Genomic DNA, 72,089 nt, shown 5'->3' with positions numbered 1-72,089 from the left:
GCACATGCAGCTAACAAAAACATATGGAAATGTCTGCTCTACCCAAAATTACAACCAACTAATTGCAGCCTTACCGCAAAAATGGAAGAGGAAAGTGGAAGGGGGAGAAAGCAAGGAACTTGTCTGTCGGCCTTGCATTAAAGAACATAATTGGTTAAAGAAAACTGTGAGGTCGAGAGCTTCAACTTCCTTGGTGTCCACATCACCAACAAACTATCATGGTCCAAGCATACCAAGACAGTCGTGAAGAGGGCACGACAAAACCTATTCCCCTAAGGAGACTGAAAAGATTTGCATGGGTCCTCAGATCCTCAAAAGGTTATACAGCTGCACCATCGAGAGCATCCTGACTGGTTGTATCACTGCCTGGTATGGCAACTGCTCGGCCTCCGACCGCAAGGCACTACAGAGGGTGGTGTGTACGGCCCAGTACATCACTGGGGCCAAGCTTCCTGCCATCCAGGACTTCTATACCAGGCAGTGTCAGAGGAAGGCCCTAAAAATTGTCTAAGACTCCAGCCAACCTAGTCATGGACTGTTCTCTCTGCTACCGCACGGCAAGCAGTACTGGAGCGCCAAGTCTAGGTCCAAGAGGCTTCTAAACAGCTTCTACCCTTAAGCCCTAAGAGTCCTGAACATCTAATCTAATGGCTACCCAGACCATTTGCATTGCCCCCCCTCACCCCTCTTTTACGCTGCTGCTACTCTCAGTTTATTATCTATGCATAGTCAGTTTAATAACTCTACCTACATGTACATATTACCTCAATTACCTCGACTAACCGGTGCCCCCGCACATTGACTCGGTACCGTTACCCCCTGTATATAGCCTCGCTATTGTTATTTTTAAATTATTTGTTACTTTTATTTTGTATTATTTGATATTGTATATTTTAGTGCGTCTGGGGGGTGATTGCGGCCCTCTATTGTATTTCATGAACGTGTACATGTCTAGACAATAGTGACCCATCCACTTAGCTAGATGTTGCAATGGGGGTGGTTCACATGACCCATCAATTTAGACAAGAACGACCACATATTTATAAAATATATATAGTCTATGGTTGGTTGGTTAGTTGGTTCTCAGCCAGTCTCAGCGGGCTAGCAATCTTGCTGCCAATTTAGTGACGCTAGTTAGCTAACAGCAAGCTGACAATATTGACATTTCCATGTTAGGCATGCTTAGCTAGCCAGTCTAATAGAGATAAATACATTTACATTTACATTTACAGTCATTTAGCAGACGCTCTTATCCAGAGCGACTTACAGGAGCAATTAGGGTTAAGTGCCTTGCTCAAGGACACATCGACAGATTTTTCACCTAGTCGGCTCGGGGATTAGAACCAGCGACCTTTCGGTTACTGGCACAACGCTCTTACCCACTAAGCTACCACAATTAGTGGGGTGGTTAAATTATGTATTGTTGTGTATTTTGTTGTAGGTGGTACAGAATCTGATTCCAACATGGACTTCCAACCCCTAGCTCTGCACAGGGTGAAGGTAAGTTGGCCAAAATATTTACAAGCTGACAGCTAAGATAGTTCAATTTACAGTAAGTATGGTAGAAACATGAATTGGGTAGTGTTTGTATGGTTTGTGTTATGGAGTTACAGGTGGTAGCCCGAGGACCACAGAGTAAGAACAGCCTTCCTAAGACTTTTCACACCTTCTTTAGCCCCCCAGCCCATTCATATTGTTGACTGATCTTTCCTCTCAAAAGCAGCTCCCAATGTCCCCTCATTGTCCCTAAACAATATGCTAGCCGGTCCCTTTCGGTTGATACCTTTACCAACACAGGCGTGTTGTCCTACGTCCCCTTCCACAAAAAGTGTAAAATGCTAAAACCACAACCATGTCTTTCCAGGAGACGTGCAGTACCAGCAAATCTTCTGCAAGAGGACCAAACAGTTGGTGGTTAAGAAGCCCTACACCACTTTCGGCAGAATCTTATCCAGCTGGCCCTTCACTGCAGACAGGACAAGCCCATTGCCATAAGCACAAAGAGTCTCATCATCCCCAGCCAGCCATTGTCAGTGTACCGAAGCCGGATAAAAGGACTATGGCTGCGTTTACACAGGCAGCCCAATTCTGATATTTTTTTCACTAATGGGTCTTTTGACCAATTAGATCAGTTCTGAAAAATATGTGATGTGATTAAGACCAATAAACGCAGCCAGTCTGGCTCAGCATAAGACTGCGGTTTCCCAAACTCGGTCCTGGGGACCCCAAGGGGTACATGTTTTGGTTTTTGCCCTAGCACTACACAGCTGATTCAAATACTCAAAGCTTGATGATTAGTTGATTATTTGAATCAGCTGTGTAGTGCTAGGGCAAAAAAACAAAACGTGCACCCCTTGGGGTCCCCAGGACCGAGTTTGGGAATCCCTGGCATAAGACCATGTAGAACAGGGGTCTCCAACCCTGTTCCTGGAGAGCTACTCTCCTGTAGGTATTCACTCCAACCCCAGTTGTAACTAACCTGGTTCATCTTATCAACCAGCTAATTATTAGAATCTGGTGCGCTAGATTAGGGTTGGAGTAAAAACCTACAGGACGGTAGCTCTCCAGGAACAGGGTTGGAGAGCCCTGATGTAGAACCACCATTGATAGAAAATATCCATATTCATTTTATGGTGGTTCTACATCAGGGCTCTCCAACCCTGTTCCTGGAGAGCTACCGTCCTGTAGGTTTTTACTCCAACCCTAATCTAGCACACCTGATTCTAATAATTAGCTAACTAATCATCAAGCTTTGAGTATTTGAATCAGCCATTAACGTTTTAAGTTGGCGGCACCAGCACATGATTTGATTGCACCAAAATTATCACAACATCATGCAATGAAAAAACATAATAAGAATGTTATACACTCTTAGAAAAAAGGGTTATTCAGTTGCTCTCATAAGATAATCATTTTTGGTGGAAAGGGTTCCTTAACGGGTTCTCCTATGGGGACAGACAAAGAACCCTTTTAGGTTCTAGATGGTATGATTCAAGAAATAAGTAATATCATCGATGTTCAAGCAGGAATGCATGATAACCATTTTTTTATGTGCAACACCTAAACCAGTGATTGGCATGAATTCTGGGATGACAATTAGACTATTGTTGCTATAATTTTACTGTTAAAATACGAATTACAGATTTACTTTGTTCAATAGAGATTAATTTGCTTACGTGTTGTTGTACAAATATCAAATAGGCTAATTCACTTGGGGCTAATCACTGAGGAAGGTGAAACTCGAAACCTAAACCACAACAGCCTACTGTTGCCGCATTATTGTATTTTTAAATTTTGCGCAATAAGAATAAATGTTTCTCTTCCTCCCCTTCACTCCATACTTCGATTTTTAGCTGTCCGCAAAATCAAAAGTTTTGAGTAAAGTGACCAGCTAGAATTTGCTACCAGCTCTCACAGTCAGAATTAGACGTTCATCCATGTTTCCCAAAGGTCAAATTTCAAAGTGTTTAAGGTTAAGTTTAGGCATTAACTCAAAATTTGTAAGGTTAGGGTTATGCTCAGGCATTAACTCTTCTTCTTCCAAGCGTAAGAAAAGATTGGGGGAAATCATAACATTTGAGTGGGCTATCTATCCCACTGCTTGACAGATATCAGAAGCTGACACTGAGGAAACAGACAAGACTGTATTGTGTGTACCCATGTCTCACAATTTCGATGACAACAAGTCAGAACTTCAATGGTGAGTGCACTGGGGAGATATCAGAGGGATCTTAATGTATGGCTTTTTACTCTTTAAATGTAATGAATAGGCTCTTTTTTACATTTGGCTCCTTCAGCCAGACTCCACTTCTGGAGCTGTCTCTCTCTGAAGTGCTTGGTGGCCAGACATGGATCCTGTCTGGGGTTAGAGTACTGCTGACAAATGGAGTCTAGCCAGATAAAGACAAAGATAGTCTGCGAATGAAGGAGGGAGAGAAACAGACTGTTGGCCAGATAAACTGTTATCTCTCTCCTCTTGCTCTCTCTCTCTACTTTTAGAAAGTTCAGTAGAACAGCTGGCTGAAGCAGTGGTAACAACAAAGCACTGTAGAGAATGCAGGGGAAACTGCCCTTCAAGAGAGTTTAGAGAGATTAAGGAGGGAGACATGGACACTGTAGAGTATAGCCATCAATTGAGTTGCAGATAAAGTAAACCCACATTGTTAATGTTTATGTTGTGGTTTAAGGACAGGTGTAGTTTTTGAGCTAATCCAAGGAAAATGTCAGAGAGAGGGAACAGCTTGTGGGGTGTGTCGTTAAGTGGCTAACACCTCTGATACAACGTAAACATTTGAAGCGAACTCTGAGTACGGTTTTCCTTTATCTGCAATTGATTGATTCTTTGCACATACTTCTGTAGAGGTGAACCTTAAAGAGCTTTCAGATCAATTCATTTCAGTACATTAGTGAATTCCTGAGCCGACGAGGTAAAAAATATGCCGATGTGCCCTTGAGCAAGGCACTGAATCCTAATTTGCTCCAGTGGCGCTGTACTACTATGGCTGACCCTGGAAACAACACATTTCACTGCACCTATCCTGTGTATGTGACAATGTCTTACTTAGTCTGCATATTGGGTTATGTAGACAAAGTGTTGGTGTAATTGACCAATTAAAAACACCATGGAGGAAACAAGAACACCAATGTATGGGATAACTATACATACGCTGTGCAAAGATGTAGCTAACAACAAGCATCTCAGTAAAAAAATATATATACTCCTTTTTCGTAAGCAACTCCCGTACAGACTCGGGAGAGGCGAAGGTCGAGAGCCATGCGTCCTCCGAAACACAACTCTTCCAAGCCACACTGCTTCTTGACACACTGCTCGCTTAACCCGGAAGCTAGCTGCACCAATGTGTCAGAGGAAACACCGTACAACTGGCGACCGTGCATGCGCCTGGCCCGCCACAGGAGTTGCTAGAGCGCGATGGGACAAGGACATCCCGGGCCTGCTAAACCCTCCCCTACCCGAACGACGCTGGGCCAATTGTGTGCCGCCTCATGGGTCTCCTGGTCACGGCCAGCAGCGACACAGCCCGGGATCGAACCCGGGTCTGTAGTGACACCTCAAGCACCGCGATGCAGTGCCTTAGACCGTTGCTCCACTCGGGAGGCCCTCAAAGCATCTCTGGTTTACATGACCAGCCTGCGTTAACAAATGACTCCAACGCTATTCTCAGCTCTACCGCCTCATTAAAACATTCCCCAAACTGGCCACGTCCCCCCATAAAGTCCCCTTCCTTTATTTTTAGGTGTCTAATTAGGGCCCTTGGCTTGGATTCTGTGTGTCGACTTTAACAAGGCAATTAGTGATATTGTGTCTGGACTGCCTCACTCCTGCTACATGAGATTTAGGGAAAGGGTTGGGGGGTGCTGGGCAGGGGGGAGTATGTGTGTTAGCGAGAGAGAGAGTGGGGTAGGCGGTGTAGGTTTGCGGGCGTGTTGGTACTAACTCCAGGAGGCGGCCATTTTCAAGGAATGTAGAGGATTCTAAGAATAAAACGGTTTCCATTACACCATTACAAAATTGATGCAAATCTGTCTGTTGCAGGAGTTTAAGGGAATTAGTTTGTTGTGAGCGATATCAAACAGCACAGGTGTTCCATCTGAAATGGTGTTGTGGTGAAAAAGAGTTCCACTTGACTGTTAGAGGAAGGCGTTGTCATATTCATTTTCAGCAAATGTTATTTTCAGTGTTGATCTTAACACAAATATGAGTAAAATAAGCATTCTGTCATGTGATGTGATTCTGTCAAGTCATGCAGGAATAATCCTTCTCAATACTTGCACTCACTAACTGTAAGTCGCTCTGGATAAGAGCGTCTGCTAAATGACTAAAATGTAAAATGTAAATGTACTTTTTTTTTTGCCATACAAGCGTACCATACTGTCTTTCAAGGGTTTGGCAGATAAAGATAGTTGTTCCAAATGGCGCATCGTTTGTAATATGGTACATTTTGTGAAAAAGGTGCCACATAATCCCGAAAGTATGCAAACCATACGCAAATTATTACAATGATATAAAACCCTGTAATGCCTATATTGAGCAATTTATCAAGCCAGCCAAGTAAACCACATGAAATCAGGAATTTATCAAACTCTTAATAGAACTGATCTTCCCATGATAAAAACAAGACAAATGTTGACCTTAGTTGCCTCGGCCTACATTGACAAACACATGCCGGGTAGCAATATGACATAACTAAATGTAGATATTGATCCGTATTATCCTCAGATCTGAAGGAAAATTAGGTTTGGTTTGGAGCAGCAGGAGCTGTTTTTGAAAACCCAGATAAAATCCTTTGAATTTCCTTTGAATTCCCACAGGGATTTCTGCTGCTGCAGCAAAACATAACAACCCCCAGCACACACACACACACACACACACACACACACACACACACACACACACACACACACACACACACACACACACACACACACACACACACACACACACACACACACACACACACACACACCCACACCATGCATTCCTCCTACAGTTTCTGGGTAGGCAGCTGTAATGCAGTTTAGCAATACTCTATTAGCATATGAAAACATGAACATAGCAGATCAATGCAAGATTTCATTAACTAGGACACAGTAGTTTAAGAGATTACAGACATTCCTACTGTATAGAAATACAGAGATCGAGTGAAGAGGGGTTGAGTGAAATTGGTGAGGAAGAATGAGAGGGAGTGGTGAGGGAGAGAGCAGACGGAGAGCAGCTCAATCTAATCAAGTTGGACGTTTTCTTAATTACACATATGGCTCCGAACTGTGTGTGTGTGTGTGTGTGTGTGTGTGTGTGTGTGTGTGTGTGTGAGACAGAGAAGGAGTAACAGAGGTAGTGATTCGGTTTCAAAAGTGAGAAGAAAGAGACAGAGAGAGGGGAGAGAGAGATGAGACCAGAGCTGTGTGTGTGGGCATGTTGAGGGCCCGCGCTGCAAACTGCATCTGTTCCTAATTACTGAGTGCTAATGAAGGCCTGTGTTCCTGGCGGGCCCACTGAGAACCAGCCTCTGTGTCATAGCATAGGAAAGTAGAGAGTAGCAGGGAGAGAAAGAGGGAGAAAGAAACAGACATTGAGAAAGATGGAAAGAGAGACTGCGTGTGAAAAACAGAGGACAGAGAGGGAGAGAAAGAGAAAGAGAGATATTTGTGTGGACTTATAGCCTTGTTTGGTTGTTCTTTATAGGGTTGCAAGAATGTTGAATATACACACGTTGTCAATAAACACATGCACATACACATACAATCCGCAGCTTACCCTCACAGTAGCTTTGACCCGTGTCAAACAAGTTCTCATTTGCACTGTATGCCAGAGATCTCAGGGCCTTGGCCAAGTGTGTGTTTGTGACCCTGATGAAAGCAGCGGCCGTAATTAGCAGGCATTGCTCAGCTGACAAGTTCTCCCCACCGCCAGGGGAGTGATGATGGTGGGGTGGGCCTGTGGCTTTCACACTCACCCCTTCCCTCCTTCCCTCCAGCCCAACATTTGTGAAAAGCAAGGCTGTGTTTCAATATTCTCAACAACCCTCCTTCTTTTGTCTCCTGTCCTTGATGTCTTCTACAAGTTTGCAAGACATTTGTTTGCGGCAAGGCTCAACCCACTGGGCACAAACTGGTTGTCAACATATTGTGACATGGAATCTACAGTGGGGAACAAAAGTATTTAGTCAGCCACCAATTCTGCAAGTTCTCCCACTTAAAAAGATGAGAGAGGCCTGTAATTTTCATCATAGGTACACGTCAACTATGACAGACAAATTGAGAATTTTTTTTCCAGAAAATCACATTGTAGGATTTTTTATGAATTTATTTGCAAATTATGGTGGAAAATAAGTATTTTGTCACCTACAAACAAGCAAGATTTCTGGCTCTCACAGACCTGTAACTTCTTAAGAGGCTCCTCTGTCCTCCACTCGTTACCTGTATTAATGGCACCTGTTTGAACTTGTTATCAGTATAAAAGACACATGGAGGAATGGGCCAAAATACCAGAAACAGTGTGTGAAAACCTTGTGAAGACTTACAGAAAACGTTTGACCTGTGTCATTGCCAACAAAGGGTATATAACAAAGTATTGAGAAACTTTTGTTATTGACCAAATACTTATTTTCCACCATAATTTGCAAATAAATTCATTAAAAATACTACAATGTGATTTTCTGGATATTTTTTCTCATTTTGTCTGTCATAGTTGACGTGTGCCTATGATGAAAATTACAGGCCTCTCTCATCTTTTTAAGTGGGAGAACTTGCACAATTGGTGGCTGACTAAATAATTTTTTTCCCCACTGTATGCTGGAAATTAGCACTTTCCTTTAGTAGTTTAATAGAGAGCGTTGTATGAGTTGAGCTCTTTGTAGCCTGGCTCGGTTGTTGGTATCCAGGTACTAAAGCGTCCGGGGTGAAAAAGCTGAAAGGTGTAATTTGGACTGGCTACTTTACCCAAACAGTCAGGATAAATTCTGATAAGGGCTCTCTCTGATGCATACTGTACTAAGACCCTCCCACTTGGCTGGTTTATCCTTTTATTGCAGTGGGCTAAATCAGGGTCACACAGAGTGTTTCTTGGTAGTCTTAAACTAATCTACTTTGAAACAAAAGTATACACCTCACACACATGGTTATGGACTTTAAAAAAGAAAACACCTGTACCATGTCAGATATAGACATTTATTCAATTTTTAGTTTGCATCCCAATATTAGACTTTATATACATCACAGAAGACTGAAATATAACAAAACCGTTTGACATAGAAACACTGGATTTTCGGTGGTTATTATTTTTGTTTGTAATTATGAAATTATGAAAATATTAATAACGTTCCACCTATGAGCCCACTAGAGGACGATTTGGTTGCTGAATTAAATGTAAAAGGCTTTGAAAATAAAAAGCTTGGTATACACTCAGTGCTATGTTGACATTTCACTGAGATATGCTTGTTTTTGAATATGAAAAGCGTATACTAAAATATGAAAACACATATCCATCTTACCCCTATTATGTCCTGCGGATTCGAGAAGATTACTAGTTTAAATGGAAAGTGAGCCTGTCAGGTAGCCAGTAGCCCGACAGTAGCAAAAAGTCCAGCCTAGCTGGCATGATGCAATGGTCCACATTTTGTAGCACTTTTTTTTGTAGCACTATTTTTTTCACCTCCATTGCTTTAGTCACCTTAGTTTTGGCCATCCTTCAAGGGTAAAAACTCCAATAACTTTTGAACGGATTATGATATAGACATGTGGTTTGGACCATTGATTTTCAATAAACACTACAAAAAAACAACAACTAAAGGATTATATACACAATTATGGTCCTCTGTAGCTCAGCTGGTAGAGCACGGTGCTTGTAACGCCAGGGTAGTGGGTTCAATCCCCAGGACCACCCATACACAAAAATGTATGCACGCATGACTGTAAGTCGCTTTGGATAAAAGCGTCTGCTATGTGGCATATTATTATTAACATTATTTTACCCATTGGTCAAAATATGTGCTTTTGAGTGGAAATCCTACTCTGATACAAAGAAATGCACATGTAGCGATAGCAAATGAAAAATGTTCTAAATTATCATCACTCTCAAAAACATACATGAAGGCTGGACAATAGAATGAGTAAAAATTCACCCAAGGCTAAAAAACGGCAAAAGAATGTTGGCTGAGCTGGAACAATAGTGTGAGGCCATAGCAAATGAATTGAAACAAACCTTCGCTGAGCCTCTTCTGACTGGAGTGAAGCTTAGAATTCAATTTTCCCTAAATGACACCCCCAAAAAATCTATTTTTTTTATTTTACCACTTCAATCTGTTCTTAGGACGAAACTGAGAAATAACAACTCGTGTAGAAAGTAAACAACCACAAGTGTGCTGACATCTGCATAAGTAGGAAAATAATTGCAACTTCTGAAAATGTCTGGTCTAGCGATTGATGACAGCAGAGTATGCTGCCCAACCTTATATAATTTGAAAGAGGAGATTCTTCTGATTAAAATGGTGTCCAATTTGAAAAAATCTAAATATACACATTGTGAGATATTTGGCGAAATAGAACAGCATGCCTCTCCATAGGAAAACAATGGGCAGAGCTCACAGTTCCAAGGGCGAAAGGTGTTTTGCAGCTAGCTTTTGATGACAACGGAATACGCTGCCCCACCTTACATAATTAGAGAGAGGAGATTCTCCTGATTTAAAATGGTGTCTGACCTGAAAAAAAATCGAAATATGTACATTGAGATATTTTTGGAAAAGACAGACGTACCCCTATGTCCCCTAAAGGAAACAATGGGACAACCTCAGTTCCATGAGTAGAAATGTAAGTTTTTGACATTTTAATTACAAGCAATTGATCACAGCACACTACGTTACCCAAAATTACATCATTTGAAAAAATTGATAATCCTGATTTAAAATGGTGTAGAAATTCAAAACATCAGAATACATCAATTTTGAGATATTTGGCGAAATAGACAGACTTTTTTTGTACGTTTGCCCACTGACAAAGAAATGATCAGTCTATAATTTTAATGGTAGGTTTATTTGAACAGTGAGAGACAGAATAACAACAAAAAAATCCAGAAAAACACGTCAAAAATGTTTATGAATTGATTTGCATTTTAATGAGGGAAATAAGTATTTGACCCCTCTGCAAAACATGACTTAGTATTTGGTGGCAAATACAGAGGTCAGACGTTTCTTGTTGTTGGCCACCAGGTTTGCACACATCTCAGGAGGGATTTTGTCCCACTCCTCCTTGCAGATCTTCTCCAAGTCATTAAGGTTTCGAGGCTGACGTTTGGCAACTCGAACCTTCAGCTCCCTCCACAGATTTTCTATGGGATTAAGGTCTGGAAACTTGCTAGGCCACTCCAGGACCTTAATGTGCTTCTTCTTGAGCCACTCCTTTGTTGCCTTGGCCATGTGTTTTGGGTCATTGTCATGCTGGAATACCCATCCACGACACATTTTCAATGCCCTGGCTGAGGGAAGGAGGTTCTCAGCCAAGATTTGATGGTACATGGCCCCGTTCATCGTCCCTTTGATGCGGTGAAGTTGTCCTGTCCTCTTAGCAGAAAAACACCCCCAAAGCATAATGTTTCCACCTCCATGTTTGACGGTGGGGATGGTGTTCTTGGGGTCATAGGCAGCATTCCTCCTCCTCCAAACACGGCGAGTTCAGTTGATGCCAAAGAGCTCCATTTTGGTCTCATCTGACCACAACACTTTTACCCAGTTCTCCTCTGAATCATTCAGATGTTCATTGGCAAACTTCAGACGGGCATGTATATGTGCTTTCTTGAGCAGGGGGACCTTGCGGGGGCTGCAGGATTTCAGTCCTTCACGGCGTAGTGTGTTACCAATTGTTTTCTTGGTGACTATGGTCCCAGCTGCCTTGAGATCATTGACAAGATCCTCCCGTGTAGTTCTGTGCTGATTCCTCACCGTTCTCATGATCATTGAAACTCTACGAGGTGAGATCTTGCATGGAGCCCCAGGCTGAGGGAGATTGACAGTTATTTTGTGTTTCTTCCATTTGCAAATAATCGCACCAACTGTTGTCACCTTCTCACCAAGCTGCTTGGCGATGGTCTTGTAGCCCATTCCAGCCTTGTGTAGGTCTACAATCTTGTCCCTGACATCCTTGGAGAGCTCTTTGGTCTTGGCCATGGTGGAGAGTTTGGAATCTGATTGATTGATTGCTTCTGTGGACAGGTGTTTTTTATACAGGTAACAAACTGAGATTAGGAGCACTCCCTTTAAGAGTGTGCTCCTAATCTCAGCTCGTTACCTGTATAAAAGACACCTGGGAGCCAGAAATCTTTCTGATTGAGAGGGGGTCAAATACTTATTTCCCTCATTAAAATGCAAATACATTTCTAAAATTTTTGACATATGTTTTTCAGGATTTTTTTGTTGTTATTTTGTCTCTCCCTGTTCAAATAAACCTACCATTAAAATTATAGACTGATCATTTCTTTGTCAGTGGGCAAACGTACAAAATCAGCAGGGGATCAAATACTTTTTTCCCCTCACTGTATATATGTTTATATGATTTATTTTAATTTAAAAAATATACATTCATATTGTACTTAATTCAAAGACATGCTAATCATACAGGACTATATACAGTATAAGTATATATATATTACATTTATATGACTTCTTTGTATATTGTTTTGAATGACTAGCTCTGGTGTGGGCTATATTAAAATGCACCAAAAACGTGTTGTTCATGTGATTCCATTCACTAGAATATGTGTGTCAGTGCAACAATCTTAAACAAACTTTTCTTCTACAAAACCAAAGGTTCTTTTAAGAACCAGATCATTAATAATAAAGGGCTAATTTCCATTGTGCGTCTCTGTGTTACATTTGATATATTACACAGCTAAAAAATAGTGTTTAAAAAAGTATTTTAACAGATTACTGTGAATTAATATAATGATGATTCATTACTATTATTACCTGTGTAATACATTTACGTCATTTAGCAGACGCTCTTATCCAGAGCGACTTACAAATTGGTGCATTCACCTTATGATAGCCAGTGAGACAAGCACTTTACAAATAATTGTAGTATATTTTTCTAATTTTTTTTATTTAAAATTTTTTGAGTATATTTTAAATTTTCATTTGTTTTATATATATATATATATTTATTATTATTTATTTTTTGGGGGGGTTATTATTATTAGTAGAGGGTAGAAGGATTACTTTTATACTATCCCAGGTATTCCTTAAAGAGGTAGGGTTTCAAGTGTCTCCGGAAAGTGGTCAGTGACTCCGCTGTCCTGGCGTCGTGAGGGAGCTTGTTCCACCATTGGGGTGCCAGAGCAGCGAACAGTTTTGACTGGGCTGAGCGGGAACTGTGCTTCCGCTGAGGTAGGGGGACCAGCAGGCCAGAGGTGGAAGAATGCAATGCCCTCGTTTGGGTGTAGGGACTGAATATTGATTGATTACTAATTCAATAACGGTTATCAATAATCCTGAACATTAATTCAGTCACCTCTGGTCAAGAAAAAACATTTTGAATATGTTAATTGTCAAATTCATCAACCAGGTACTGCAATTCTCAATTATACCGTAAGGTGGCAGCACAATAACAAATGAATATTTCGGACATTTACTATCTAGTGGAAACGGTTTCCAGACGCTTGCTACTGACAATACAGTGCTGATCTATCTAATTTACATATTTCACTAGATATATTAATAACATTGAAATGGCATGCATTGCCTGAAAAATGAAATGTAAAAGGCTTAAAAAATGAAAAATCAAGCTTGTTGCATGCAACATTCAAACTCGTGAGGTAAGTATCATGAGTGAAGTGTGCAAATCCGCTATGCTACAATATTTTCGCTGCACTAATGTGTAGGTGACTCATATTATTGACACTTTCAAGAGGGCACAGTTAGCCACTCTGCCTTCTCGCGCAAGTAGCCAACTCAACAAGCCCCACCACAAGCTCGTGCCGCCAACGGCAGCGAATACTCTGCCTTCTCATTCAAGTGAAGGGCAAGCTGAGGTAATTTGTTAGCCGCGAAGATTGCATGGTGTAATCTCTTGGCAGGCTGTGGAAGATGCACTCAAGTCTTTTCTAATTTCTTTCTCTGAGACCGTTAGCTCACAGTGGCATATGAGATACTTCAAAATGCATGCTATTGAAATTCCTGGCGCCTGGATTAACTAATACATTAAATTAGTTTGGGGTTGAGGTTAACGAATCTTAACAGTAATTATTCTGCCTGGGTTCAAAGCATCCATGATATAAAAATGGTGGTAGTCATACATAGTTAACCATGTTTTTTGTTTACATGTAATATTGTAAACCAAGCTTGTATTTTGGGTTCTTATGGGGCACAAGTTCTATTCTTCAAGAAGCGATGGGATAAATTGGTATTCATTATTCATTTAGAAGTCAAAAACGTAATGTAGCAACTAAGGATACTAGCTTTAACATATAAACACACAGACACAGGAAATTAGTTGTTTTTGTAATCAATATGGTGGCTCTCAAAAAAATGCCTTTGTTTCTGCTGAGCTGTTTGCTGCCTGCAATGCCGCTGCCTTGCCTGCCTTCGGAGGAGTGGACCTGAGAAGACTGTAAAGACATTGGAGTGGCAGCTGAGAAAGTCTATAAAATAATTACAGAACTAAAATGTGGCTCGTTTATTAGAAGTGTTGTGCCTTGCAATAATAAATACCATAACATTAAAAATAATGTAAAAACCAGCAAATAATTATAGGTTTTTATTTGTTTTCATATTTTTTTTTAACAATGAAAATATTATTTAGTACTATAATGGTATTTACTAACATGACATTATTACTACACTGAACAAAAACATAAACCCAACATGTAAAGTGCTGGTCCCATGTTTCATGAGCTGAAATAAAATATCACAGAAATTCTCAATACACACAAAAAGCTTATTTCTCTCACATTTTGTGCACTAATTTGTTTACATCCCTGTAGTGAGCATTTTATCCTTTGTTAAGATAATCCATCCACCTGACATATCAAGAAGCTGATTAAACAGCTTGACATTTTCACAGGTGCACCTTGTGCTGGGGACAATAAAAGGCAACTCTAAAATGTGCAGTTTTGTCACACAACACAATGCTACAGATGCCTCAAGTTTTGAGGGAGCATGCAATTGGCACGTTGACTGCAGGAATGTCCACCAGAGTTGTTGCCAGAGAATGTAATGTTAATTTCTACCCAGATCTGTGCCTCGACACAATCCTATCTCGAAGCTCTACGGACAATTCCTTCGACCTCATGGCTTGGTTTTTGCTCTGACATGCAATGTCAACTGTGGGACCTTATATAGACAGGTGTGTGCCTTTCCAAATCATGTCCAATCAATAAAGTTTACCACAGGTGGTCTCCAAATCAAGTTGTAAAAACAAGGATGAACAATGGAAACAGGATGCACCGGAGCTCAATTTTGAGTCTCATAGCAAAGGATCTGAATACTGATGTAAATAAGGTATTTCTGTATTTGTTGTATTTTTTATTGCAAAAAATAAAATAAAAAAATTGCTTTGTCATTATGTGTTATTGTGTATATTGATGAGGAATTATTTTTTTTAATCCATTTTAGAATAAGGCTGTAACGTAACTTTCTCTTCCCTATGAAAAATTATAGTTTGTGTTTGGTCATTGGTCTGTTGTATGTAGAATAGCTCAGCCTACTCATTGATAGCCCCTACTTTAGTGAACTTGCGAGAGACTTTTCAAGCCAAGAAATTGAGAGATACAGCAATGCAATAGCCTATTCATTCATGATTACCAATGCACACAACCTGGTCTCAGAGCATTTTGTATTATTCTGTAAGTAAATCTGAGACACATCCATTTAGGAATACCTAGTCAGTTGTACAACAATGCATTCAACTGTAATGTGTCTTCCGCATTTAACCCAACCCCTCTGAATCAGAGAGGTGCGGGGGGCTGCCTTAAATCGACATCCACGTCATTGGCGCCCAGGGAACAGTGGGTTAACTGCCTTGCTCAGAGGCAGAACCATAGATTGTTTTGTATAATATGTTATGTTTGGTTAAACAAGACATATGGTAATTTGTGACCTGTTTCAGGAAACTAGGCGTATGTCGCCAGTCATGACTTCACAGGAGAGCCATTTGAACATTTTTTGGCAGAAAATACTTCTGGAACATGTGAACTTGTATGCCATCTGTAAATACGAATACAATTGTTAAATTACGAGCCTTGTTGGTTAAGCCACAGAACAAGACAGCAACCTTCCCACTAGCCATGATTAGCTGAGATAATGAGTGGGCTGGACATGCCGAGAGAGGAGTTCGGATTGGTCTGCCATATAGAAAGCGAACACGGCTTTTTTTTTATGTGTAGTGGAGCTGCATAGTGTTGCTCTCCACTTTCTGGATGATCGAGTTTTGAAAATCAGTGGAATTAGAGTATGATAGCTAAAGAGATGGAGAATACACCTGTCTCCGGATTACATCTTTAAACTAAGGGCAACCGTGGCATGGCATCCGTGACAGGGAGACGTGTCCATCATGCATGATGATGTATGGGTAAAATAGTCTAACTAGCTACATTTTCAGATATTACACGTTTCTAATTTTGACAAAAAGTGGTTTCATTTCAAGCGAAAGTGTACTGTTAGCTAGCTAACATTAGCTGCCTGGCTCCCTAGCTAACGTTACGTGTATGACCTTATTATTCATATCCCAGAGCCATTTGCTTGGTTAGTTAGAGCCTAATGTTAGCTAGCTAACGTCATTGAATCTGGTTGGTTAGCTCCCAGCAGATTCATACAGGGTAGTAACGACATGATTTGGCACTATGTTCATTGTTGTTTAACTAGCTAACGTTAGCTGGCTGGCTAGTTAGTTAACGTTACATGACCTTACACGTTGTTTACCTAGCTAGGTTCATTGTTTACCTAGCTAGCTAGCTACATGTCTTAAGCTAAAGTGTACTGTTAGCTAGCTAGCTAATGTTAGCTGGCCTGCTCCCTAGCTAACGTTACCTGTATGACGTTATTATTCGTATCCCAGAACTGTTTGCTTTGCTAGTTAGAGTCTAATGTTAGCTAGCTAACATTGAACGTGGTTGGTTAATGTTAGCTCCCAGCAGATTCATGCAGGGTAGTAACGACATGATTTGGCACCATGTTCATTGTTGTTTAACTACCCAACGTTAGCTGGCTGGCTCCCTAGCGCTAACGTTACGTGAATAATGTTATTATTCGTATCCCAGAGCTGTTTGCTTTGCTAGTTAGAGCCTAATGTTAGCTAGCTAACATTGAACCTGGTTGGTTAGCTACCAGCATGTTCATGCAGGGTAGTAACGACATGATTTGGCACCATGTTCATTGTTGTTTAACTAGCTAACTTTAGCTGGCTGGCTCGTTATCTAACATTACGTGACGTGTGTGATCTTACACGTCGTTTACCTAGCTAGGTTCATTGTTTAGCTAGCTAGCTAGCTAGCTACATGTATTAAGCTAAAGTGTACAACACCCGTTGAATATCACCGGGAGTCGACGATCAAGGAGTCGAGGAATCTATTATTTTGGAGTCGACTCCCCACCACTATGTACGCCTTTGTTATTCATGAAGACAGGCACAGAAATGTGTTAGCATAAAGCTAACTCACTCGGATTCTCTGTTCACAAGCATCAAAGGAAAATACGTTAGAATTCCCTTCTTTGTTCTGCTCACTTTGATTATCTATGCACTATAATCTTCTGTACTATATGTACACATTACAAATTTGGTTTCTAGTAGATTTCTGAGTTATCAGCGTTCAGTATTTCTAGCAGTGTTGTAGTACTCGAGATGAGTCTGGTATCGAGACCACACTGATTTCTAGGTTTCTTTCTGCTTCTAAATTCGTGGGTGCTGTCTTTGAAGGTAAGTTGGAAAGAGAACGAAATCAAAGCTACAGCTAAAGATGTTCAGGGTCACCAACAAATTCCCAAACCAGGCTTACCATTTTGTTTTTGAACTCTCTTATTTTGTGAAAACGTTAGGAAATGTCTAAAATAACATGGGCTACACATGCAAAGGTAGCAAATCTGTGGAGATCTTCACAATTGCTATAATAATCTGTGCAGAATCTCGAAACCGCATTGATCACTTGCACTATACTTTCAATGTAATCTCAACTTCAATCCAGGTCACTTGGTTGTGCTATTCGATAACGCAAAGTGACAACACATTTAGTAGTTGTATAAATACGAACTGACATTGTATTCCCATTTGAACTTTGTTGTGCTTTTAAATGGTTGAAAGCGCAGTGATAACACATTGGGAATTCAACAAACTTCTGACTGTCTTTTTGAATGGGTGAAAATAGGTTGGAATCTCAATGATCAACGTCTCAACCACATATTACTCACATTTCCATGTTGAAATTATGTGGTGTGCCCAGTGGGAAGAGATTAGATGTTGCTTAGTCATTTCAAGTGGCTGGCCGGTCAGTGTTTATGAAAGAGAGGAGACAAGGAAAGGAAGCGATTTACTGAAGTATTTGTATGACTCTGTGGACTTTAGAATCATCAAACTACCCTCAATATACTGTACCCTCTCTGTGCTCTTATTTACTGTAGACAGTCATGATTGTAAGAAACTCAAGCTAGATAGTGCCAAGACATTCCATTTTTGGTGTCCAAGGTTACACATGTTCAGACCAATGTCATTCACCAGCCGGTACTTGTTTCCCAGAACCCTCCAAGTACCAAACCGTTGAGGCGACACATGCTCCCCCCCCCCACCCCCATTTAACAAAAGGATCAGCCTGTATCTTATTCCCATCGCTCCCAATTACTGGGGGTAACTCATGTAAACAGAGCAGCCCCCTCCTCTTCCTCACCCCCCCTCTCCTCACCCCCCTCCCAGGCTCAGCTGTCACGCTCCTTTGATCAAGGCTCTCGGCTCATTAATGCCCTTATCTTTAGCCTTAATTAGCTCCAAGGGTCACTGTGGCCTCTGGAAACTGACCTGGGATCTGCTGCGTGGGGTGGTCGCCCATCCGTTAGACAGGATTTCCCAAAAACATTTTCTTTGTGACCCACCAATTGAGGTGCCTTTTGAGTCGCGACCCACCCTAAGGTTTGAATGGTGAAAAAACATACACAGACCAAAGAATAAAGTAAAAATATTATCCTGCAATTCTATGCATTTTGACATGGCTAATGCTGTGTTATTATGCTCAAACATAAAATCAATTGAGGCCTGATTGTCTAGCTTTTATTTAGTTGATTATACGTTTTCAAAGATTATAAGTTATTATAAAAAATATATATATATAGGTCCATTATCATTTCTACATACTTTCTATTTGGTTTTAGTCATTTAATTTTACACTGAAAGCATTTTTCATCCTGAAAATGTATTTAAAAAACAAGACCCACCTGGACCCCTGCCATGACCCACAAGTGGGCCCGACCCACAGTTTGGGAACCACTGCGTTAGACTGTTAGACTCTGATCCCAGCAGAGGGGGCACTGACCTGGGGTCAGCGTGGTAGTGTGTGCTGTGGTACGGGCCACCACTGTGCCAACACATGCTAGCCCTTCTCCTTGGGTGGGTGTCCTTTTGGCAATTATGATGATGATGATGATACGGTGGCCAACTGAGAAACGACAGCGAGACTTCAACTTTGTTGGACTGGCTGTAAAAGGTCTTGCTTTAAAGGCCCAGTGCAGTCAAAATAATTTCTTCCCCTGTGTTTTGTATCATATTTGTACAACAGCTGATGATACTTACGCTGTAAAAGTGTGATAAAAAAAAAAAAAGTTATTTTCCCAATAGTTGCTGGTTGAAATACAATCTACACAGGACATTCTAATCAGCAGGTTTTGTATGGGTGGAGTTTTTGCTTGCCTGGTGACATAATGTATACGTTAATAGACCAATAACAAAGAGTTCCAAACCTCTCTGCCAATAACAGCAAATTTTCAGGTTACATATTCTTCCCATTACATCTGTGATTGCTTCTGGGAAGGATGGATAGATGGGAGGGACACCAATCCATTTCTTGCACTAGAGGAACAACACTGACAGACTCAGATCAGGCACTTAAACCCCAGCATGGCTCCCATAGGCAACTGGCTCTGCTGTAATTGCAGGTCAAACCTAACACGTTAGCATCTACTGTGGAAATCTCTTCAGTTTTCTAATTTATCAGTGGTCATGAAATAAAAGAAACCAGGAAAGAAATGTTTGTTGTTACAATGTACCTAACCTATTCCTACGACCAGTACACAGAGGGAAAACATTGCCATATCGACTAGCCTGACACGACCAACAGAGAAATGTCAAGATACATACCCACTTTTACTCCTCGCCTTTCATTTTACAATGTCACCAGTATCCAGAGACCCGAGTGAAGAACCAATTAATTTAATATGCAAATGACTCCGTTGTCACTCCGTGTAATTTCTGTTAAATAGTTTCCCAGATCCCCAGATTGAGATGGAAAGGGAGGATGAGGAGCAGAAGGTTGGTTCCCTGGGGGGAGATTGGAGAGAAAAGATGAGTATCAGAAACTACACGTCAAGTCTAAATGGTGTGGGTATGTCCCAATATTCTACAGTGGCTTCCTCTCCGTATCTCTTCTCCTTCATGTGTACCTCATTTGAGGTCACAGGATAGGGAGAGCAATTTGCTGGATGTCTACAAGGAATTCTGCTTCCGCCTGTCTCGTTTTCCATACCCATGCAGATTAAGGAAAGGAGATGAGAGGAAGCCACTATTGAGATATACCCCTAGAAAAAAAGTGATAGCATTAACTAGTGATGAAGAAAGGTCTTTGCTGTCCTAAAACAAAGTAGGAATTCCAACGGGAGGACAGACTGATTCTCAACAGACACATCCGTACCCCCGAACCATACATCATACTATCCAGTGAGTGTGCAGTGTTGCATCCTAGCCTTTTTAGGACACATTAGTAACTGCCAAAGCCCTCTGAAAGTGTATCAAACAGCAAATGTGTTTGGATGGAAAGGTGTATGTGTGTGTGAGAGAGACAGAGTGTATATCTGGAGTTATTTGGGAAGAGTGAACGGTGTGGGAGGTGGGGTGCAAAAAAATCAAGCGGGGACCCTCAAATGTTGCTAATTCATTTACAGATTTAATTAGATGGATGGAACCCTTGCCGTTATTAAAATGGGGGAGAGAATGTTGCCAGCACTACAGCACTTTTTAATTACGATTCCACAGCCCTGTGTGCTGACGTCTGTGGAACCAGTTAATTAAAATCCTTATTATTTTTAATTAGTTCCCCCTCTTTGTTTCCTCGCGCCATATGGCCATGTTCCGTAGTCAAATCAACTTAATTTAGCTAATGAAGTTGATCAGTTTAATTATTGAAAGCGCTCAGATCAGATGGAATTGCTACCCCATACCCCCTCCAAACCCATCCCCACCACACCCACCCCCTACCCAGAAAGTTGACAGTGGAATCTCGGTCACCGATAGCTGGCACGTCTTATCGCCGCAGTGCATTCACATATGGAAATGGCCACTTAATAACTTCCGTCGTATCTATAGAGTGCAAACGAAGCCCCTTTAGCCAAAAACCAGTCAGTATCTGGTGTGACCACCATTTGCATCATGCAACACGACACATCTCCTTCACAGAGTTGATCAGGTTGTTGATTGTGGCCTGTGGAATGTTGTCCCACTCCTCTTCAATGGCTGTGCAAAGTTCCTGGATATTGGGGGGACTGGAACACGCTGTAATACACGTCAATCCAGAGCATCCCAAACATGCTCAATGGGTGACATGTCTGGTGAGTATGCAGGCCATGGAAGAACTGGGACATTTTCAGCTTTCAGGAATTGTATACAGATCCTTGCGACATGGGGCCATGCATGATCATGCTGAAACATGAGGTGACGGCGGCGGCGGATGAATGGCACGACAATGGGCCTCAGGATCTTGTCACGTTATCTCTGTGCATTCAAATTGCCATCGATAAAATGCAATTGTGTTCGTTGTCCGTAGCTGATTGCCTGTCCATACCATAACCCCACCGCCACCATGGGGCACTCTTTTCACAACGTTAACATGAGCAAACCGTTCGCCCACACGACGCCATACACGTGGTCTGCGGTTGTGAGGCCGGTTGGACATACTGCCAAATTCTCTAAAACAACGAGGTGGCTTATGATAGAGAAATTAACATTCAATTATCTGGCAACAGCTCTGGTGGATATTCCTGCAGTCAGCATGCCAATTGCACACTCTCAAAACTTGAGACATCTCTGGCATTGTGTTGTGTGACAAAACTGCACATTTGAGTGGCCTTTTATTGTCCCCAGCACAAGGTGCACCTGTGTAATGATCATGCTGTTTAATCATCTTCTTGATATGCTACACCTGACAGACGAATGGATTATCTTGGCAAAGGAGAAATGCTCACTAACAGGGATGTAAACACATTTGTGCACATTTTAGAGAAATAAGCTTTTTGTGCATATGGAACATTTCTGGGATCTTTTATTTCAGCTCATGAATCATATCAAATTGTTTTTGTCACATGCGTCGAATACAACAGGTGTGTAGACCTTACACTGAAATGCTTACTTACAAGCCCTTAACACTTATTTTTCTTAAAACTGCATTGTTGGTTAAGTAAACAATAGATAAGCAGTAAAATAACAGTAGAAATAACAGTAGTGAGGCTACATACAGGGGGTACCGGTACAGAGTCAATGTGTGGGGGCACAGGTTAGTCGAGGTAATTGAGGTAATATGTACAGTACCAGTCAACAGTTTGGACACACCTACTCATTCAAGGGGTTTCCTTAATTTTTTTAAACTCAAAACTATGAAATAACACATATGGAATCATGTAGTAACCAAAAAAGTGTTAAACAAATTACAATATTTTTGATTCTTCAAAGTAGCCACCCTTTGTCTTGACAGCTTTGCACACTCTTGGCATTCTCCAACCAGCTTCACCTGGAACACTTTTCCAACAGTCTTGAAGGAGTTCCCACATATGCTGAGCACTTGTTGGCTACTTTTCCTTCACTCTGCAGTCCAACTCATCCCAAACCATCTCAATTGGGCTGAGGTTGGGTGATTGTGGAGGTCAGGTCCTCTGATGCAGCACTCCATCACTCTCCTTCTTGGTCAAATAGCTCTTAAACAGCCTGGAGGTGTGTTGGGTCATTGTCCTGTTGAAAAACAAATGATAGTCCCATTAAACGCAAACCAGATGGGATGGCGTATCACTGCAGAATGCTGTGGTAGCCATGCTGGTTAAGTGTGCCTTGAAATCTAAATAAATCACAGACAGTGTCACCAGCAAAGCACCCCCACACCATCACACCTCCTCCTCCATGCTTCACGGTGGGAACTACACATGCAGAGATCATCCGTTCACCTACTCTGCGTCTCACAAAGACACAGCAATTGGAACCAAAAATCTCAAATTTGGACTCATCAGACCAAAGGACAAATTTCCACCGGTCTAATGTCCATTGCTTGTGTTTCTTGGCCCAAGCAAGTCTCTTCTTCTCATTGGTGTGCTTTAGTAGTGGTTTCTTTGCAGCAATTTGACCATGGCCTTTCACACAGTCTCCTCTGACCAGTTGATGTTGAGATGTGTCTGTTACTTGAACTCTGTGAAGCATTTATTTGGGCTTCAATTTCTGAGACTGGTAACTCTAATTAACTTATCCTCTGCAGCAGAGGTAACTCTGGGTCTTCCTTTCCTGTGGCAGTCCTCATGAGAGCCAGTTTCATCATAGCGCTTGATGGTTTTTGCGACTGTACTTGAAGAAAGTTCTTGACATTTTCCGGATTGACTGACCATGTCTTCTCTTTGCTTATTTGAGCTGTTCTTGTCATAATATGGACTTGGTCTTTTACCAAATAGGGCTATCTTCTGTATACCACCCCTACCTTGTCACAACACAACTGATTGGCTCAAACGCATTAAGAAGGAAAGAAATTCCACAAATTAACTTTTAACAAGGCACACCTGTTAATTTAAATGTATTCCAGGTGACTACCTCATGAAGCTGGTTGAGAGAATGCCAAGAGTGTGCAACGCCGTCATCAAGGCAAAGGGTGGCTACTTTGAAGAATCTCATAAAATGTGTTTACCACTTTTTTGGTTACTACATGATTCCATATGTGTTATTTCATAGTTTGATGTCTTCATTATTATTCTACAATGTAGAAAATAGTACAAAAATAAAGACAAACCCTTGAATGAGTAGGTGTGTCCAAACTTTTGACTGGAACTGTACATGTAGGTATGGGGGGTCCTCTGACACCGCCTGGTATAGAGGTCCTGGATGGCAGGAATCTTGGCCCCAGTGATGTACTGGGCCATACGCACTACCCTCTGTAGTGCCTTGCGGTCGGAGGCCGAACAGTTGCCATACCAGGCAGTGATGCAACCAGTCAGTATGCTCTCGATGGTGCAGCTGTAGAACTTTTTGAGGATCCGAGGACCCATGCCAAATCTTTTCAGTCTCCTGTGGGGGAATAGGCTTTGTCGTGCCCTCTTCACGACTGTCTTGGTGTTTTTGGACCATGATACTTTGTTGGTGATGTGGACACCAAGGAACTTGAAGCTCTCAACCTGCTCCACTACAGCCCAGACGATGAGAATGGGCTCAGTCCTTCTTTTCTTGTAGTCCACAATTATCTTTTGTCTTGTCTTGATCACGTTGAGGGAGAGGTTGTTATCCTGACACCACACGGCCAGGTCTCTGACCTCCTCCCTATAGGCTGTCTCATCATTGTCGGTGATCAGGCCTACCACGGTTGTGTCGTCAGCAAACTTAAATGATGTTGTTGGAGTCGTGCCTGGCCATGCAGTCATGGGTGAACAGGGAGTACAGTAGGGGACTGAGCACGCACCGCTGAGGGGCCCCCGTGTTGAGGATCTGCGTGCCGGATGTGTTGCTACCTACCCTTACCACCTGGAAGTCCCGTCAGGAAGTCCAGCATCCAGTTACATTTACGTCACTTAGCAGACGCTCTTATCCAGAGTGCATACATTTTTTTTTTTGCAGAGGGAGGTGTTTATTCCCAGGGTACTTAGCTTAGTGATGAGCTTTGAGGGCACTATGTTGTTGAACGCTGAGCTGTAGTCAACACATAGCATTCTCACGTAGGTGTTCCTTTTGTCCAGGTGGAAAAGGGCAGGGTGGAATGCAATGCATCATCTGTGGATCTGTTGCAGCGGTATGCAAATTGGAGGGTTTCTGGGATGCATCTAGGGTTTCTGGGATGATGGTGTCTAGGGTTTCTGGGATGATGGTGTTGTGAGCCATGACCAGCATTTCAAAGGACTTCGTGGCTACAGACGTGAGTGCTACGGGTCTGTAGTCATTTAGGCAGGTTACCTTAGTGTTCTTGGGCACAGGGACTATGGTGGTCTGCTTGAAACATGTTGGTATTACAGACTCAGACAGGGAGATGTTGAAAATGTCAGTGAAGACACTTGCCAGTTGGTCAGCGAATGCTCTGAGTAAACGTCCTGGTAATCCGTCTGGCCCTGCGGCCTTGTGAATGTTGACCTGTTTAAAAGTCTTGCTCACATTGGCTACGGAGAGCGTGATCACACAGTCGTCCGGAACAGCTGATAATGTCATGATGCTTCAGTGTTGCTTGCCTCGAAGCGAGCATAGAAGCGATTTAACTCGTCTGGTCGGCTTGTGTCACAGCTCGCGGCTGTGCTTCCCTTTGTAGTCTGTAATAGGTTGCAAGCCCTGCCACATCCGACGAGTGTCGGAGCCGGTGTAAAACGATTCAATCTTAGTCCTGTATTGAAGCTTTGCCTGTTTGTTGGTTCGTCGGAGGGCATAGAGGGAATTCTTATAAGCGTCTTGCTTAGAGTCCCACTCCTTAAAAACGGCAGTTCTACCCTTTAGCTCAGTGCGGATGTTGCCTGTAATCCATGGCTTCTGGTTGGGGTATGTACGTACGGTCACTGTGGGGACGACGTCATCGATGCACTTATTAATGAAGCCAGTGACTGATGTGGTGTACTCCTCAATGCCATCGGAAGAATCCCGGAAGATATTCCAGTCTGTGCTAGCAAAACAGTCCTGTAGCTTAGCATCTGCGTCATCTGACCACTTCTTTCTTGACCGAGTCCCTGGTGATTCCCACTTTAGTTTTTGGTTGTAAGCATGAATCAGGAGGATATAATTATGGTCAGATTTGCCAAATGGAGGGTGTGGGAGAGCTTTGTGTGTGGAGTAAAGGTGGTAGATGTTGCTTTTATAATTTTTTTCAGTGTAGATTTCTTTCCCTTCAACTGTTTTTCCCCCTCTAGCTATTGTTTCCCATCTTTCCCCATCTCTTCTCCTCCTCCCTCTCTTTCGCTGTGGCAGTCTTTTGCATGACCACTCTTCTCCAGACAGCTGTGGACATAAAAGAGATGGCGGAAGGGTGATGAAAAGCCCAGCTAATGTACTAGACTGGGAACACTGGTGTGAGGCCTACACAGACTAGCCTCCCTTTACCAGGATTGAGTAGGGGGGAAATGTTTTGAAACAGGGAGGTACTACTATTGAACACAGATTTTTTTCCATTGTGAAAACGTTGTTTTTTTTGCCACAGAGTGCCCTACTGAACATGACCTATGCTTCGTCTCGCATCTTGCAAGGGGGTATGTCATAAAGTAACCATCCAACTTTCCTAAATATTCTGAAATAACTTCCTATTTCGGAGTTCATAAAGTGAGACTTGAAATGGGCATGGTAATGATAATGAGTGTTGCTACTCTGTGATGCACCCCTCTGCTAGCCTCAAATCAAGCCATTTCTCCAGACACCTGGAGAATAGTTAACATTGTCGCAAGTGATCGGCACTTTTGGGATAGGCATATTGCATAATTTTTTTGAGGTAGAGATTTCACGAAAGAAAGAGCACTGTTTGTGGCCTTGTAAAAATAGTTTCATAATAGGCCGCCTACAAAATCCCATTTACTTCATAGTTCGTTATCTCTTGAAAAGGCGTGTGTTTCTACTGAGACTAGCAAGCGAGTTAACACTAGCTAGCTAGTTACAGATTTGCATGCGTGAACCTCAATAGTTAGCTAGCTATAGTTTGGTTTGTCACTAACAATAACGTGCTTAGTGAAAGTCTACACTCCCCTTGCACAGTTGACATTTTGCTGCCTTAAAATGCCATTTAAAAAGGGATACGATTTTAGTCCTACTTACCTACACAACCTGCTTCACATTTTCAAAGCGAAATATATTTTTTTTTCTTAATTAAAAATATAAAACAAAGATGTGTTGATTGCATGTGTCTTCACACCCCAGAGTTGATACTTGGTGGAAACACCTTTGGCAGCATTTACAGCTGTGAATAATTTAGAATAAGATTCTATCAACTCTGCACAACTTTTAGGGCAACATACAGGTAACTACCAAAATAACTGAAACACTTGAGTAAATGAGAGATACAAAGTATACAGGTGTGGTTCCTGAGTTAATTAAGCAATTAACATCCCATCATGCTTAGGGTATAAAAATGCTGGGCAGGACATTATTTTGGCTACCATGGCTATGCCCCCATAGGATGAGCATGAGAACAATTCACAGATGTAATTGCTGCCAAGGATGCTTCCACCAAGTTTATTTCACTGAAAATGTCAAACAGGTTGTGTAGATAAGTAGGGAAAAAATGCAATGTAATCCCTTTTTAGATTTTAAGGCTGCAAAATGTTAACTGTGCAAGGGGTGTGTAGACATTCACTAGGCACTGTAATTGCAGCTATAGTTACTCCTCGACTCAATTTTATTTGCAGAATGAGAGAAATGATGGCTTGAAAACTACTGCTACATCTAGTCAGGGAAGTTAACGTTGCTAGCTAGCTCTGAGTTAGCTAGTATTGTGTCTATGGTTATTGTGTCTACTGGAAACAGGATGACAGAATGTCAAATACATTGTTTTTACCCCATGGTATTGTTTAGCTAAAGACAATACATAGCCTTGACTGCGTGTTCAGATAGGAAAGGCATAGACACTGTCAAGGAAATTGCATGAGCTCATTCATGTAGACTAAAGATGCCAGGAGCGGATATTTGGTTATTGCTTGATAAATAAGTGACTGTGGTCTACCTCTGAATAGCTTTTGATAGTTCCAAGGACACTATTCCTAATTAAAGAGGATGTTGACATATGGCCTCATTTCCCAGTGTGCCTTGTGAAGGCCGGGGCATTTGGTGGAAGACTTATACTGGTCTTAGAAATGTGAATTACATCCGACTGATTCCCTGATAAATTCAAAGGATGCCGTATGTAATAAAATGCAAATTAATTACTTAAAACTCATACAATGTGATTTTCTGGATTTTTGTTTTAGATTCCGTCTCTCACAGTTGAAGTGTACCTATGATAAAAATTACAGACCTCTACATGCTTTGTAAGTAGGAAAACCTGCAAAATCGGCAGTGTATCAAATACTTGTTCTCCCCACTGTATGGGGAGGGATTGTGTTACAATCTGCAGATAGGATTTGATCGGAATGGATGTCAAGCACTTTGGAAGGGTCAGCTTTCTCAGGTATTGGGTCTCGCCGCCTCCTCAAAATACATTGGAGAAGCCACCCATGGGACCTTATTTTCCAATGTAGTTTAAGAAAGTGATGAGGAGAGTCGACGTGAGGACTCAAGGAAGACAATTGACAACCAGCGACAGTACTCTGTGCTATGTGACTGATAGTGAGCCTGCAGGCCTCATACGCTGCTGGTGGCATCTACTCTCTCACCCAGCCCCTGCTGTGAGGGGCAGGTCTACGGCACGTGTCTGTCTTTCTCTCTCCAGCATCAGGTAAAAATGTATCGGCTGTTCCGTTGCTTGCCTCATTTTTTTCTTTCTTCACACAACATGTGACGAAACAATGCAATTACACCAATTTGCATGTGTTAATTTGATCCACTTCTCGAGGAGGGAAAGGCACATCTAGAAACTGTGCACCTGAAAACTTTTCTTTTGCCAGCTCGGCTTAAAAAGCAAAGCCGTGTGGCAGGGAAGCTATTTGAGAGACACGCTAATTGGTTTTTGAATATGTGGCGCTAATTTGTGGTATGCAGATGAGGCTTGATTGGTTTGAATGCAAAGTGTAACTTGCATCACCAGAAGGGGTTGGAAGATTCCCTCCCACCTTTTACTTATCAAGATATGGAGATAATTGCAATTAGGGTAATTTGCATATGCTAACGAATTTGTCTGATACATTTTCAAAATCACAGATGTGGGATAAATAATTGATACCATATCAGCACTTCAGCACATGGGCTGGGGATGTCAAGCTGCCACCCGAAGGGTGTGGACTGTTGAGCTAGAAATAAAACCAGTCTTCACTGAAGATTGCTATTCATTATCTGTGGCAGATATTTTGAGTCAAAGACATGCAAATCAGCAAACAATGTTTATGTATGGTATTCCCTGTGAATGAGTTACCGATAATCAAGTTTCTGTTTCTTGATAATGTTCAGTGTCTGTCTTTATAACCTTGACTGAACAGTCAAGGAGTTTTTAATTTACTTTGAGATGACTGGCCAAGTATTAGTAAAGTTATTGAATCAAATGGTAATTAGGTGTACAAATTGAACATTGCATGTCACATTGGTTAGAACTGTTATAGAGACTGTTTGTGTGGCTGTTAACAGTATGCAATTCTCCTACGTTTCTTTAAACATCCACACTGATGTTAAGGACTGGATAGGTAACTGCAATGCGATAACAGGAGTTAGAAAATATGTCCAATGTTTGCTTCAGTAGGTGTGGTTGTAGAGATATTGCTTTCCCCTACGTAGTTCTTTCAGATCAGGTTTATTCTGGATATTCTGATTGAACCCCACTTGTGTCTATGGAAGTATGGGAGTCCAATTAGAAAAACTGGGCAATGCCAAAATTTGATTTTTGAAGATTTGAAACTCATGCTCAGGTTTGGATTATAGGTCATAATTTAAAATAATTCTGCATCATTACGATATAAATGGTTTGAAATCCTGCCATTAAAAAGCTGATTCGTTATTTTGAGTGTGAACCTAATTGGCTAACCTTAAAAGAGTAACTGCTGAGGCACAGAGACACACCACAACACTTATGGTAAGTGTTCTCTCTGGGCACATTGTTTTGAAAAGTCACAGCTGGATAATTCAGTGATTTTTTTCATCCTCTTTGTAGGCCTATTTTAATTTCTCTCTGTAGAAAAGTCACGGAACGATAAGTAAAAGCAGCTGGACCATCTCCAGCATTGACAGCCAACCCACAGGATACAAGAGTGATCCAGCACAGGGAAACACTGCACCTTGCCCTTAATTGTAACTGGACAAATCGGAGGCTTCCCAGACACAGGTGAGAATAGGCATGTTGTGTGGTTCAGAGTTTAAAAGCTTTGATATACTGGTAGACAGGGATCACAATGCCTCAGTCAGAACAAGTTAAATAGGTCTACCAAAATATATTCATGACAGATCTATAGCTCAGTTGGTAGAGCATGGCACTTGCAACGCCAGGGTTGTGGGTTCGTTTCCCACGGGGGGCCAGTATGAAAATGTATGCACTCACTAACTGTAAGTCGCTCTGGATAAGAGCGTCTGTTAAATGACTAAAATGTAAATGTTAAAGAGGATTATAAAAGCCGACTGACAGAGAACACCTTGTGATTTCTAGGCCAAAGGTACCTAAAAAAATATGCAAAGTGCCATTCAATACTATGAGTATAGCACCCTCTCCTCCAACTACCAAGTTCAGAACTCAGCAAATAAGTGAACATGTCATTCAGACATAGTAAAGAAACAGAAAAGTTATCAAATTAGTTTAGTAGAACGGAAGGTAAAGGTTGGTTTATTTCTTCCGTGTTGTTGTTGCATTTTTGCAGTGATGTAAAGTCAACAGCTGGACTGTTGGAAAGGGGTCCCTTCCTTTTTAATTAGGCCAGCACACCAGATTAGGCCTCATTAGACTCCGACACAGGACTGCAGCGGAAGCCCGGGCCTTTAGCGCATACCACTTGAATATCTTCTGTAATGGACCCGGCTCAAGCCTTTGAAATTCCATTCCTGAGGGTAATCGGCCATGTTTGTCTAAGCCAGGAGCTTTACCGAAGCTACCTTTCGGTGTGAAAGGGATATTTGTCACACCTCGCTACACACATGCACGCCACTCTCCCTCATCACACGGCAGGTAAATATTATCGAATCACACTCATTAGACGTGACACAGGTGACTGGCGATATTATGATTATAGTTATTTAGAAATGTTTTACAGCATTTGAAAATGGGCCTCTGCTTGAAACAAAGGCCAAACAATGACAAAATTCAACCATAGAGCACACAATACAATTATAGCACTAGAAAATATATATACAGTTATTACTTCTCCCAATCCCCATGCCCTTATTCTCTGAACCTGGGTCGTGTTCATTAGGTACCAAATGGAAGAAAACAGCGTGAACCAGGTAGGGGCTACCTGGAATTCTCCAATAAGAAACACTTATTTTCGTTTAAAAAAAACAATAGAAAATAATAATGCTCTGCTACGGTGAGCCCTACTCAACATTACCCAGGTTATATGTGGACCAGTTCAACTTGGACCTTCTCCTCTTCTACCACCACACAACGAGAATACATTTAGGACATATGGAGCACTGCTGCGAAGTCATGTTGGAATTACAATTCTCACTGGAATAAAAAATGTTTTAAACGACAATTACAAATGCATATTTGTATGTTCCCATAAACAGGAGTACATTTCCTAAGCCCAGGAACCATCTTCACCTGAAAACATAACTAAACATCAAAGACAATCTACAAAAAGGCAACCACTTGCAGTATAAAATAATCATGGGACTAAAAGGTATGTTTTGATGAATATTCTACAGACATTCTTAAATGTAGTATATGTTTTAATGTAAATGAGACATCCAGGCAGGTGTATTTGATCTTTACTTGTTTGGCCCAACTCACCAGTTGAGTGAACCAATGAGAGTTCAGGAACGTCCAGTGGGCAAAGCTACGGCAGCATTACAACCACATTATTTCCTGTTTCTCGCAACACATGAAAGGGTCTAGAGAGTCTGAGCTCAGAAAGTGTGCGTCTGTGTATTCGTGTGGCCTGTCTTGTTTGAATGTGCTCTTCCTGTTTCGAGAGTCAGTATACTGTAGCTTGATTGAAGCAGCCCCTGACCAGAACCAGTTTATATGTGTTTCCATATTAGTCCGTGTCTTCTCTCTCTCACTCCCTGTAGTGTTATGTGCTGGCTAAGGAAAGGTGCTACATCATGAATGGTCCATCACTGGAAATACCATAGTCCTCCTCTCGGGGCATTACAAGTCTGTCAGCATTGGCCTTACCAAAAATGGACACTGGTTCGACACCATATATCATCCTCATCAATAGTCTTTCCCTCCTCAGCAAATATGATTTTGTTGGGAATGCAGTGTTGTTAAGAAAGCCACTGGACACTGGCAGCAGTATCCGGAGTATGGATATTGGAATATCTGAACGAAGGGATGGATGGTGTAGGACGAACTTAAAGATGGAGGAAGAGCAGGAGGTGGGGGAAAGGCACACGTTGCTTTGTCATCCATCCTTCTTCAGCACACCTGACATCAGGAGAAAGAGGTGATTATTGATACACATTGATTACGCAAAAGACAGCAAGAACAGACAGTAAGACAACCACAGTCCAACACCACCTTCAAAAACTATTACCAAAACAGCACATTCATTCATTAAACCACATGGATTCTTAACACGTAAGGGACAATCAACCACAAACTGTTAAGTTCTATCAAAATACGGTCCGGAGCACATCCCCATACCTTCTGGTCAGGCATCATGCCGTTCCCCTGCAGTGGGGTCAGGTGACTCCGGAGTAGAGCGCCCCCTGGCCTGTCGTGCTCACAGAAGATGGTGCCGTTAACGTAGTGGAAGCGGTCACCCGGCACCAGCCGGTTCCTACAGGTGGCACAGGTGAAACACTGCAGAGGGAGGGAACGAAGGAAAAATGGAGGGAGACGTTTTTTAAGAAACAGTTTAAGAAAGAGCAACAGAAGCATGGGTCAAATCGCTGTGTCTAAGGGCCCTTAAAATATTTGGCTTTCGCAGATTCTGTTGGCATCAGTCTTTACTTTTAGGCTGACGTTAGTCTTACCTTGAGGTGGTACACGTTGCCCTGTGCACGCATCACCATCTCACTGGCAGGGATGGACTGGCCACAGGCACTGCATGCCCCGCTGTGCCCGAACAGCCTGCGGGTGAACCCAAACAAACCATGTCAGACAACTGCAACCACTTACCCTTCAACAGATTGACCAAGTCACCTCATATTCCCAATGACAATGATGTTGTGGTTCAGCACCACTCTCGGCCTTCAACGGCTGATTCTAACTCGGCTTACCCTTTCCCGATCCTAACTTCCCACGGGGGGCCAGTATGAAAATGTATGCCCTCACTAACTGTAAGTCGCTCTGGATAACAGCATCTGCTAAATGACTAAAATGTAAATGTAACTAGAACCAACTCAAGCAATTAATGCTAAATAGTTCCCAGACCAGTGGTTGAAGTCATGAATGAAGTAGGAGTCCAGAGTCTAGCAGGACTGAATGGGACGGATGCAGCATGGAATAGTGCTGGTGGTGGTGCTGCGACGTGACTCAGGCCTTGTGTGCTCAGCTGGCGGCTACAGATTCCAGGTGGGGTTTGAGCTGCAGTCCATGGCAGGCTACTAGCAGAGCCCTGAAATATGTTTCAGCTGACACTGGTGAAGCACCCTGATTTAAGGATTTTTCTTCACGGGTCACTGAATATCTTTTGTAGGTGCCAGTGATAATGTCTGTTTGGTGTGAAACGTAAGAAAATAATGTGATCCGCTATAGGACTTATTTTTGGTGAACTATACATTGCCTTGCTCCTGTCAAACACTTAGCCTCCTTCTTAGAGCGTGACCAAGTAAGTACATGTGACTTACAGGAAACCTTCACACCACATTTAGTACAGACTACCCAGAGCCCATTGGCCCATCTCTCAGAGGCCCTAGCGTGTAAACAGTTAAACCATTCAGTCTTATTAGGAAGCCTCTCTTCTGCTCTCATTACACCTTCTCTATTACACCCTCTTGCTTGTGACACCTACCATATCGGTTTTGGCTCCTATACCTCCCCCTCTCTACTCTCTCCCTTTCCCTATTGATCTTAATCCAAACAATAATTTAATAAGCAAGCGCTCAAGAGGAACCCCGTTCTCCCTAATTAAAGCTCCCTCTCTGCCTTTATCGGACCTCATTGGCACTGGGTCACTTGGCAATGAGGACCCACCAACTGTATTATACATATTTGATATGCTGCGAATTGCATACTGGTATGCGCTACAAATGTCTGAGGATGGACCTTGCGCGTGCATGGACACAAGGTCCTGTCCACAAGCGTGCACTACGTTTGACGATTGTTAAGCAGCAGTGCAGAAAAACCATATACTTTTTATATTAATGGTGTCAAACCATATGGCATGATCCATATGGCATATGGCTAAATAACATAGGACATTTTGCGGCAAAAAACACATGCAATTACCACTCATTCAGTGGTGGTTGCAATAGTTGCAATGAGGAGTTATTGGCACATTACATTTCACAACCATACATCTTTCTGTAGATCACAAACACTGAACAAAAATGTAAACACAACATGCAACAATTTCAATAATTTAACTGAGTTACAGTTCATATAAGGAAATCAGTTAATTGAAATAAATAAATTAGGCCCTAATCTATGGATTTCACATGAATGGGCAGGGGCGCAGGCCCAGCCAATCAGAAGGGCTTTATTACAGACAGAAATACTCCTCAGTTTCATCAGCTGTCCGGGGGGCTGGTCTCAGACGATCCCTCAGGTAAAGAAGCCGGATGTGGAGGTCCTGGGCTGGCATGGTTACATGTGTTCTGTGGTTGTGAAGCCAGTTGGACGTACTGCCAAATTCTCTAAAACGACGTTGGAGGTGGCTTATGGTAGAGAAATGAACATTACATTCTCATGCAACAGCTCTGGTGGACATTCCTGCAGTCAGCATGCCAATTGCACGCTCCCTCAAAACTTGAGACATCTGTGGCATTGTGTTGTGTGACAAAACTGCACAAGGTGCACCTGTGTAATGATCATGCTATTTAATCAGCTTCTTGATATGCCACACCTGGCAGGTGGATGGATTATCTTGGCAAAGGAGAAATGCTCACTAACAGGAATGTCAACAAATGTGTGCACAAAATTGGAGAGAAATAAGCTTTTTGTGCGTATGGAAAATGTCTGGGATCTTTTATTTCAGCTCATGAAACATGGGACCAACGCTTTACATGTTCCATTTATATTTTTGTTCAGTATAGTAGTGAAGTATAAGTGCTTTATTTATTCCACTGGGAGTGGCTTTAAATCCTCTGAATTATTACTGGACTGATGTACAAAGTGCCCAGTGTCTCTGCGCTATCCAGCAGGCCTCCCTCCATGCGGGCGCTCTTGGGCCGTGAGTTTCCAGACTGCGCCGGATCTGCCCCAATGTTTGCCCTGGAGAGCGCTAGTGCCTGGGCAGTGCCAACGCAGGCACCCACACAATCCTTCGTCTGTGTTAGATCCGACCAGCCTCTCAGACACGTGTGTGCGCACACACACACACACACTACTGTTGTCACGATACCAGAATTTGGACTTCGATACCAACACCAGGTTTAGTATCATGATACTCGATACCAAAACACTACCACGGCAAAAAAAATTAGTTGAAGAACAGATTTTTCCCCATTTTCATTATCAAAATAAAATGTTTGTATGAAAAAAAAAGAACAATTAGATGTTCTAAGTCCACAGCAATGCTTAAACCACATCAGGGGACCACTTTTGAGGTCTGGGAAAAGCTACAAAATGTTGATTTGAGTGTAGTTTCCCCTTAATTCAAGTGTGCAAGCACTAAGCACTGTTGTTTGGTTAGTGGTGGTTCTGTAGCTCACGTGATGGAGTTTGCAAAACAAATGGCCACTGGATTGATGCAAATAATCATGACTCTGCCAGGTAGGCATAGGCTACATTGTAGTTAACTTCTAATTGAGAAGGTATTTGTGAAAGCCTTCCCATCTACCCAAAGACGGTTAGCCTATCATTAGCATCGCTAACGGCTACACAAGGTGGTAGACACACGTGCCACAGGCACCCAGACAGGGGCATTTCCATGCCGTTGCCTCTTCAGAGGGTTGCAGGGAATACGAATCACTGATGCGTTCTGTTTATGTCTTATGATAAACTTGGGCAAATTAACTAATTAGGTGTGCTTGCAAAGCAATGCACAACTCTAGATTTATGACATACTCATTATTGTATTTATTCGGCTCACGCTAGCGCTTAAACGACTTAAGCTATTAACACCAAACCAACTTCCAAATGTGCAGACTTCCCCAACTGCTTGAGAAAATAGTTTCGATATTATTTGTACTTTGTGTTTTACAACACTTAAAATGAGCTCCCAATGCATTTCAATGGCAATACAAGTGCCATAGACTTACATGGGGAACATTTGGAAATTTGGGCGTGTATCTCCTCCTACACCATTTAAGCTATCAACGCCAAACTAACGTTGAGATGTTCAGACTGACCCAACTTAGATAGCTTGCATTCATATTTTTGATCATTTTTATAATATTTGAATTATGACCATTTAAAAATGTGCCTAACTTAACATGGGTTTCAATTAGAACCACAGTAACACAATGGTAGCTATTTAAAATTGTCCGAATCCTTGGCCAATTAAGCTATAGGACCAATTCAGGCTATCCTAACTGCAAATTTATTTTTATTTGTTATATTTTTTATTTAACCTTTATTTAACTAGGCAAGTCAGTTAAGAACAAATTCGTATTTACAATGACGGCCTACACCGGCCAAACCCAGACGACGCTGGGCCAATTGTGCGCCGCCATATGGGACTCCCAATCACGGCCGGTTGTGATACAGCCTGGAATCGAACCAGGGGGTCTGTAGTAACGCCTCAAGCACTGAGATGCAATGCCTTAGACCGTAAATAGCTCACCAACAGTAACGCTTGAACCGTTCAAGCAAGAAACACCAAAACAACTTTCACATGTTCAGGCTATCCTATCAATAAACAGATCCTTCACAAGCTAGCATGCACACCACATTTTCTTCAGGAAATGTACTTTTCTAATAAGTTCAATAAATTTAGTTGATTTCCAAACGTGAGACACATTTGATAGAAGAACCGAAAGTAACACAATTCTAGCACCAAACCGTTTTTTCATGTTGTAGTATTGAAAAAGTACAGAAGTTTCAGTGTACCAGGCAACACACACACACACGACTGGGCAAGAAATTAAGTCAAACCGAGTAGGAGCAATGCAGTGGTGATGGAATTGGGCAGTCTATTCTCGGTTTCCTCTCACCTTATGCAACTCCTTAGGTTTTGTCATCAAATGTCTAAAAAGTAGTGAAAGACAGTTGGTCTTGAGAGGTTAGAGAGTTGCTGTTAAAAATCCATTGCTCCCTCAGACACAAACCTGGTGTGTGCCTATACCTTTTCTCGTAACACCCTCCTGTCACTCTTATCCTGCCCTATCTGTCTGCATTCACACACGAACACCTGGTGCCTTTATGTGTGCACAGACAAAAAAAGAGAGAAATTAACTTCACAAATTCCTCCATAATAAAGTCCCTGAAATAAAGCCTACAAAACAGCTGTCATTAACAGTCAAGGCAATAATATGACCACTAACATAAACCCACCTACTTTCAGAGCTATCTGTGCTTGTTTGGCCAAACATTAAAAATACTCATCAGGCATGATTAGTTGTGGAATGTGGATTTCTGTGGCACTTTCACTATTAACTTTATTGAAGGGGAAACTCACTAAAATGTTCTTACAACACTTTAATTTCCATTTTCATAGACAAGGTCAAAAATGGTTGACGTAAGCTAAAACATCCGAGACAGTTAACCTACAACCTAAAGTAATTGCTGACTACTGTATATAACATAGCAAAATAATTTCCCCCACGTAATTCTTCTTTCCCCACACCTATGTCACCCTAGTAGGGTTGATTCCAATCAAATATCTTTCCTTTAACTGCATGACCAATGTGGAAAAAGACGCCTACCAGAGGTGAAGCTATTACCGTGTTGCATCCACCCCCCCACCCGCAGTCCTTCCTGATTTGAATGCTGCCTCCCCTGACGCTCACCTGATGTAGTCGTTCTTGCAGAGGATCATGCCCCCTTTGCTGTAGCAGGTGGTGCCGATCTCGCCCAGCTGGGAGTGGCAGCAGGAGCACTTGAGGCAGCGCGTGTGCCAGTAGCGCTCCATGGAGAAGAGCAGGAAGCGGTCGGCGATGCGCCCGCCGCAGCCCGCGCAGGACCTGCCTGACGAGCCGCCGCCACCTGTTACCGCCACGGCTGACGCCTCCACCCGGCTGTTCACCATGGCTGGCCTTAAGAGAAGAAAGGAGGGGGAGATATGAGATCAAATAAGATTGGTAACAACAAGGGTGGGTGACTGGAGAAGAGTGTCTATTCAGCAGCACGAATACCTTTGAGCTTCATTTGGACAGATGTTTAAGGACCCCTGAAATAAAGCCTACAAAAAACAGCTGTCATTAACAGTCAAGGCAATAATACGACCACTAACATAAACCCATCGTGAATCTTTAGTTCAACTCAGAGTATTTGGTTGATGTTTACCACAGCTTCGACCATGTGAAGGAGATTCTATTCCGTAAACCACCGGAACATTCAGGAAATGTAGCTTCCTTGGAGCGCAAGAGCTGCCTCTCGGTCATCCCTGTTATCAGGGTCCTCCTAAATAAATCTGTGCCATACATTACACCCACCTGGAACATGGGTGGCGAGGAGAGAGAAGCCCCACAGACAGGAAAGAGGCCTCGGATTCCCAAATGTGAGTCTTGGCACCGTAACCAATCGGTTGGCGCCGTGAATCCCTGGCAAAGAGCTTAGGCCTATTTATTTAAAGGATATGGGGTGGGGTGGGGGGGACAGTTTCCTGAAAAGACATGCGCCTTTGAGCTGACTGGCACCCTAGAAAGCAGTTGTTCCACGACAACCTCCACACAAACATACATACAGACCTCTTCTTACTAACCAAAGCAGCACTCTCTTTGAGCCGGCTGCAAATATAACCTCTCATTGCAACTTCATAATGTGTCCCAAAGGAGAAGTCTTTGATGTTGCAGAGTGCTGCTAACTGAATAAATGCCGTTGGGTGTTCTGTGTTGGGTTGCACTATGTGTAGACTAAGCGAAAGGTTACTAATTATGCAAAACCTTCGCTAGGGTTACTGAGTTGACATTTCGGTTTACCAGTATGTAAACCTTCTTGTGGTGTGACAGAGTTGACATCTGGAGTCCCATATCCCTTGAGACGCCAGACGACCAATGACAATGTACATGATGGCTCCACATTCCAAGTCTGCCGTTATTGGTTCGCATCTACTGTATATCCGAACCTCCCACTTTTCTGTTACAAAATGTAACTGATTTCATGCACAGCTGGGGATAATATTTCTTTTGAATCACACTCCGGGCTCTCTGCCGTAAAGAGGGGGGCGACAAATGTTTTGCCCGCGAGGGGGGGCAACCAAATGTCGCTTAGGGCCCCCCAAAAGGCTAGGGCCAGCCCTGAATCAGATACCCAACCCAAGGCAGGGCGCCCCCTACCTCCTCTCCTCCGCCCTGTATGATGATTAGCAGAGCGGCAGCAACAGGCCGTCTACAATCATAGTCCTCCTGTGGTTGGCGGTAGCAGTGGAAAATAAATCTCTCTCTCTCTCTCTCTCTCTCTCTCTCTCTCTCTCTCTCTCTCTCTCTCTCTCTCTCTCTCTCTCTCTCTCTCTCTCTCTCTCTCTCTCTCTCTCTCTCTCTCTCTCTCTCTCTCTCTCTCTCTCTCTCTCTCTCTCTCTCTCTCTCTCTCTCTCTCTCTCTCTCTCTCTCTCTCTCATATATATATATATATATATATATATACACACACACACACACACACACACACACAGTACCAGTCAAAAGTTTGGACACCTACTCATTCCAGGGTTTTTCTTTATTTTGACTATTTTCTACATTGTATAATAATAATAGTGATCACATCAAAACTATGAAATAACACATATGGAATCATGTAGTAACCAAAAAAATAAAAAATAAAGTGTTAAATCAAAATATATTATATATTTTAGATTCTTCAAAGTAGCCACCCTTTGGACACTCAATCATTACGCTATTTTTTATTGGTAAATTTACAAACATATATAATGATAAATAGACTTGAAACTTGTATCTCATTATGGTGTATGGTGAAATACAGTGGGGAAAAAAAGTATTTAGTCAGCCACCAATTGTGCAAGTTCTCCCACTTAAAAAAATGAGAGAGGCCTGTAATTTTCATCATAGGTACACGTCAACTATGACAGACAAATTGAGAAAAAAAATTCCAGAAAATCACATTGTAGGATTTTTAATAAATTTATTTGCAAATTATGGTGGAAAATAAGTATTTGGTCACCTACAAACAAGCAAGATTTCTGGCTCTCACAGACCTGTAACTTCTTCTTTAAGAGGCTCCTCTGTCCTCCACTCGTTACCTGTATTAATGGCACCTGTTTGAACTTGTTATCAGTAAAAAAGACACCTGTCCACAACCTCAAACAGTCACACTCCAAACTCCACTATGGCCAAGACCAAAGAGCTGTCAAAGGACACCAGAAACAAAATTGTAGACCTGCACCAGGCTGGGAAGACTGAATCTGCAATAGGTAAGCAGCTTGGTTTGAAGAAATCAACTGTGGGAGCAATTATTAGGAAATGGAAGACATACAAGACCACTGATAATCTCCCTCGATCTGGGGCTCCACGCAAGATCTCACCCCGTGGGGTCAAAATGATCACAAGAACGGTGAGCAAAAATCCCAGAACCACACGGGGGGACCTAGTGAATGACCTGCAGAGAGCGGGACCAAAGTAACAAAGCCTACCATCAGTTACACACTACGCCGCCAGGGACTCAAATCCTGCAGTACAAGACGTGTCCCCCTGCTTAAGCCAGTACATGTCCAGGCCCGTCTGAAGTTTGCTAGAGTGCATTTGGATGATCCAGAAGAGGATTGGGAGAATGTCATATGGTCAGATGAAACCAAAATAGAACTTTTTGGTAAAAACTCAACTCGTCGTGTTTCGAGGACAAAGAATGCTGAGTTGCATCCAAAGAACACCATACCTACTGTGAAGCATGGGGGTGGAAACATCATGCTTTGGGGCTGTTTTTCTGCAAAGGGACCAGGACGACTGATCCGTGTAAAGGAAAGAATGAATGGGGCCATGTATCGTGAGATTTTGAGTGAAAACCTCCTTCCATCAGCAAGGGCATTGAAGATGAAACGTGGCTGGGTCTTTCAGCATGACAATGATCCCAAACACACCGCCCGGGCAACGAAGGAGTGGCTTCGTAAGAAGCATTTCAAGGTCCTGGAGTGGCCTAGCCAGTCTCCAGATCTCAACCCCATAGAAAATCTTTGGAGGGAGTTGAAAGTCTGTGTTGCCCAGCGACAGCCCCAAAACGTCACTGCTCTAGAGGAGATCTGCATGGAGGAATGGGCCAAAATACCAGCAACAGTGTGTGAAAACCTTGTGAAGACTTACAGAAAATGTGTGACCTGTGTCATTGCCAACAAAGGGTATACAACAAAGTATTGAGAAACTTTTGTTATTGACCAAATACTTATTTTCCACCATAATTTGCAAATAAATTCATTAAAAATCCTACAATGTAATTTTCTGGAATTTTTTTTCTCATTTTGTCTGTCATAGTTGACGTGTACCTATGATGAAAATTACAGGCCTCTCTCAGCTTTTTAAGTGGGAGAACTTGCACAATTGGTGGCTGACTAAATACTTTTTTTCCCCACTGTAAGTATAGCCAGTTATAATTGTAATGGCTTAGCTGATAATAACAAAAGAAGAACAATATTTACATGGCTCAAAGAGAAGGAATATAATATCTATTGTATACAGGAAACTCATTCAACAATTCGAGATGAAGTAGCGTGGAAAAAAAGAATGGGGGGGGAAATATACTTCTCCCATGGGCAAAGAAATTCAAAAGGGGTGATGATATTAATGAATAGTAATTTCGATCCGAATGTGCAAATTGTCCAAATAGATGGATGGTAGATGCAAGGTAGATGGATTATTTTAAATATGGTATTGGACCATAAACAGATATGGCTCATTAACCTTTACGGACCAAATAATGATGATCCACAATTCTTTGACAATATATATAATAAATTATCAAGCCTGCAAGCAACTCAAGACAATATTATTATGGTGGGGGATTATAATACTGTTTTAAATAGCTCAATGGACCGAAAAGGAAATCACACCACAAACAATCACCCACATGCTCTTAAGGAAATTGTGAATGTCATGGATACATTAGAACTAGTAGATATATGGAGGCTTAAATATGCTGATCTAGTGAGATATACATGGCGGAGACTGAATCAAGCTAGTCGTCTTGACTTCTTTCTTATCTCATTCTCGTTGGCACCAAAAGTAAAAAAAGTGTTGATAGGGGACAGAATGCGGTCGGACCATCATATAATAGGCATATACATTACTCTGACTGAATTTCCACGTGGGCGAGGATATTGGAAATTTAATCAAAGCCTATTAGATGATAATTTATTTATAATTAGAACAAAGGAATTTATAACTGACTTTTTCCAACATAACATAGGTACAGCGAATCCCCTTATTGTATGGGACACCTTTAAATGTGCCTTTAGAGGCCATGCAATTCAGTACTCATCTCGAAAACAAAAGCAATTTAGGTCAAAAGAGTTTATACTAAGAAAGGAAATAGAAAGTCTAACAGAACAGATAGATGGCAATAAAAACTGTAACATAGAGGCTCAGAATAAATTAGAGGAAAAACAAAAGAAATGGAAAAACTTATTCAAGAAAGATCAAGTGTAATATATTATAAAAATAAAGCAAACTGGATGGAATATGGGGAAAAATGCACAAAATTCTTTTTTAATCTTCAACATAGGAATGCTACCAAAAAGAACTTAATGAAACTGGTTACAATTGACGGAGTCACCCATAATTCACCTAATGATATTTTGAAGGAAGAAACAAAGTATTTTAAGCATATGTTTTCTTTTCAGTCGCCTCCATCTCCTCTAAATGAAGCTAATTGTAGATATTTTTTTCCTATTGATAATGTCAAATTAACAGCCACACAGAAAGACTCATGTGAAGGTGAAATTACAGAGGAGGAACTTCTGGATGCAATTAAAGACTTTAAGTCCGGGAAAACTCCAGGGTTGGATGGCATACCAATCGAGGTATACCAAACCTTTTTTGATATACTAAGAGGACCGTTATTAGCATGTTTTAACCACTCCTATGTAAATGGTAGATTATCTGACACTCAAGAAGAAGGTCTGATCTCATTATTACTGAAACAGGATACAAGTGGAAAATATAAAGATCCAGTCCATTTACAAAGTAGCCACCCTTTGCCTTGAGAGCTTTGCACACTCTTGGCATTCTGTCAACCAGCTTCACCTGGAATGCTTTTCCAACCGTCTTGAAGGAGTTCCCACGTATGCTGAGCACTTGTTGGCTGCTTTTCCTTCACTCTGCAGTCCAACTCATCCCAAACCATCTCAATTGGGTTGAGGTCAGGTGATTGTGGAGGCCAGGTCATCTGATGCAGCACTCCATCACTCTCCTTCTTGGTCAAATAGCCCTTACACAGCCTGGAGGTGTGTTGGGTCATTGTCCTGTTGAAAAACAAATGATAGTCCCACCAAGCGCAAACCTGATGGGATGGCGTAGCCTGCAGAATGCTGTGATAGCCATGCTGGTTAAGTGTGCCTTGAATTCTAAATAAATCACTGTCACCAGTGTGTCACCAGCAAAGTACCCCCACACCATCACACCTCCATGCTTCACGGTGGGAACCACACATGCGGAGATCATCCTATTCTGCGTCTCACAAAGACATGGAACCAAAAATCGCAAATTTGCACTCATCAGACCAAAGCACAGATTTCCACCGGTCTAATGTCCATTGCTCATGTTTCTTGGCCCAAGCAAGTCTCTTCTTCTTATTGGTTGTCTTTTAGTAGTGGTTTCTTTGCAGCAATTCGACCATGAAGGCCTGATTCACACAGTCTCCTCTGAACAGTTCATGTTGATGTGTCTGTTACTTGAACTCTGTGAAGCATTTATTTGGGCTGCAAGGCTGGTAACTCTAATGAACTTATCCTCTGCAGCAGAGGTAACTCTGGGTCTTCCTTTCCTGTGGCGGTCCTCATGAGTGCCAGTTTCATCATAGCGCTTGATGGTTTTTGCGACTGTACTTGAAGAAACATTCAAAGTTCTTGAAATTTTCCAGACTGACCTTCATGTCTTACAAAGTAACATACAGTGGGGGAAAAAAGTATTTAGTCAGCCACCAATTGTGCAAGTTCTCCCCCTTAAAAAGATGAGAGAGGCCTGTAATTTTCATCATAGGTACACGTCAACTATGACAGACAAATTGAGGAAAAAAAATCCAGAAAATTACATTGTAGGATTTTTAATGAATTTATTTGCAAATTATGGTGGAAAATAAGTATTTGGTCACCTACAAACAAGCAAGATTTCTGTCTCTCACAGACCTGTAACTTCTTCTTTAAGAGGCTCCTCTGTCCTCCACTCGTTACCTGTATTAATGGCACCTGTTTGAACTTGTTATCAGTATAAAAGACACCTGTCCACAACCTCAAACAGTCACACTCCAAACTCCACTATGGCCAAGACCAAAGAGCTGTCAAAGGACACCAGAAACAAAATTGTAGACCTGCACCAGGCTGGGAAGACTGAATCTGCAATAGGTAAGCAGCTTGGTTTGAAGAAATCAACTGTGGGAGCAATTATTAGGAAATGGAAGACATACAAGACCACTGATAATCTCCCTCGATCTGGGGCTCCACGCAAGATCTCACCCCGTGGGGTCAAAATGATTACAAGAACGGTGAGCAAAAATCCCAGAACCACACGGGGGGACCTAGTGAATGACCTGCAGAGAGCTGGGACCAAAGTAACAAAGCCTACCATCAGTAACACACTATGCCGCCAGGGACTCAAATGCTGCAGTGCCAGACGTGTCCCCCTGCTTAAGCCAGTACATGTCCAGGCCCGTTTGAAGTTTGCTAGAGTGCATTTGGATGATCCAGAAGAGGATTGGGAGAATGTCATATGGTCAGATGGAACCAAAATATAACTTTTTGGTAAAAACTCAACTCGTCGTGTTTGGAGGACAAAGAATGCTGAGTTGCATCCAAAGAACACCATACCTACTGTGAAGCATGGGGTTGGAAACATCATGCTTTGGGGCAGTTTTTCTGCAAAGGGACCAGGACGACTGATCCGTGTAAAGGAAAGAATGAATGGGGCCATGTATCGTGAGATTTTGAGTGAAAACCTCCTTCCATCAGCAAGGGCATTGAAGATGAAACATGGCTGGGTCTTTCAGCATGACAATGATCTCAAACACCCCGCCCGGGCAACGAAGGAGTGGCTTCGTAAGAAGCATTTCAAGGTCCTGGAGTGGCCTAGCCAGTCTCCAGATCTCAACCCCATAGAACATCTTTGGAGGGAGTTGAAAGTCCGTGTTGCCCAGCGACAGCACCAAAACATCACTGCTCTAGAGGAGATCTGCATGGAGGAAAGGGCCAAAATACCAGCAACAGTGTGTGAAAACCTTGTGAAGACTTACAGAAAATGTTTCACCTGTGTCATTGCCAACAAAGGGTATATAACAAAGTATTGAGAAACTTTTGTTATTGACCAAATACTTATTTTCCACCATAATTTGCAAATAAATTCATAAAAAATCCTACAATGTGATTTTCTGGATTTTCTTTTCTCATTTTGTCTGTCATAGTTGACGTGTACCTATGATGAAAATTACAGGCCTCTCTCATCTTTTTAAGTGGGAGAACTTGCACAATTGGTGGCTGACTAAATACTTTTTTTCCCCACTGTACATACATACATACATACAGTACCAGTCAAAAGTTTGGACACCTACTCATTCCAGGGTTTTTCTTTATTTTCAATATTTTCTACATTGTAGAATAATAGTGAAGACAAACTATGAAACAACACATATGGAATCATGTAGTAACTAAAAAAAAGTGTTAAACAAATCAAAATATATCTAGATTTTAGATTCTTCAAAGTAGCCACCCTTTGCCTTGATGACAGCTTTGCACACTCTTGGCATTCCCTCAACCAGCTTCATGAGGTAGTCACCTGGAATGCATTTCAATAAACAGGTGTTAAATGTGTTGTGTTGTGACAAGGCAGTGGTGGTATACAGAATATAGCCCTATTTGGTAAAAGACCAAGTCCATATTATGGCAAGAACAGCTCAAATAAGCAAAGAGAAATGACAGTCCATCATTTCTTTAAAGACATGAAGGTCAGTCAATCCGGAAAATTTCAAGAACTTTGAAAGTTTCTTCAAGTACAGTCGCAAAAACCATCAAGCGCTATGATGAAACTGGCTCTCATGAGGACCGCCACAGGAAAGGAAGACCCAGAGTTACCTCTGCTGCAGAGGATAAGTTCATTAGAGTTATCAGCCTTAGAAATTGAAGCCCAAATAAATGCTTCAGAGTTCAAGTAACAGACACATCTCAACATCAACTGTTCAGCGGAGACTGCGTGAATCAGGCCTTCATGGTCGAATTGCTGCAAAGAAACTACTACTAAAGGACACCAATAAGAAGAAGATACTTTCTTGGGCCAAGAAACACAAGCAATGGATATTAGAATGGTGGAAATCTGTCCTGTCCAAATTTGAGATTTTTGGTTCCAACCTCTGTCTTTGTGAGACGCAGAGTAGGTGAACGAATTATCGACGCATGTGTGGTTCCAACCAAGGTCTGGGGCCCGTTCAGCAGGACACAATGTTTTGGAACGTTCAGATAGAAAAACATGTTATGTAGGACAAACATGAAGAACAATGAATCATGTTGGCTCTATTCATGGCATTTCTATCTGCAACGTTAGACAACGTTTGGAAACTGAATGTGGCCCAGGCTTCATGTTCTACCCTTTTCACACCATCGTGCTGACCCGAACCATACTGGGCTGGCTTGGTTCTTTTCTTTCTACTTTCACCTTTCCAGTGTGGTTCCGGCAACTATTGGTGGATGCATAACCAGGCCAGCACAGTACAACTCAGTATGTGTGAAAGGGGTATTTGTTAATAGCTGGTGTGCAAGTAATTGAATAAGGCCAGGGTCTCCCACATATGACACTAGCGACAGATTTTCATGGGAATATTCTAGAATCCGCATAAAGAAAATGTGCATTTTCCAACCAATGGTGTTTTGACCAAACTGACTTGTTGTGGATAAAAATCAGTGGGTGACGACATAGTACACTCAATGTACTTTTTGCTTAAGTTTTCATTTACCGGATACAAATCTAAAGTTCTCAATGTGTTTCCATCATATTTTCAACTGTACCGATAGTTTTGTCACAAACTGTTGCGTTAAATAACAAATGTTCCTACTCTGGTCTTGGCACGTGCACTCTAGTCAACAGCTCGCAGATACAGTGCGGGTAGGCTAGTCACATAGTCCCGTGTAGCTCAGTTGGTAGAGCATGGCGCTTGCAACGCCAGGGTTGTGGGTTCGATTCCCACGGGGGACCAGTATGAAAATGTATGCACTCACTAACTGTAAGTCGCTCTGGATAAGAGCGTCTGCTAAATGACTAAAATGTAAATGTAAATGGTTCCCACCATGAAGCATGGAGGAGGAGATGTGATGGTGTGGGGTTGCTTTGCTGGTGACACCGTCAGTGATTTATTTAGAATTCAAGGCACACTTAATCAGCATGGTTACCACAGCATTCTGCAGCGATACGCCATCCCTTCTGGTTTGGGCTTAATGGGACTATCATTCGTTTTTCAACAAGACAATGACCAAACACACCTCCAGGCTGTGTAAGGGCTATTTGACCAAGAAGGAGAGTGATTGAGTGCTGCATCAGATGACCTGGCCTCCACAATCACCCGAACTCAACCCAATTGAGATGGTTTGGGATGAGTTGGACTGCAGAGTGAAGGAAATGCAGCCAACAAGTGCTCAGCATATGTGGGAACTCCAAGACTGTTGGAAAAGCATTCCAGGTGAAGCTGGTTGAGCGAATGCCAAGAGTGTACAAAGCTGTCAAAACAAAGGGTGGCTACTTTGAAGAATCTAAAATATATTTGTATTTGTTTTTTGGTTACTACATGATTCCATGTGTTATTTCATAGTTTTGATGTCTTCACTATTATTCTAAAATGTAGAAAATAGTCAAAATAAAGAAACCCTTGAATGAGTAGGTGTGTCCAAACGTTTGACTGGTACTGTATATATACACACACTAAACATTTTATACTGTATATATATATATATACATATACAGTGGGGAAAAAAAGTATTTAGTCAGCCACCAATTGTGCAAGTTCTCCCACTTAAAAAGATGAGAGAGGCCTGTAATTTTCATCATAGGTACACGTCAAATATGACAGACAAAATGAGAAAAGAAAATCCAGAAAATCACATTGTAGGATTTTTAATGAATTTATTTGCATATTATGGTGGAAAATAAGTATTTGGTCAATAACAAAAGTTTCTCAATACTTTGTTATATACCCTTTGTTGGCAATGACACAGGTCAAACGTTTTCTGTAAGTCTTCACAAGGTTTTCACACACTGTTGCTGGTATTTTGGCCCATTCCTCCATGCAGATCTCCTCTAGAGCAGTGATGTTTTGGGGCTGTCGCTGGGCAACACGGACTTTCAACTCCCCTCCAAAGATTTTCTATGGGGTTGAGATCTGGAGACTGGCTAGGCCACTCCAGGACCTTGAAATGCTTCTTACGAAGCCACTCCTTCGTTGCCCGGGCGGTGTGTTTGGGATCATTGTCATGCTGAAAGACCCAGCCACGTTTCATCTTCAATGCCCTTGCTGATGGAAGGAGGTTTTCACTCAAAATCTCACGATACATGGCCCCATTCATTCTTTCCTTTACACGGATCAGTCGTCCTGGTCCCTTTGCAGAAAAACAGCCCCAAAGCATGATGTTTCCACCCCCATGCTTCACAGTAGGTATGGTGTTCTTTGGATGCAACTCAGCATTCTATGTCCTCCAAACACGACGAGTTGAGTTTTTACCAAAAAGTTATATTTTGGTTTCATCTGACCATATGACATTCTCCCAATCCTCTTCTGGATGTACTCTAGCAAACTTCAGACGGGCCTGGACATGTACTGGCTTAAGCAGGGGGACACATCTGGCATTGCAGGATTTGAGCCCCTGGCGGCGTAGTGTGTTACTGATGGTAGGCTTTGTTACTTTGGTCCCAGCTCTCTGCAGGTCATTCACTAGGTCCCCCCGTGTGGTTCTGGGATTTTTGCTCACCGTTCTTGTGATCATTTTGACCCCACGGGGTGAGATTTTGCGTGGAGCCCCAGATCGAGGGAGATTATCAGTGGTCTTGTATGTCTTCCATTTCCTAATATTTGCTCCCACAGTTGATTTCTTCAAACCAAGCTGCTTACCTGTTGCAGATTCTGTCTTCCCAGCCTGGTGCAGGTCTACAATTTTGTTCCTGGTGTCCTTTGACAGCTCTTTGGTCTTGGCCATAGTGGAGTTTGGAGTGTGACTGTTTGAGGTTGTGGACAGGTGTCTTTTATACTGATAACAAGTTCAAACAGGTGCCATTAATACAGGTAACGACTGGAGGACAGAGGAGCCTCTTAAAGAAGAAGTTACAGGTCTGTGAGAGCCAGAAATCTTGCTTGTTTGTAGGTGACCAAATACTTATTTTCCACCATAATTTGCAAATAAATTCATTAAAAATCCTACAATGTGATCTTCTGGATTTTTTTTTCTCATTTTGTCTGTCATAGTTGACGTGTACCTATGATGAAAATTACAGGCCTCTCTCATCTTTTTAAGTGGGAGAACTTGCACAATTGGTGACTGACTAAATACTTTTTTTCCCCACTGTATATATATATATTTCCTTTTTTATGGGGGGGGGGGTAGTTTATTTTTTTTGCCTCTTGAGCCTGTACCCAGGAGCTTCAGCGCCTATAAGCCCCTGCATTAATCCGGCCATGATCACACTAACTACAACCATACCAGCGTGCAACTGCAGTGAGTCAGCTATTGCTTTTCACCGGCTTCATAATTATGGCCAACAGCAACAATATAATTGCAGGGACGGATTTAATTTTCCAAATGAACAACAGCGTCCTAATTTCAGTAAGGGCATGTTTTGCTTTAATAGTGCCCTTCCCACAAGACATTTCAGTCCACCGCTGGTCCACCACAGTTAACTCAAAGCCGCCCCCGCCCTCTCTGCGTCAAACACCTGGCTCCAATCAAGGTGAGCAGAGTTCCATAAGAGAGAGACAGCGCAATGCTTGGCTGACCCCCACAAAGTGCCTCATGTGGGGAACCAACCCTGCACCTCAGGACCCCTACAGAGGAACACGTCAATGACCTAAGAGGGAGTAAACCCTGGTGGTACAGCTTTTTCCACTGTCATTTTCTACAGCGTCTGGTGGAATGGATGCATGTGATACATTCATTACAAACCCCTTAACTGTAACTGCTGTAACCCATCTAGTGACATTTGGACTGATGAGATAGTTCTTATACATTCGTGACATAGGTCTGTAATAAGTTAAGTGCTGACCAGTCAGTGAGTGCACACACACAGACACGCACTATATCAAACATGAATATCGGCACAAGACATTTCTCAGTTCGATGGGTGACCGTTGCACTAGGCAGTTTCCACAAGCCCCTTTCAAAAGACAGCCGTCAATTTCTCTGCAGAGTTGAAAAACACCCCAAACCAGGCAAGGCCATTGGAGAAAAAGGGGGAAGTTATACTGTTGCTTCAAATCAAAGGTATTTTATGGAGGACGAAAGGAAGAGAGCTTGGCTTGACGTCTGCATGTGGAGGATTGCCTGCCGTCTGGGACGCCATCACGTTATTTCCTCTAGCTGTTCTTCCACCGAGGTCAACAGGCAACAGATGCCGTGGGGAGTTCAAAGGTCATCCACAGAGCTGCTCTGATTGGGGAGGGCCAATCAGGGGTCAGGGAGGGCCATGGTGCCACAGGAAGGCAGTGTGACCCTTTCCTGGAGGGGGGTCATCCTGGGACACAATTCAAGCATTTACCAGTCGGTTTCAAATGCCAGCTGGCAATGCGCTTTCCCACGGCCAGGGTCAATGACAACCCTGACACCCAATGAAAACTGGAGACCAGAGGCAGCAACTTGAGAGAAAAACATTCAAATACACCTGGGGCAACAACAGGGTTTCCCCTACTTGCTATTCTTAGCCGTGGGTCCCACAGCTGCATCCGAGGATGGGGAACTGAAATCAAATTGAAATGAAAACACTTGATGCCAGAGTTCTTTGGGCAATGAGGACATTGAATAAATAATATGGGAAACATTGAACAGTGCAAGACAGGGGGGACAAAACCTTGCGCAACTATCATAATTGCACACAGCTATAAACAATTATGTAATAAGTGCAATGAAGCCATTGTGTACTATGAATACACAGCCTGTCTAGTGCGTTTACAGTTTGGAGCACAAGATACCTTACATGACCCTCTTCTACTTGCTGGTTTGCAGTCCGTTTCCTGTGCTCAGAGCCAGACTCCTCGGGCAGTGAATTACCAGCATGAAATCAATTACTATACCCCAAAATACAAGAGCCTCCACCCTTGTGAAATAAAGACAGGAATTCTGGTCAAATCCAGGAACAGCGGCACCAATGTGACCTCCCTTTCTCTCGTAGCTCTCATAGACATGTACTTGAGTATGAGCTACCCTGTTTTTCTTTTTCAAAAAGGAGGACTGGGGTAGAGCAGTGGTTTTCAAACCTCTCCTCTGGGACCCCCCAGACGTTTCACAATTTAGTTGTAGCCCTGAACTAGCTCACCTGATTCACCTATTCAAGGGTTTTGACTAGATGGCATACAGCTACGACCGGAAGTAACTTTTTCGTAGGAGGTTAGGAGAATTAACGTAGCAGGTTAGGAGAAAAAAGGCTAACATTAGGAAAGGTGTTAGGGTTAGCAGGTTAGGAGAGCATTTTAGCTATGAAAAGTTTTTTTCCGGTCATAGCTATATCCATCTAGTCACAACCCTATTCAAGGGCTTGATGATTAGTTGACAAGTTGAATCAGGTGTGCTAGCTCTTGAATAGGCAAAACACACACACACACACAAAAGTATGTTAAATCTAGAATCGGCTTCCTATTTCGCAACAAAGCCTCCTTCACTCATGCTGCTAAACATGCCCTCGTAAAACTGACTATCCTACCGATCCTTGACTTTGGCGATGTCATTTACAAAATAGCTTCCAACACTCTACTCCGCAAATTGGATGTAGTCTATCACAGTGCCATCCGTTTTGTCACCAAATCCCCATATACTACCCACCATTGTGACCTGTACGCTCTCGTTGGCTGGCCCTCACTACATATTCGTCGCCAAACCCACTGGCTCCAGGTCATCTATAAATCACTTCTAGGCAAATCCCTGCCTTATCTTAGATCATTGTCACCATAGCAACACCCACCCGTAGTATATCTCACTGGTCATCCCCAAAGCCAACACCTCCTTTGGCCGCCATTCCTTCCAGTTCTCTGCTGCAAATGATTGGAACGAACTGCAAAAATCTCTGAAGCTGGAGACACTTATCTCCCTCACTAACTTTAAGCATCAGTTGTCAGAGCAGCTTACTGATCACTGCACCTGTACACAGTCCATCTGTAATTAGCCCACCCAACTACCTCATCCCCATATTGTTATTTACATTGTTATTTATTTTGCTAATTTGCACCCCAGTATCTCTATTTGCACATCATCTATCTAATTGCCCAACATCAGTGCCCAACCTCACTAATTATCTTTTGGCTGAATGGAATCAAGTCCTTGCAGCAATGTTCCAACAGCTAGTGGAAAGCCTTCCCAGAAGAGTGGAGGCTGTTATAGCAGCAAAGTAGGGGGGACCAACTCCATATTAATGTCCATGATTTTGGAATGAGATGTTCGACGAGCAGATGTCCACATACTTTTGATCATGTAGTGTACATGGAATGGCTGAGGGTCCCCTGGGGTAGAGTATCTATATGGTATGCAAACATTTCCTCGAGTACAATATGTCAACAAGTCCTATGCCTCAACGTTTTTTTTCTGGGCCGCTGGCAATTTGCCTGTAGAACAAGTTAGTCTCCCTTGACTCCAAACAGATCATAACATGTACCGCGAAGCCATGGCAGCCCAAGTTCAACCGAAGGGGATAACAGACTACCCTTAAATGAATGATTATTTCCCTGTAAGCTTTACTTCGCCTTCATACTGAAGCCTCCAAAGAACTCCTGCTGCAGTGCAGCTATGTGGGACTCTCAAATGGGTGAACAAATCAGGGCTCTAGGCTGCGACCATATAGTCGTATTTTGCGACCCTTTGATTTGGCTGTGCAAGTTATTCTTACTTGGTCACACTGGTGCGAGCTGTACATTCCACCTGGTCACCTCCAATCAAAACATCTTGTTTTTTTAGGCGGATAAAACGATGATTTGGTCAAACAGTAAAGTGCATTATTCTCATCATTCCAGTAATGAAAGTGTCTTCCCTGCCGCAGTTCATACTGTATTACAATTGACATATCTAATATGGCTTTGAGATACGGAGCTGCGCATCGCCCATTGCGAGTGCACTACGCCTCATTGGGTCTTATTGAACTTGGTAGGAAGTCAATTAAATGTATAGAAATCATTTAGAAAATTAATTAATTTGCCCAAGTTTATAATAAGACATGAACAGAATATATCAAATAAAACGGTATTAAATAAAAAAGTGCCGAAAACAACAGGTGTAGACCTTACCGTGAAATGCTTACTTACAAGCCCTTAACCAACAATGCAGTTAAATGAAAAGTTAAGAAAATATTTACTAAATAAAGTAAAAAATAAAATAAAAAGTAACAATAACGAGGCTATATACAGGGGTTACCAGTACCGAGACAATGTGCAGGGGTTCAGGTTGGTCGAGGTAATTTGTACATGTAGGTAGGGGTAAAGTGACTATGCATAGATAATAAACAGCAAGTAGCAGCAGTGTAAAAACAATTCAATGTAGATAGTCCGGGTGGCCATTTGACTAATCTCATGGCTTGGGGGTAGAAGCTGTTAAGGATCCTTTTGGACCTAGACTTGGCGCTCCGGTACCGCTTGCCGTGCAGTAGCAGAGATAACAGTCTGCGACTTGGGTGACTGGAGTCTTTTGACAATTTTTTGGGCCTCTCCTCTGACACCGCCTAATATAGAGGTCCTGGATGGCAGGAAGCTTGGCCCTAATGATGTACTGGGCCGTACGCACTACCCTCTGCAGCGCCTTATGGTCGGATGCCGAGCAGTTGCCATACCAGGCGGTGATGCAACCGGTCAGGATGCTCTCGATGGTGCAGCAGTTAAACTTTGAGGATCTGGGGACCCATGCCAAATCCTTTCAGTCTCCTGAGGGGGAAAAGGTGTTGTCGTGCCCTCTTCACGACTGTCTTGGTGTGTTTGGACCATGATAGTTTGTTGGTGATGTGGACACCAAGGAACTTGAAGCTCTCAACCTGCTCCACTACAGCCCCGTCGATGCGAATGGGGGTGTGTTCGCCCCTCCTTTTCCTGTAGTCCACGATCAGCTCCTTTGTCTTCCTCACATTGAGGGAGAGGTTGTTGTCCTGGCACCACACTGCCAGGTCTTTGACCTCCTCCCTATACTCTGTCTCATCATTGTCATCGCTGGTGCTCTCATGCATGCTTCATTGTTTCTTGCCTCGAAGCGAGCATAAAAAGGCATTTAGCCCGTCTGGTAGGCTCGTGTCACTGGGCAGCTCGCGGCTGGGTTTCCCTTTGTAGTCCATAATAGTTTGCAAGCCCTGCCACATCTGACGAGCGTCAGAGCTGGTGTAGTAGAATTCAATCTTAGTCCTGTATTGACGCTTTGCCTGTTTGATGGTTCGTCTGAGGGCATAGCGGGATTTCTTATAAGCGTCCGGATTAGTGTTCCGCTCCTTGAAAGCAGCAGCTCTAGCCTTTAGCTCGGTGCGGATGTTGCCTATAGTCCATGGCTTCTGGTTGGGATACGCACGTACGGTCACTGTGGGGATGACGTCGTCAATGCACTTATTGATGAAGCCGGTGACTGAGGTGGAATACTCCTCAATGCCATTGGATGAATTGCGGAACATATTCCAGTATGTGCTAGCAAAACAGTCCTGTAGTGTAGCATCCGCGTCATCTGACCACTTCTGTATTGAGCGAGTCACTGGTACTCCCTGCATTAGTTTTTGCTTGTAAGCAGGAATCAGGAGAATATAATTATGGTCAGATTTGCCAAATGGAGGGAGAGCTTTGTATACATCTCTGTGTGTGAAGTAAAGGTGGTTTAGAGTTGTTTTCCTCTGGTTGTGACACGCTGGTAGAAATTAGGTGAAACGGATTTAAGTTTGCCTGCATTAAAGTCCCCGGCCACTAGGTGCGCCGCTTCTGGAGGAGCATTTTGTTGTTTGCTCATGGCCTTATACAGCTCGTTGAGCGTGGTCTTAGTGCCAGCGTCAGTTTGTGGTGGTAATTAGACGGCTATGAAAAATATAGATACATTCTTGTTAGATAGTGTGGTTTACAGCTTATCATGAGGTACTCTACCTCAGGCGAGCAATACCTCGAGACTTCCTTAGACATCGCGCACCAGCTGTTATTGACAGCCACCACCCCCCCCCTCGTCTTACCAGACGTAGCTGTTCTGTCCTGCCGATGCACGAAAACCCAGCCAACTGTATATTATCTGTGTCATCGTTCAGCCACGACTCGGTGAAACATAAGATTTATATGACAGTTAATATCCCGTTGGTAGGATAGTCTCGAATGGAGATCATCCAGTTTATTCTCCAGTGATTGCACATTGGCCAATAAAAAGGATGGTAGAGGCGGGTCTCCCGAGTGGCGCAGTGGTCTAGAGATGGCACAGTGGTCTGTGCCACTAGAGATCCTGGTTCGAATCCAGGCTCTGTCGTAGCCGGCCGCGACCGGGAGACCCATGGGGCGGCACACAATTTGCCCAGCGTCGTCCAGGGTAGGGGAGGGAATGGCCGGCAGGGATGTTGCTCAGTTGGTAGAGCATGGCGTTTGCAACGCCAGGGTTGTGGGTTCGATTCCCACGGGGGGCCAGTATGACATTTTTTTTTTTTATGTATGCACTCACTAACTGTAAGTCGCTCTGGATAAGAGCGTCTGCTAAATGACAAAAATGTAAAATGTTACCCACTCGCCAACGAATTCTCACAAGGCACCCCGATCCCCGCCCCCTGTATTTCCGTCTTTTCTTCACACGAATGATGGGAATTTGGGCCTGGTCTCAGAGAAGCAGTATATCCTTTGCGTCAGACTCATTAACCTTTTCACACGTACCAACAAACGGGTGTGATCCTTCTACAGTGGTCCCTGCAGCGTACGATCAAACCGGTTTGATTAGAACGCTTATTTAGAACATCCAGTTTCGATTGACGGAACAGTCAGCATTTGAGCTAGCCACATAGATTTGTTTTACAAACACAGTCCTTACAAAGTTATGTCCTCAATGTGAGCAGTTAATTTTTTTTATGCAATGTTCAGACATTCACAGAAGTAGCGACAGCATACACAATCATCCAAATCGGAAAATGTAGGCTACATTAGTCCTAGCGCTAACTGACGAAAGATTGACGTAACACAAGAGGTCATATTTAGAGAACTCTCGGCTGACAGAAACCACAATATGAATTAGCTAATAGCAATTACTATTTATAATTCATCACATCACGGGTCAGCTCACCATTGATCAAAATAATTGAGTAAAACACTTTCTAGTAATCGAAAGTAATCGACAATGTTTAGTTTGTGCGCGCCGCAATGTTTGTTTTTCGCTTCAACCAAAGATAAGAGGAGACAGTTTGGTCTGTTTGCAGTATGCATGTTGAAGGGGGTGTGTCATCTAGGATCATTCACTTCCATAAGTTTACTAGAAAGATGAGAGAACCATTCCTTCCTCAGTATAACATCTTTGGTCTGACAGATGTTTACGCGACACCCAGAATGCATTGTATAATGTCAACAAACATGGCGCCACACATAGCTGGCAAATATCTTAGCATTAGCTCATTATAATCCGCACAACCTTCAAAAAAGTATTTTACACACATCACAGGTGTCCATTACAATCTATGCAATAATCGGAATGCATTAGCTGTCACCAGTACTTGAAAACTTGAATAAAACTGTAAATGCCAGCTAGAAAATGTGCCAGTTCGTGCAAGACTGCGCAAATGTCTGCAAACTTGATTTGCGGAAACACTAGGGAAGTGCTTGGGCTCTCCTCGAAGAGAGAAGTTTGTCCGGCTCAGTAAAGCCTCAAACATAAATTGTCCGCAACACTGAAATGGGCTTCTTCTACATGAATTAATGAGGATGCGGAACACACCTCAATTCCAACTGTTGAGACATAGCCTATAGATAATTAGCAGGCAGCGTGTGTTAACTGTCCTGTTGCGTAACAATCACATTTTGGAACAGTGAGTGCATTTTGACATCACGTGCATAAAACAACTCAAACTGGGGCGACCGTTAAGAGATATTTGGAACTCACGTGTGAAAAGGTTAAAGAAACAATCTTTGTCCAGTTCGAGGTGAGTAATCGCTGTTCTGATATCCAGAAGCTCTTTTTGGTCATAAGAGACGGTAGCAGCAACATTATGTACAAAATAAGTTACAAACAATGCGAAAAAACACAAAATAGCAGTTGGTTAGGAGCCAGTAAAACGGCAGCAATCCCCTCCGGTGCCATTATCATAGAGCAGTGATTCGTATTTCCTGCAACTTTCTGTAGAGGCAGCGACACGGGAATGCCCGTCTCATCTGTGTGTGTACGATGCACATATGTCTACCACTGTAGCCGTTAGCGATGCGAATGAGAACTGTCTTCTGCTAGATGGAGAAAGGCTTTCGCAAAAACCTTCTCATTACCTATTAAATATCTTATGCCTATTTTGAGTGCGAAAACCTGAAAAATAAAACAGGGATTTTGTTTTTGTATTGGGCCCTAGAGTTCCCACTTCCTCATGTGGTGAATTACCACATTTACATTTTAGTCATTTAGCAGACACCAACTGAATTAGGCCTATATGTCATATTAGTGCACATAAAGATGAAGGCAAATTCATCTCTATTGAAAAAAAACATCTGGAGCCCTATTTTGACAAAAATATAACAATTGTACCTTAATTGTCAACGCAAAATTCATGACAATCACTGGATTAGGTTACATATCAAAATATCTTGAATCATGCATTCCTGCTTGGACATGTTAGGTGTTACAATGTATATATTGCATACCATCTCAGTAGTCTATTACACTTCTTAATAAGCATTGTGAATCACTTTAAGATGATTACAAATATGTCTACTGCATGACGCCACAAACCATTTTTTGGGTGTGACCAAACGATGGGCTGGTGCCATCAACTGAAAAAGGTTTGCCACCACAGGAAAACGTTAATCTGGAACCCTGCAAATAAAAATGCGCTTTTTAGCATTCCTTGCCGTACCTGCAACAAGTTGCGGGAGCACAGCGAATGTATTCGCACACCAAATGCAATCACACAGACAGAAACACCTGCAGAAACGTCACCCGTACACTAAGAGATGACAAAATAACCTCACAAAATAAAAGACTAATCTCATGAAAATGAAAATCCATTTAATAATCTTTCGCAGCACACGACAAAATCTGAGACTGAGCCATGCCCTGGGGGATGTTATCATCAGCTTCGGAGGGGGAGCCATTGATATTTCAATGCAGAGCAAGCCCCAACAATTACATTACCCTAAACGGGACTTAGACAAGCTTATCTCCCTGCTGAACACACTAGACACCCACCTAGTTTAGAGGGAGCAAGGACTTAGTGTTCCTTCTTATGACCTCCCAGCAGAACTCCATATCTTCATAATGCCGATTTGTAACCAAAGCCTATCGCTAAAAACAAGGTAGGGCATTTCTCCTGGCAAAGGAGCATCTTGGCTTTCTAAATACAAAGAGGAAAGTCTACGCAAGCATACCAGATAGAGGAAAGAGCTGCACACACAATAAGGACAAAGTTTAGAGGGGAGTGACAAAGAGTTATTTTTGTTAAGATGAACATTTTGGAGACTGCCTGGCACTCTGTCCTTGACAGGGCTACTTACGCTCGTTCCTCTGATAAACTGGAGTCATTGTCAGGAAATAAGCGTCTGTGGGCTCTGATTTGTAATAACCCCGGTCTCCGCTGCTGTGTTTGATGATAAATGAATTATCAAGCAAAACAAAAGGTTAGTGAGGAGAAGAGACAGCCCTGTTCCGCTCTAGTAATAGACTGATTAAAAACAGAGGCTAATGAGGAGGAACACAATACCGTGGCTGTCTGAGTAAAGACTGATGGATTGCATCTGGTTTCGGGTTGGCAGACCAAATAATGGTTCACTTGCCGATACCCAATTGCATTTGGCTCTTCTTCATTGAATTACTCACTTGTTGGGGATAAATATACTGAACAAAAAGTGTTGGTCCCATGTTTCATGAGCTGAAATAAAATATCCCAGAAATGTTCCATATGCACAAAAGCTTATTCCTCTAAAATGTTGTGTACAAATTTGTTTACATCCCTGTTAATGAGCATTTCTCATTTGCCAAGAAAATCCATCCACCTGACAGGTGTGGCATATCAAGAACCTGATTAAACAGCATGATCATTACACAGGTGCACCTTGTACTGGGGACAATAAAAGGCCACTCTAAAATGTACAGTTTTGTCACAACACAATGCCACAGATTGAGGGAGCGTGCAATTGGCATGCTGACTGCAGGAACATCCATTTCTTTACCATAAACCGCCTCCAACGTTGTTTTAGAGAATTTTGCAGTACATTCAACCGGCCTCACAATCGCAGACCACAATCGTAACCCCGCCAGCCCAGGACCTCCACATCCGGCTTCTTCACCTGCGGGATCGTCTGAGACCATCCACCCGGACAGTTTATGAAACTGAGGCATATCTGTCTGTAATAAAGCCCTTCTGATTGGCTGGGCCTGGTTCCCTAGTGGGTGGGCCTATGCCCTCCCAGGCCCTCCCATGGCTGTACCCCTGCCCAGTCATGTGAAAGCCATAGATTAGGGCCTAATCTATTTATTTCAATTGACTGATTTCCTTATATGAACTGTAACTCAGTAAAATAGTTTAAAATTGTTGCGTTTAGTCTTCTTATATTACAAAGCTTCTTTGGAGAAGCACCTACCTAGGTAGTATAGGCCTATATAACCTTATTTTCTAACTGTGTTTTTATAAGACCACCAGGCATTTTGTAGGCTAAGGCATAGTTGCCTTATCTTGTTTAAATTAAATTGATGTGCATCAACAAGTCCCATTTAGCAAAGTGGCTTAGATCAAATTTCACCAGTCACTTTGTAGAGAAGTATTACTCCCTCTGCCTTAGGTAAACCTACACTAATGAAAACCTGTCAAAACCCAACCCCCCAGTTTAAATGAACAAATAATCCGCTCACACAAGCGAGGGGAAGTCGTTTGTAATTAAAATAAATAGCATGACTGTACCATTAACAGCCACTATAAATAGTACCAATAGCAGGCCTACAGCGAGCAGTGGTCAGGCCCGCTTGGCACCAAGGCAGATTAGCAATATATCCTTCTCTTTTAATAATGCGCTCAGGGGCCAGAACTACACCCATCCCTGTTTCATTAAAAAGGGTATCCTTTTTAATTAACATTACGTAGCACAACTCCCCATTGTATAAGGGCTCCCTTGCAGCGGAGATGCAGTCAAGACACACACACACACACACACACACACACACACAAACTAACAGCATGGACGAACCGTTAAGAGATGTGTGTTATGAGTGGTAAAAGTGAGTAATGTCCTCCACTTTCACCACCGGAAAGAAGGAAATGTAGAATCACGGACGAATAGCTTGCGCTCAAGAATCTGTCCGAAACATGTCAGACACAGGCTGGAAAAGGGGACCAACATTTTGTAGTGGGCAATTATAGCCTTAAATTCATAACTATGTAACAGTCTAACAGTCATCCGAACCCTAGGCTGCAAGTTTTAACAATATTGGACTATGGTAAACAAATATGTGGATAAATGTTATGCGCTGCAGTGCTCACCTTGCCGTCGTGGTAGTTTATGTGAAGTGAAGGCGAGGAAATTATCACGATGGTGGCCCGTGTCACCACACGAGACGTGAGCGAATTCAACCAATTCGTGGACTGCTGCAATGATAGATTGTGGCCGTTCTCAAGATGTAACAACTTCAAACAGTTGATATGTATTCCGATTGGAGAGCATGCAGACTAGTCCAGAAGTAATCTAGGCTAACTCTGTTTCCTTACTTTATACTGCGTCCGTCGACTTCATGGATTTGAAATAGACATGTGAACTATTAGGCTAAATATGGTGAATGAAGTATTTCTCATGTCAAACAGTCAATCTCTGCTAAAATAATGTGGTTCTTGTTCATGGACATACAACGTTTAGCGATAAGAAGGCGGGGCTACTCCCTAGTTCAAAGCCAAAAGGGAAGACAAATTGAAATCGTTCCTCCTATGACGAGCTCGAGGTTCAGCCCCCCACTGAGCAATGTTGAAAAACCAATTCATTAATCCTTAAAGGGGAATTTCGCCCTGGGGTAATCTGGTCTTGTTTTCATCATGTCAGAGGCATTTCTAGGTCAGTGAGATGTGTTTCACACATAAATGCCCAGGAGGTCTGCGATTCACATGCTGAATGATACACCCTATGACGGCTTCCCAGGGTGCAGGGGCAAATCTGAAAACAAATGTAGTCCTGCATTGTGGCATTTGGCAAAGACTATGCGATACTGATCGCTCTATACATTTTTGAGTGTAGATATGGTTGTCCTTGTTCGACAGAGCCAATGGATGTCTTTCAGAGATGTTCCTATCAGCGGATTCATTGCTAAATATACAAGCTCGCAAAGTTTTTCCAGTCTCTGAAAGACTACAACTCGTGTGGGGCAGTGCTTCGTGCTCTGGCCCCGTCCCTCCCTCAAGACAGGCTTTTTTGAAAGGGTGGCGGACACTAATGCTGTGTTCACATGCTAGTCGGAACTCTGACATTTCCGACTTGCTAACTGGTTGTAGTTATACACGTGCCGTGTTCAACTAATCAGCAAGTCAGAAATGTCAGAGTTCCTAGTTCCGACTAGCATGTGAACGCGGCATAACAGCACCATCCTTTGGCCAAAAATGAAAGAACTGACCAGATCACAATGGTTTCAAGTGATTCCTCTCATCAACACAAATTTGACGATGTAGCATTTTTTTGCTACATGGTGACATTCAATCATACATGTTTCAACGGGAATATAGCGAAGAAGATTCTAAACAAAGAGTTGGATTTAGTTAGAAGCTCAGCTACAGCCAATGCCAGCACCAAGAGGGCAGATTACAAATATTGTGGCTAGCTAAGTAAGTTATTTTAAATGCAAGCCACCTAGCTAGCTAACTTTAGTTTATCTACTGAAACCCATATGTGACCCGTTTCAGGAAGCTGGGTGTATGTCGCACGTCACTACTTAACAGGAGAGGCATTTTTATTTTCTTTTTATTTAGCAAAATGTGTTTCTTGGCAGAAATGCCTTCTGGAACATGTGAACTTTCATTTGCCTTAATAACAAACTTGTATTCCATCTGTAAATACGAATACAATTGTTAAATTACGAGCCTAGTTGGTTTAGTCACGGAAAAAGACAGACACCTTCCCACTAGCCATGATTGGCTGAGATAATGGATGGGCTGGACATGCCAGGAGATGAGTTTGGATTGGGCTGCCATGTAGCATGCTTCTGTCTATAACGTGAGCTGCTCAGTATGTGTTGATAGTCCTTTCTACCGCAGCATTTTAAAAATATATAAAGTTAGCCATCGAGACCTACAAAAGTTTTGCTACTTTTTCAACAACATTGACCCTTACAAAAATGTACCATGGTACTACTATGGTACTTTCATTCATGCCATGGTACAACTATGGTACTTTCACGTATACTATGGTATATTCTGAGTCATGGAAATGTACCATGGTTTAAGCTTTGAAGTATGATGGTACTACCATGGTACTGCCATGCACCTAAATAATACCATGGTATTGCATCATTTATATCATGGTAGATGTGGATCATGGAAATAACATGGTTTAAACTGCATTATACATTCTACCATGGTAATGCACAATTATGATAAATGGTACCAATAATTATCATATGGTACCCTCTTTATTAATTGTGCGTTACCATAGCACATTGGTAGCAAAGATTTATAACTAAACCAGTGGAAACGCCAAGCGGATGCTTTACATTTATACATCCAGTGAAATATCTGTCTCATTGTTCTTTCTGTGATGGCAGTATAATGCATTGAATAAATAAACCCCCCAAGGTCAAAATAGGTTGGTTGGTATTATATTGATGAATTTCTATACCAGTATGGGCAAGTTTGTGATAAAGTCAGAGGCAGGGAACTATTGTTGGTCCTAGTTTGTCTGTAACATCAAAGTAAAAAGGGAAATAGTTGCTGTGAAAAAGGGGTACTATTTTCTGTATTAACTGTACCGTTCTTTGCTCATGTTTGGGTTCCCTGTGTTGCCAACTTGAAATGTGGCATAATGTAAGATATATGGTAGCCTAATCTTTAGAATTTTGTAATCATTTACAATATTTATACACCCTTTTCCAGTACACGACACACTGACATCACGCATATCTGCGGCCATTCAACATAGCCTAGATTTACGTTTTTATTACTTCTAAACAAAATAACTTTTTGGGGTTCTCATACGCTTACAATTATGTTTTGATTATTGCTTGAACAGTCGCTAAGATTATATTTGGTTGTGATCTTTGCAAAATAACTATTTTGGATGCAGCAGTTGTTAGCTAGAATGCCAACGCTCATTGATATAGGCTGTAGCAAAAGCTAGCCAAAGAGCCATTTTACTGGTTGAAGTTGAAGTGTTTTTTAAGTATGATGATGACACAAACATTATATTAAGCAGGACATTCATACGAGGCTTAAAATCGAATTGTTATCCAAAAGTAGTGTGAAATGCACTCATAAGCGACTCTAACCCGGACGCTTATAAGAAATCCCGCTATGCCCTCCGACGAACCATCAAACAGGCAAAGAGTCAATACAGGACTAAGATTGAATCGTACTACACCGGCTCTGACACTCGTCGGATGTGGCAGGGCTTGAAAACTATTACAGACTACAAAGGGAAGCACAGCCGCGAGCTTCCCAGTGACACAAGCCTACCAGACGAGCTAAACCACTTCTATGCTCGCTCCGAGGCAAGCAACACTGAAGCATGCATGAGAGCACCAGCTGTTCCGGATGACTATGTGATCACGCTCTCCGTAGCCGATGTGAGTAAGACTTTTAAGCAGGTCAACATTCACAAGGCCGCAGGGCCAGATGGATTACCAGGACGTGTACTCCGAGCATGTGCTGACCAACTGGCAAGTGTCTTCACTGACATTTTCAACATGTCCCTGACTGAGTCTGTAATACCAACATGTTTCAAGCAGACCACCATAGTCCCCGTGCCCAAGGACACTAAGATAACCTGCCTAAATGACTACCGACCCGTAGCACTCACGTCTGTAGCCATGAAGTGCTTTGAAAGGCTGGTCATGGCTCACATCAACACCATTATCCCAGAAACCCTAGACCCACTCCAATTAGCATACCGCCCCAACAGATCCACAGATGATGCAATCTGTATTGCACTCCACACTGCCCTTTCCCACCTGGACAAGAGGAACACCTACGTGAGAATGCTATTCATTGACTACAGCTCAGCATTCAACGCCACAGTGCCCTCAAAGCTCATAACTAAGCTAAGGATCCTGGGACTAAACACCTCCCTCTGCAACTGGATCCTGGACTTCCTGACGGGCCGCCCCCAGGTGGTAAGGGTAGGTAACAACACATCTGCCACACTGATCCTCAACACGGGGGCCCCTCAGGGGTGCGTGCTCAGTCCCCTCCTGTACTCCCTGTTCACCCATGACTGCATGGCCAGGCACGACTCCAACACCATCATTAAGTTTGCCGACGACACAACAGTGGTAGGCCTGATCACTGACAACGATGAGACAGCCTATAGGGAGGAGGTCAGAGACCTGGCCGTGTGGTGCCAGGATAACAACCTCTCCCTCAACGTGACCATGACAAAGGAGATGATTGTGGACTACAGGAAAAAAAAGAGGACTGAGCACGCCCCCATTCTCATCGACGGGGCTGTAGTGGAACAGGTTGAGAGCTTCAAGTTCCTTGGTGTCCACATCACCAACGAACTATCATGGTCCAAACACACCAAGACAGTCGTGAAGAGGGCACGACAAAGCCTATTCCCCCTCAGGAGACTGAAAAGATTCGGCATGGGTCCTCAGATCCTCAAAAAATTCTACAGCTGCACCATCGAGAGCATCCTGACTGGTTGCATCACCGCCTGGTATGGCAACTGCTTGGCCTCCGACCGCAAGGCAATACAGAGGGTAGTGCGTACGGCCCAGTACATCACTGGGGCCAAGCTTCCTGCCATCCAGGACCTCTATACCAGGCGGTGTCAGAGGAAGGCCCTCAAAATTGTCAAAGACTCCAGCCAACCTAGTCATAGACTGTTCTCTCTGCTACCGCACGGCAAGCGGTACCGGAGTGCCAAGTCTAGGTCCAAAAGACTTCTCAACAGCTTCTACCCCCAAGCCATAAGACTCCTGAACAGCTAATCATGGCTACCCGGACTATTTGCACTGCCCCCCACCCCATCTTTTTACGCTGCTGCTACTCTGTTAATTATTTATGCATAGTCACTTTAACTCTACCCACATGTACATATTACTTCAACTACCTCAACTAGCCGGTGCCCCCGCACATTGACTCTGCACCGGTACCCCCCTGTATATATAGCCTCCCTACTGTTATTTTATTTTACTTCTGCTCTTTTTTTCTCAACACTTTTGTTGTTGTTTTATTTTACTTTTTTATTAAAAACAAATGCACTGTTGGTTAAGGGCTGTAAGTAAGCATTTCACTGTAATGTCTAAACCTGTTGTATTCGGCGCATGTGGCCAATAACATTTGATTTGATTTGATTTGTAAATAGATGCTTTTTTGCTGGCGTTCTATAAGAACACCCCCTTGTTCTGTCACCAATTTGCACGCATCGCCCTTGTGCGGCAATGTTTGCAACAGAAAGAGGTCTATAGTCAAGGGGTGTTGTGCTTGTTTCGGCCCGCAGAGGGAGCCGATCCATCTAGTGGTTGCTTCACACGCTCTCACTCTCGTGCTAACCTGCCTAGTACGCAGTGATGCCAATTTAGCAATTTTGATGCTAGATTTAGCAACTTTTCAGACTAACCTGGCAACTTTTTTTTCAAACAGCACCTAGCAACAAATTTAGCTACTTTTAAAAATGTATTTGGAACTTTTAGCAACTTTTGAAAAGTGACTCAAACGCTAAAATGCATGCATTTTCCCTCTAAATGACACAAAAACGATTTTCTCGGTCACACACTCAGTCACAACACACGTGCCTGGCTGCAAAAGTGCATTGTGAGTGATGTCAGCAGCAGGCGCTCAGTTTGTGCACAGGCAGCAGCAGGCCAGCCAAGCAGCACAACAACCTGGAGAGAGCTGGAGAGATATGCCTAGCGCACACATCATTATTTGAGTTAAGTTGCTTGTTCAATAAGATAGCATATATACCTTGTTATTAGCTTGTACCTATAATAGTTGATCAGTTAGGTAGCATGTTAACAAACTACAAATGCACTGCTTAAAACTATAATTGTTCAGAATGTGTAGGTTTACTAGTTAATAAGAAATAAAATGTAATTGTTCAATAATGTAATGTATAATGTGTAATTGTTCAATAATTCAATGTGTTGTGTTTAAAAATAAAAATATCTGATCATATAAAATGTGTTCTGTTTATATTACTTTTAAAAATAAAAATATGTGATAAAAAACAAACAAATCTAAACTAACAAATGTCAAATCATATTTGTCGCCGAGATGGCCAGTCAATTTGAGTAATGTTATTGTGTATTCTACGTAATGACGCAGTTTTACGTTATTACGTAAAGATATTTTCACGCAAAGACATCACAACGTCATTTAGCAACTTTTAGCAACAAATCGACCTGCCTCTAGCAACTTCCCCTGAAAATTAGTTGCATAAGTGAGTCAGTTGAATGAAAGAGCCAACTGAAGAGAGAAGCACCAGATAAACAAAATATTTTAAATGTTATCATCACCGTGAGTGAGTTATAAAGCATAGGATATGGAACACCATATAATTCTTGTTATTTTTATGATAGTTTTGATAGTTCAATTAGAAGCTAACGTTGGCTAAAGTTAGCTCCAGTCAAGCTAGCCTGTCGTAGTCATGGCGACAGGACCAACGAACGTTCACACAGAGTGTAAACAAAGAGAAACATTGTAACTTGCTGTTTTTAGGGATTTGTTGAGAATTACATGATGAAAATGTATCTATGAGTTAAGATGATAATTAATACATTTTACCAAATTATTTTTTAGTATGTTGGCTATTTAGAATTGTATAAGAGTAGCCAAGTCAGTTGAATGAGAGAGAGCCAATTGAAATTGTATTGAAGAGAGAAGCACCAGATAAACTAACTATTTTAAATCTTTAAGGTTTCAGACTCCCTTCATTCTTCTCACCATACCCTATCCAGGTTCCACGGTTTAAGAGGGTACACTACACTAGTAGACCATGTGTGTTGTGCTTTTTCACTATGAGCCAAAGGGGTTTAAGAGGGTACTAGGCCTACACTTTGCCATTGCAGAGCGAGTAGTCAGTGTTGCATTATGTGAGTACCATAAATGACTACGTTTTTTGGTAACTTTACCCCAAAAACAGTGGGACACAGACCCTCATAATACATTGTAAACAACTACCATGCTTTAATGTTTCACTACATGCTGCTTTTTTCCATTGTACTACCATGGTTCATTTTTGTACCATTGTAGCTAGTCCAATGAAAAAAATATAATGTTTTTTAGGTCACTACCATGGCAGGAAAATACTATGGTACTGGTGCAAATACCATGGTATAATGAAAAAACTACTACTATCATGTTTTATTGCAACAGTACCATGTTTTTTTCCTGCCAAAAAAACATGATAGTACCATGGTATTTTTTCATTTTACTGCCATGGTATATTTTTGTAAGGGGATGCCTTGAATTTAGCAGGCGCTATCGACAGATCAGTTGGAAAAAGTTGTGATGGGCTACATTCTGCACACGCCACAGGTCAGTGTGAACCGGAGTGACTTGACACAACACTGGCCAAACAAGATGTACTGTAGCTACAAATAAAACTAATTTAAATGGTTCCAGTCTGTCGTGAAGCATTCATCCATATACATGGGTAAGAGTCTAGCTACATTTTCAGATATTATACGTTTCTAATTTAGTCAGAAAGTCATTGCAAGTTAAAGCGTACTGTTCGCTAACTATCGAACGTTAGCTTGCTGGCTCGCTAGCTAATGTTACGTGTATGATCTGTACAGTAATATTATTCTAATCAGAAATCATTTGCATTGCTAGTTATAGCCTAATGTTAGCTAGCTAGCATTGAACCTAGTTTTGTTAGCTTTAGCTACCTGCAGATTCATACTACAGCTATGACAATGTTTGTATTGGAAGCAGTATGAGTTGGGATTATGCCGGTTCATTGTTTAGATAGCTAGTTAGCTATATGTCTAAACAAAAGACTCCACTTCACCATCTTATTACATGACCCATCAAGTTAGCCAGGTGTGTCTGGAGGTGATTACGGCCATCTATTGTATTTCATGAACATGTGTACATGTCTAGACAATAGTGACCCATCCACTTAGTTACATGTGACTGGGGGGTGGTTATAGAATTTCTTTCACATGACCCGTCAATTTATACAAGTCTGTAAGCTCCATCTATAATTATAAAATATTTTTATCTGGACACTTTTTGTTATTGATATTGCTGCTATGCAAGTAACCATTTCACTGTACCGTTTACACCTGCTGTGTCCTGTAGATGTGACGAATCAAGTTATATTTTAGATAGTGTGTTTACCAGAAACGGTAATGTGAAGAACAACATGACAATGACCAAAATCTGGTTAGGATATAGTCCAAGGACTAGATAAAGTGTATTTTTACCTGGATTTCCTTATTGTAGGCTACTACTTTTACCACTTTTAGTCTTGAAATCTTTGGTTGTTTACTACACTACTCACTTTGTTTAGCACATGGCCTCATGTGAATCTTTAAAGTGATAGGTGCGGCTAAGGCTTAAGAGGGTGTGAACGATGCTGAAAGGGTGTAGACAAAGAAGAGCTCTCCAGTAGGTGTACCAAAACATTCAATGGCCATTTTCTCAAAAGTGGGGTTACAAGTTTATCAACTTTCAAAGCAGAATTACTTTCCCATTGTTCCTCAACTGCAGTGTATGATATACAATTTTCTAGCTCTGAGTCTCGACCTTTATCCAATGTAAAAAACACAATTTCAAATGTTGCTACATAGGACCGAATCCAGGTGGTGGGTCACATATTGTGTATTGCTGGCTAACATACTACTGTGTTACAGTGGGGGGAAATCAAATAATGTTTCTGTTTGCTAACTAAGGCAGCTAGGTAGGTAGCTAGCTACAGGTAGCCATATCTATGACAAAAAATAGAAGAGGTTTTACAATCGAAGATCTATTGTATCTCGATTGTAAAACGTCTTCTCTTTTTAGTCGTAGATATGGCTACTATACAAAGTAGCCACTTAAAGCTAGGTTTACCAGCAAACATTAGCATATGACTAGAGTTGGCTAGCTAGTTAGCCTTGCACCTGCTAACTTGTTACTATGTGCCAGATCTCCCATTTGTAACTTTTTAGCGAACATGTGTAACATCAGCAACTAGTTTTACAAGATAGCTATGTAACAATTGACGAGAGTTGACATTGGTTATGATTATGACCGTGGTGCATTTCAAAATCACAAAATTATAGGCAAGATGCGAGATAGGATTCCAGACAGATGTAAATAACAATGATTGGCTATCCAGCAAGCTAGCTAGCTATGTTTACTAACTAACAGTAAGGAGGAACAATAATACAACAATTTTACTATTGTAAATCTCTAAAACTGATAAGCTGGTTTTACTATAACAAATATTTGCCTAAGCATGCCTGTTAGACATGGCTGTAGCTAGATACTGTCTGCTTACCTACCTAGGTACATTTGTACTGTGATGCGTGATTTGAAGGAGTCAGGCGCAGGAGGGTAAATCACAGTATACAGAGTTTATTCCGTAATCCAGTGTAACCAGTCCAGTGCGCAAAACAGGCGCACTGGAACTAACATGCACACGGGGAAAATACCCCGGCAATACAAAATACTGAGCTCAACCGATCTACTAATCCTCACAATGAATAATCACCCACAAGGACAAGGGGGCAGAGGGAACACTTAAACACGTACTAATGAGGGGAATATGAACCAGGTGTGTGTAATTGACAAGACAAGACAAATGGAATGATGAGATATGGAGTGGCAGTGGCATGAAGGCCGGTGACGACAAACGCCAAAGCCTGCCCGAACAAGGAGGGGAGTTGTGACATGTACGGTCTGGTCACTGTGCAAAGGTTGAAGGTTATGCCATATTTCTTTCTATTAGGCTAGATATAGTTCTAAATGTAATCTCTGTGCCTATGTATGCATGTTCAACTAGTCTACCCTAATGTTGTTATGCTGGCACAGTTTAGCTCTTGTTCAAACTGTGCAATGCAGTATAATTTAATAAATAATTGTCTAACAATAAAAACAATAAATAATTGTCTTACAGACAATACCGTGTGGTGCCTGGGCTTCTTCCTGGAGTGGATTCTTGGTGAGAATCAGAATTCCTTTGCCTGTATGTGTCATTGTAGCGGAACTGTATCCCATGAACTGTATCCCTCTCGATGGATTGGACATTATGCAGGATTTCAAGCAGAAGATGACTCAAGAGGAGCTGAATGGCAGTTTGACCATGACAACACTCCTCCCACAGCTGTACAAGTGTTCCCTGAACTTAGTGTATGTTTCTTTGGAATGGTGAGACAGGTGTCTGTCATCATGACATGCGGCAGTTTGGGGTGGACACTCACCTGTCTCGATCAATGAGAGAAGACTTGAAATAGATAAGATGGCTGTGTACACTGTTGGTTTACTTCATGGAGCAAAAAAGTATTTATTTTAATAACAGAGGTTTTTCTAAATTCAAACGGACCCACTGCAACTGGACACATATATTTTGAGACTCCTGTTTCCACAAATCGAGGACAAATACAGCATCACCAAGCTAAGGTTGGTCGAAAATTCCCTGTGCTACACCAAACAGTACTTATCCTGTAACTCCCAGTAATGGATACCAAAGATCTTTGGTTAAATCACATTATCTGGTGTAACAATCTGTAGCTACAGTTCTCTGCACTTTACTACACCTGAGACACACTGAACTGTACTACACTGTTCATACTGTATTTTTTGGTTTTACTTTTACCATATAACATTCTTGTTGAATACCCAGTTCTCTTTGAGTTAGCCTTAAATATTGTACACTCACTCCCATGTATTTTAGCTTTTAAACATTCTTTGGATACATCTGAATTTCTGTTTGATGCTACAGAGCCCTATACCGCTTATATAAATATATTCTATGAATCCATAAAGGCAGGCAAATTTAGAGGATTGATCTTCTATATTTATTTTATGGTCCTTTATCCAGCTTCGGTACACTGGCAATGGTGTTTGGCATGGTGGGCTGTGGAAGCAGAGTGCTTGTGGTGAATGGTCTTGTCCCGTCTGCGGTGTACGGCCAGCTGGATAAGACTGCCTAAAGTGGTGTAGGGCTCATTGACCTTAACCATCAACTGTTTGGACCTCTGGCAGAAGATTTGCTGGTACTGGGGACGTAGGGCAACACGCCTTTGTTGGTAAAGGTGTCCACCGATTGGGACCTAAGTGTTTAGAAACAGACTAGTGTATTGTTTAGGGACAATGAGCGACATTATGAGCTGCTTTTGAGAGGAAAGATCAGTCAACAAAGTGAATGGACTGGGGGGCTGCAGAAGGTGTGAAAAGTCTTAGGAGGGCAGTTCTTATACAGTATGCATTGTTGTGTATGGGAGATTGAGGAGAAATGGCACCTTTCAATTGTTCTCATACACAGCAATACATTTTATGTCTCTAAGCACAACCAAAACCCCCTACCT

General features: G+C 42.2%; 1 protein-coding gene across 1 annotated transcript; it reads right to left on the bottom strand.

The window, feature by feature from the left end:
• Positions 1-30,728: 30,728 nt before the first annotated feature.
• Positions 30,729-61,323, bottom strand: LOC121541411 (LIM domain transcription factor LMO4-B). Its single transcript, XM_041850399.2, has 5 exons — positions 60,919-61,323; positions 37,741-37,986; positions 32,662-32,758; positions 32,330-32,488; positions 30,729-32,110 (listed from the first exon to the last, which is right to left on the bottom strand). Exons 2-5 carry the CDS (start codon positions 37,977-37,979, stop codon positions 32,102-32,104), a joined length of 504 nt encoding a protein of 167 aa, XP_041706333.1. The 5' UTR covers positions 37,980-37,986; positions 60,919-61,323; the 3' UTR covers positions 30,729-32,101.
• Positions 61,324-72,089: the final 10,766 nt, after the last annotated feature.

This window comes from Coregonus clupeaformis, chromosome 27 (assembly GCF_020615455.1).
Source record: "Coregonus clupeaformis isolate EN_2021a chromosome 27, ASM2061545v1, whole genome shotgun sequence".
NCBI classification, from domain to species: domain Eukaryota; kingdom Metazoa; phylum Chordata; class Actinopteri; order Salmoniformes; family Salmonidae; genus Coregonus; species Coregonus clupeaformis.
The sequence above is the reverse complement of the archived record's forward strand: the minus strand, read 5'-3'. Positions and strand labels throughout refer to the sequence as shown.

Excerpts from the sequence above, each read along its gene's own strand:
- LOC121541411 (XM_041850399.2), bottom strand. The coding sequence starts at position 37,979 with ATGGTGAACAGCCGGGTGGAGGCGTCAGCCGTGGCGGTAACAGGTGGC. Across the intron at positions 32,759-37,740 it reads TGCAAGAACGACTACATCAG|GCTGTTCGGGCACAGCGGGG; the intron begins GTGAGCGTCAGG and ends GTTCACCCGCAG. Across the intron at positions 32,489-32,661 it reads GCAACGTGTACCACCTCAAG|TGTTTCACCTGTGCCACCTG; the intron begins GTAAGACTAACG and ends CTCCCTCTGCAG.